General features: G+C 43.2%; 2 protein-coding genes across 3 annotated transcripts; one reads left to right on the forward strand and one right to left on the reverse strand.

Annotated features, from left to right (window-relative positions):
• Positions 1-10,617: 10,617 nt before the first annotated feature.
• Positions 10,618-54,459, reverse strand: ARHGAP40 (Rho GTPase activating protein 40). Of its 2 annotated transcripts, none has more exons than XM_062009016.1 (15): positions 54,348-54,459; positions 30,254-30,456; positions 23,450-23,667; positions 22,153-22,228; positions 21,433-21,584; positions 20,637-20,802; positions 20,228-20,319; positions 20,022-20,099; positions 19,584-19,743; positions 18,774-18,856; positions 17,459-17,665; positions 17,053-17,193; positions 15,368-15,528; positions 14,401-14,456; positions 10,618-12,936 (listed from the first exon to the last, which is right to left on the reverse strand). In XM_062009016.1, exons 1-15 carry the CDS (start codon positions 54,428-54,430, stop codon positions 12,830-12,832), a joined length of 1,983 nt encoding a protein of 660 aa, XP_061865000.1. In that variant the 5' UTR covers positions 54,431-54,459; the 3' UTR covers positions 10,618-12,829. The 2 variants fall into 2 exon arrangements, with proteins under 2 accessions (XP_061865000.1, XP_061864999.1); XM_062009015.1 differs by lacking the exon at positions 54,348-54,459 and adding an exon at positions 39,370-39,476.
• Positions 54,460-60,923: 6,464 nt separating this feature from the next.
• Positions 60,924-71,048, forward strand: ACTR5 (actin related protein 5). The gene is made up of 9 exons (XM_062009379.1): positions 60,924-61,316; positions 62,045-62,274; positions 63,122-63,291; positions 64,091-64,308; positions 64,593-64,775; positions 66,932-67,054; positions 67,497-67,636; positions 68,564-68,696; positions 70,079-71,048. The coding sequence occupies exons 1-9, from the start codon at positions 60,933-60,935 to the stop codon at positions 70,325-70,327; spliced, it is 1,830 nt and encodes a 609-aa protein (XP_061865363.1). The 5' UTR covers positions 60,924-60,932; the 3' UTR covers positions 70,328-71,048.
• The last annotated feature ends 814 nt before the right edge of the window (positions 71,049-71,862 follow it).

Below are 71,862 nucleotides of genomic sequence, written 5' to 3' on the forward strand. Positions count from 1 at the left end.
ATTAATAATGCAAACTAAAGCCTTACTACAAAGATATATCTATCTACAGACAGTGCACTCACCCAGAAAGAGCCCTCTTCTGTAGATCTGCCTGTGCATGTAGGAGTGGGTGTGAGCTGCTTCTCTACATGTGTATTTGGCTACTGAAGATACTAGATAGGAGGTGCTTGAGTTGGACATCCTCATCCTACACTCAGGCGACTAACCTTCAGTCCCCAGCCTTGGAGGAGGAGCAGCTACATCCAGTCTTGCTCAGAAGGACCATGCAGATGATCTTTTGTGTTCCCTGGGGAGCATAAACAAACCCAGCTACGCAGCAGACATGGGTCAGTCCCAAAAGAGAGGGACTAAGCCTACTCTATTGCTCCAGTGTGAACTGGGGTTTCTGACAAGAGGTATTTTATCCCAGGAAACCAGGCACTGCCTGAGCAGCTTTTGGGTGAAGAGAACATTGTTCACACACACAGACTGGAGAGCCTTCAATGAATAGTTAATTCACCTTCTGAAATATTGAAGGGACATAACATTTTCTCTTACTACAATCATATTAACCAAAGAAGGTTTGCATGCCCCATCCCAGAGGGTGTCAGAAGCTTCATATTAATTAAACAGCAAACCTAAGGTTATTTCTCATAATCACAGCTGTGATCTGAATTATTGCCTGATGATATTCCTCTTTTGCCCGCTTGCTGCTTTTGATTGATTATTTGCATTTGCTGGTTTATAATGTGTGTATTGCTTCGAACTGAGGCTTCTTTTTGATTCTAACTGCATTACATTCCCTGGTCAGATGATGGATTAGACTTTGGAGCATACCATAAACACCAGCCCGTTCTTGCCAGTATGATATGTATCTATATTCCATATTCACTCTCCAGTATATCCTGTATTCAATCATCCTTATATTCATTTATCCTGATATTATTATTATTAGCCTTAGGGAACTTGTTTTATAGGCTATTTAGTTTGAATTAAGCATGTATGTCAGTCATTTCTCATTTCTAAAGATGATAAATGATAGGATATTTATGCCCAGGCTCAGCTTTGGACTGATTTCCATCTTTACCTATAGCTTAAGTATATAACTATTAGTAAAACAACTGGATTTTGACCAAAATCTTCTGTGGACACATTTCACAACCTCTGTAGTAGATGCATTAGGCACAATTGGAAATGGCTTTTCCTTTCTACCAACTTTCTTGTTTAATCAGACATGGCCTCAAGCAAAAAAGCACTCCAGCCATTTCTTCCCCATAGGGCTCACTGCCACTTCCCAAAAAGAAATTCAAGGACTGACCTAGATATTGATTATATTTCAGCCATGTTTCATCTTCATTTTAAGCTGTCCATACATTAAGACTTATAATTATTTCTTAAACAAACACACTCAGTCATCAAGGAACAAGTGAATGTGTAGTCGGGATAAGTGTCTGACCTTTCATTCCATTTTAATGAGATCAGCTTAGTGTACTGTTAGGGCAAACAGATACGCACACAGAGTCAAATGACCACAAGTGAGATATCCAGATGCTCCCCCACACTCCTCTTGATTCAGCTTTGTTAGATTTGAATGCTTTAGCCGCTTCCCACAAGTTTGTGTAGCAAAGAACACCTCAGATGACACAGTGCTCAAAGTGTTCCCTGTCATCCCTGTACTTTTGCTTCTCACAAGTGATTCATGGAAACATCTCTGGGGATTTCTTTAGTAGCTGGAATCCTTTGTGACAGAGGAGAGCACACTGTTGCCTGCTGCTCTGCACCCCTCTGGAGAAGGAGTGAGTCACTGCTTCCTATTTTTGTCTTGAAGCTCACAGATCCCTCTAACACTACTGAGAATAGTCACGTTGCAGATGCAGAGCACAAGGAACATCACTCCTCTGCTTTTTGCCTGGGTACTACACAAAGGCAGTGACTTCTATTTACCACAATTCATACAGAAGTATTTCAGGGTGCTATCCATGGATTTGTGACTTTATGCCTCATATTTCCAGCTCATATTAAAAACCAGAGTGATGCATTTACAACACACCCGCATTGGAGGCATTTGCTGTAACGTGACAGCTCTTTGACTTAAGCAGTGCAAACTGCTGTGGTTGTATCACACACCATCAGACAAAGCTACACACAAGCCAGCCACAGCTCTCCAGGAGTAGAAGTGAGCAGCCTACTGCACAGAAGCGGATTATGAAACTATTTTGTCACATCTGCACTGGAAGATTAAAAGCTGTCAAATGATTATCATCATGGAAATAACTTCTCTAGCAAAATGAAGACTGGGAACAGCTAGGACACCACCACCAGAGCTGAACACTTAAAAGTGGCAGACTATCTCCTTTTTAACTTACACTTGCAGTTACCAGAGATTAAGGCAAAGATGACTTAAATCAGGTACCATTTTTCAGACAGGGGTTTTTCTCAGCCTTCAGTGTGCAGTAGACAGGATATTTGGGAAGGAAAATCTGAAAGAGAAGTCATATCCCTCCAAATGTAGAGAGAAAGCAAAGCACCTGTGAGATGAAACATTAACAGAAAACAAAATCTTAAGCACCCACAGCTGGAGGTTATGCCTGAAATTATTACAAATGAGATGGCAATTCTTACTCTCTACAACTCTGTAAGTTGCATATGCAAGCAAAATGAATCCCTCTAACTGGCAGAATGCCTTTCAAGCAAAGGAATAAATAAAGAAGCCAAGAAGCAGCCAGCAGCACATGCTCCTGGTCACCTGATGTAACAGTGGGCATCTCTTCATGGCATACTCTGATGGATTATGCTGGAGACTTAGTCAATGGCCCTGCAGACAAACTCATCAAGTGATGACTCAGAAATGGCTCTGAGAGCAGAGACATCCTTGTGGATAGGACTGTGGGAGGATGAGGCATAATGTATTCTTTCCATTTCATCCTTGTCCATGTAAGCAGGCTGTAGCACCCAGTTCCTTATGGCAGCTTTAAAAACATCACAGTTATTTAGCCACAAGAGAAGCCTGTATATTGCACCTGCATCCTGCTGTGGATATTCACACATGCACATCCAGGATGGTGGAGGCAGAACAGGAGGAACCGTGTGCACTGAGCAGGAGCAGGGGAGGGGCTGCAAGCTCAAGATGAACTATGTCTCTGTCTCATTAGCCTGCCAGCTGTGCCACTCTGATGGTAGAGCTACTTACCAAGAATCCTGATTCAGTGGGTCAGGGAGATCATGGTCTTTAGGACAGACTGGAGGAAGAAGGTGGGGATGAAGATATTTTTAAGCTTGACCTTTCTTAGAAGGTCAGGAGTCTGGGGGTTGTTTGTTTAAAGGTTCAAGTCTTGATCTCCAAAGCAGCCTGAGTGACAGCACCAAGAGACAGCATTTGTAGGTATCTCTGCTTGTAGGGTAATAACACACCAATTGTCACTGGCAGGTCACTGTCCATTATAAAAAAACCCCATAACATCACTTCTGATAACACTGATTAAAGTCATGAAGAGGTGGTGATGGACCTAACCAGATTTTCTCACTGTCTCTTATGGATGTATTTTTGGGTTTGCTTGTACCATTATCCACAGAACCCCGAGAGACAGTCATCCATAGATCCAGTGTCACCCTGATCAGCATTGAAGCCCCCATTTCAAATAAAACAACTCTGCATGTAAGTGCATCAACAGGCAAAAGACCCCAAGATTTTGGTTCAACTCTTTCTGCCAACCAGGAGGGAAAGGTAAGTGTGGGAATCCTGTTCAGAAACAGCACATCTACCCAGGCCCTGCAGCCTGCACTGATGAGCTTTAAAGTACACAGATACATAAGCACCTCATGAAAACCTGGTGATTCACAGTGTGAACTTTAACAAGTGAGCACTCAGGAACTTTATGAAGAAGTTAGGACTTTTAAATAAACATTAATGTTGGACAACTGATCCATAAATTTACTGTTCAACCAAAATAAAAGTAGAGACAGCTCATCTCCCTGGTCAGCCACAGCAAAATGTCCAGACTGAGCTCATAACAAATGGCAGGGACAACTTACCTGCTTGATTATTCACACAAGTCTTCCAACAAATATGTCTTAAATATTAGTGAGGTAACATTTTGATCAAGGTCAACATTTTGGTTAGCAAGGAATAATCCACAGCACTTCACACTCACAGGAGAAAGAAGAGGTTATCCATATACCAGAGAATAATCTGAAAGGAAAGTGTATCAATAGAAGCCAGTCCCCAGTCCCTGTATATTAATGACAATCTGGCTTCTCCAACTTCTTGAGTCTTATTTACGTTTTGAACCTGCTACACTGAACATGGCAGATGCAGAAGAAAACACCTTGGAGAGCCCAAAGCTCCTCTAAGCAGAGCAGGACACAAAGTAAAGCAATTCAGCTTGGTTCTTGAGCATGCTCTGTGCTTCAAAGGGAGATCAAACCTAAACCCATCACCATCTCTTCTTGAATAGCCATAGAGGGAAGCGGGAGGTAAGTGAATGTTGTTACACATTCCAGCTGCCTTGCTCAGTGTCCCACATGGTTTGTAAGAGGTGTTTTCCACAAATAGTATCAACTCACTTTGTTTCCTACACATACTGATTTCCAATATTTTTAACAAGCCCTTTGAAACACCCTGTGATGTATTTATTGCTTGAATACGTCTCAGGTGCAAAAGACTGCCTGGGGCTACATGCTTCTCTCCACCAACTTGATTAAAGGAAAAACCCAGTGTGATATGCAGCGGAACAACTGTACTGTTACAAAGACTAAAACTGTTTGGGTGACAGAGAGGCAGAATTTTCTCCCTTTTGCCTTACACACCTTCAGGTTGTCACTTGCTGCCAATAGTTCATGGAAACATTTATAAGATTTGGTTTCCCAAATGAGTCATTAATTTGGGGGACCTAAAAGCTTCATTACTCTCTGCACTCCTGACTGAACTTGCCTGTGTTCTTTTACTTGAAATGAGCTCTCTTCCATGCAAAATCTGCCACTCTGCCTTATTTATTATTGACCCGTCACAGTTTGGAAACACGGCTTAAAATAAATGAGCCTCAATGCCATGGCTGTAGAGTTATTAAACTGCCTGGCATTGAGGAAATTGCTTTTCATAAACACCCTGAGCTCCTATGGGTTTTTTCTTAAAGTGTTTAATACAGTGAGAGTCCAAGTTAATCTGAATCAGTCTTCAAACTGAATTGCCAACAAGAAGGGAAGATGTATTATTGTTCAATATTGAAAGACTAAAGTCAGAGGACAGAGCAAAGAAAGGAATCTCACAATATACTAATAATATTCTTTCTACTTGCTGTCACTTGAGCTATTTTCCTTCACTGATTAGCTAAGATATCCACTTTCTCAGTAGGTGGTACCTCAAACAAGATGTTCATTTCAGGTCCCCTCCATCACAGATCCCAAATCTCACTGCCAAAACCAGCACCTTTCTGCTGCTATCTGCACACCCTGGCAATACAGATACTAAGAGGTGGACAAAAAATAAACCAGTGATTTCCACATTACTACACAGACACACAGAAGCATGATAAATATTCTGTAGCTGCTGATTCCCTGTTTTAATATCCTCTTTTGGTAGCAGCTCTTTCTGTGCTGGCACTTAGGTATTGAGAGAGGAGTGTACAAGGATAGAGGCTCCAGTCCGTGCAAGTTTGTCTGGAAAGCCAGATGTCTTGTCCAGATGAATGGCACACACATAGCATGCTTCCCTGTACCTAGTCACCAAATCTAGACAGATTAATTAGGGATGGCCACATGATGTCTCAGCCACTCCATTCCCCTTTCAGGGCTATCCCATTGCTGTTATTACACATTATACACCAAAGCTGAAGTCTGAAAACTCTCTTTGTGCTCCTTCTGTGAGAAATGGCTACAGCTGCAGCAGGACAGGGAGGTGATGGGATGCCATGTCCTACCTGCACACTTGGCAGTTCCACTCCTCAGTGCTGAGACTCCTTTCTTATTTATGACACATAATAACAATACTCTTCAAAACAAGCCTGGACAGTCTCTGTTTACCTCAGTCTCACCATCTGCTCACCAGGTAGCAGCAGGTTGGTGAATCTATGTCCTATACATATAACCATGCTCCGTAACAGCCTCATGAGTATTGCAGATTTGAAGAGGCTCTGAAGCCTGACATGGAGATGCAGTGGCAGAATCACTCTGCTTCTGCACTTTTTCCTCTAAACAGGGTAGGAGGGAAGAGGGAACACAGTCATCCTTCTCACCTGTAATAACCAATGTGACACCAAGGGCTCTGTGGAGGTGCCTTCACATCAGGTCTGAAAGGAGCGATGAAATTTCCTGTTCCCATCTGATTTTGAGCCCCAGTAGGACAAAGGGGTGAAAAACAGTGACTAAAAACCACTAAAAAAACCCCCTAAATTATCCCAGGTTCATTTAATTTGTGAGTTTGCACTTACATGATGCTAAAATGAGGCCAACACTGCCTGCCATCTCTTTACAAGATGTAAAATTTAAGTGACTCCTTTGTAAATAATGAATTCCTGTTTGCAATGCCTCTAAATTGAAGAAAATGAGTGTTTCTTTCTCCTCTTGGAAAAGCAGCGCGGTACCCCAATCAGGGTTGCTACGCAACCACCTCCTGCACATGGCTGATAACACTCGTGGCATTATTTCCCCGCCTGACTGCACCATCAGAACAAAGCCTGGCTAATGAAGCTTTCAAATGCTCTTGGCTCTGCCTTTGACGGTTCAACATGGGTTTTCCTTGCATGTATGTGACAGTTGCAGTAGCAACTCGTTGTCCCCTCCAGCCAGGGATGTCCCTGGAGCTGGACAAAGGAAATGCCCAGCAGAGAGAGATGGACAGGATCAGAGGAGAGCAGGAAAACACCCAATAGATGCAACCAGTCCCCAAAATAAGGAGCAGCCACTCATGCCATGAAACACGTGGCACTGACAAGGGCCTCTGAAACACTGAGCCATCAGTATCACAGCCCAAGCAGATGCCCTCTGGTACTTCTTTATCCATCAGCTGCAATACCCTTATCACATGGCAGCTGCTGCCTGCCTGCCTCTGGGTTTGGGTACAATCAGGATAAACCTCCCGACAAAACAGGACAGGATGAAGATGACTCTCCAGGTTAAGCTGGTCCAGTCCCTTGAAGCAATTACAGATTCCTTTTTTAACAATCTGTTCAAATAAGTTTGGCCATGATTTTCTCAAGCAGTATATGAAGCAAAACGCTCTTCTGCTAGAGGAGTAGGTGTAGCAAGAACCACCATCATTGGCAAGGATCAACAGCTTCCTCCATAGACATCTTTGTCCTGCTGTGAGAGCAACCAGCTGATGCTGAAGCATCCTATTTTGTAACTGGGACACTGTCTCCCTCTGTCACCACCAGACCTGCCCTTCATCAAGTCAACCACAGGGACAATCCCATTTCATGTACTTTGTTACCCTCTCTGGTTTTGTACTGTCAGCCACGGATGGTTTCTTCCTCTATCAACCCTTTACCACTTCTCAGGAGAGTAGAACACAATGAAATGGATGAATACAGTAAAGGGACCAAATACTTGGCCCTCCAGTACCTTGTCTACTTAATGGGATCACCTTAAATACAGATGTGGATGCCACAGTATCCCAGAATGACAAGGCAGTGAGGATGTGTTGGTAACACTGCAGTGTGAGCTTCCCAGAGTCCACAGACATAGCTGTAAAGCTTCAGCGGGGATAAATTCCTGTAACTGGATACTTTCTAGACAGCACATGGCTCTAAGTGCTGTTTTCACTAGGAAACTGTCATGAACTAAATCAAGGCACCAGTTGGAAGCCCTGTGGCTATCTTGCACCCTGTGCTATTACAGCACACTCAGGACACGCTGGGTGTAGCCTGAGAGATGACAATCTGAGGCAAGTGCCTGTCCAGAAATCCAGGCCAAAACTGCAGTTGCAGAATGGTTGTTTACATTTCTCTCCTATGTGACCAAATGCTAATGGGTACCAATTCCCTGTAATAATTGTTGGAGATAAGTTCTTTCCATACCAGAGAGCTGGGAGGACTGGCTGAGGCTAGAAGCACATCAGTAACCTTGGAATCAGTACCCTTGGATAACAAAGAGCAGCAGCCAGGTGAGCTGGAGCAGGCAGCACCTGCCAACAGTAAGACAAGCTGAAGGATTAGCCTTGCTCTCAAAGACATAAGTTCTGCAAAAACCAGGTAAGAGTCACAAGAGAGCACAGCACCCAGAGAATCCAACCCACCTCTGGTCAAGGTTTAGGTAATAACAAAACAACCCACCCACTGTGACTCTGCCTTGCTGGATGGGGCTGAGGAAAGCACAGCATGAGTCCTTTTTGTTGCAGACAAAATTACCTAACAAGAGACAATTATGTGATATTACCATTAAAGCAGGGTATGGGGGAGAAAAGAAAGCTTTAAGCCTGTGTATCCTAAAGTCTGCAAACCCTTTTCTCTACCTTTGTACTAAATAGGTCTCATTTAGCCCATTTGTTCTGCTCCAGCCAGGCAAAGTGAAAGTAGGGTTGATCGGTTTGTTAATTACAGTAATTTTATCTTAAATACAGACAGCTGAGTGTTCATCAAGTCACAAATTCGCCTGTTACTGAGAGACCTCCCCCCTGCTAAATAATTAGGGATAATAAGTGGCTCATAATAAATGCAACCCACAACAATGTGCTCTGAGAGCACAGTGCAGAATCAGGAGGGCTATTAGGGAACCCCCGAGTCTATTTCTCCTTTTGAAGAAAACAATGCAATATCTTTAATTGTCTCTCTTGAAACCCTGAGCAAGCTCTGCTGGTTTGTTATAAGTAAAAGGCAATTATTCCACTTTCTGGCTGCCTCTTATGTCCAAAGAAGGTTTACTACAGAGGCATCAGTGCAGATAAGAGAAACTTTGTCTGAGTTGACTAGGCACATACAAAGACAGGAGGTAACACAGGTGGGTTATCCATAACCACACTCCTCAGGACTTCTAAAACTCTCAGTAAGACTCAAAAGATTCAGTTTCTACACAAGTCAGAAGCAGTGCTTATGTGCATCTGCATCTTTTCCAAACCCTCCAAAACAAGCAAACAAAAACTCTCCCAAACATCCTACACAGGTACACCTACATCCTCCTTCTCTGTTGGACTTCTTCCTCTTTCCTTCCCTTACCCTCTAGGTAATTACTCCTTCACCAGCCAGGCAAGCAGGGACACAGCCAAGAGGATCAGATGGGTAAAACCATTCAAGTTGCTTTCCAAGGAGTAGGGATTAAAGGGATTCTTTCTTCCACCCCCATTTTTTTTAGACCAACCCTTAGAAAGAGCTAGGTAAGAGAAGATAGTGTGCAGAATAAGACTTCAACCTCTTGAGCTCAGTGGATCCTGCCAGATCCAGGTGTTGGGGAGAAGCACTTTGGCATGTGGGATCACCTGCCTTCTGCCCAACACGGAGGAAACAGCCCACACAAAGCTGCTTTGAGAAAGAGTTTATCACCACACACACAGAAAGCATACAGCCTGAGTTTGCAGGGAGCAGAGATAGCGGGGGAAAACTATGGGAACTAGTCCTGGGAGTGCACTAGGGGAAATATATTTAATCAGATGCAATTGCATTTTGTTTACAACAGTACTTGCTGTCATTTACTTACTTCGCTTCAGGAAATGCATTTAGTTGTCCTCCTATGGCCTTCCCTCCAAGAACTGAAGATTCATTTGTTCTTGTGAAGACCCTGTATTTCTGCAAAGACCTTTTCCTGAAGCAAACTACTGACTTCTTTTAAATATGTGACATTTCAGTTCCACTTCATCCACAAATCTGTTTAACCAACATCTGCACAATTCCTCTATGCTGTGTCCTGTTATCTCAGCACACCCGACTTCAAGTTGCACACAGAATAAATCCTGGGCTTTTGTTCTGAGCAGGAGAGATAGCTGTGTAATGATCAATCAAAAAACGCCTTTGGGGATGGGAGAGATTAGCACTTTGATACTAGTGAAGATGAATGGGTGAAATGCGTTTGATAAGCTGGTGTTTTCCTCAGATAATTGCTCCAAAAGCCTTCTGAAGCTGCTTGGCTCCTCCTTCCTTGCCTTTTGTTTCTGGACAGGATAGTGAGTCCTGGTTTTCTGTCAGTTATGCTGGACATGCTGCTGTTACTGTTTTTAGTCACAGAGCAGTGGATTTATGCCATATTTCATCACTGACTATTGAACTAAAATACTAGTCATCATTTACCCAGATTCAGACTGAATTCCTATTGCTCTTGGACAACTTGGCTTGTTCTCGCAGTATGAATGTCACTGAACACAGCTCAACCAAGAAGGGATTGAGGCAATGGGAGGGAGACTTCTCAGAGAACATGGACATTTGCTCTTCCTTTGTCTTAAATCTTTAACAATGGCCCTTCTTCCTTCAGAATTCACCAATCCCTGGTGAATCCTTGGTCACCAGCTCTAAACCTTTTACTGGGCTTCCTAAACCCAACACTGACCTTCTCCTCCTCTTAGATGTACACATGAAATTCTTCTCAGGCTGAGACCCCAGGTACACCCCTCCTCAGGCATGAGGCAAGTCCCATGCTACTTGATCCTCAGCCACTAGTGAAACTGGAGCCAAGAGATTTTGTGATGTTTTTATTGTTTCATTGAATAAATGGATTTTAAATACAGAATTAAAAACTTGTAAAAAAGCTGTTAAAAGCCACCATTCAGAAGTAGGTTGCCCGTTAGGTACTGAAAAACTCATACTTGCTTTTTGGTACAAAGATAGGAAAAGTAAAAAAAAAGCATATCCATCATCTGGAAAGAGATTTGTTTGTTTACATTTCCTTTCATATTTGAGAACTGGTATTTGTCTCATGAGAATCTCCTACCAGCTTTGTTTTCCACTGATTCACATTGTTTGGTGCTCAAAAACCTCACTCATTCATTGTTTACAGCAGCAGTGATGTAGCATGTCCCCATCATACATGTTTCAAAAAAGATCCAGCATACCAAGATGGGAAAAAAAATGCAGCATTATGTGATTTATCAGGGATGCAGTTTGGCTTACAAAGCATTTTTGAGCAGGAACAGATTGTTTCTCTCCCACTGATAACTTTCTGTGTTAGGTATTTCTTAGAGTATCACATCTCTGGCATTCGCTCTTTGCTAAGCTCCATCACTGCAATAAAGACTTCCAGAAGGAATGAGTGAATAGGTACCATTGATTTTTAATGCCCAGTTTTTAAAGCAGATGATCTTTCATGGGACACAAATCACCCATCCTCAAGGACAAGAATCAGGCCCTTTTAGGACCAATTTAAGCCCTATTAACCAGAGGCACCTTAAGAAGTCTTGACATTGGGGTTCTGGATCAGGGACACGAAGTGGTTTTTTTGCAAGTGTCTACTATGGGTTCTTAAGAACACAGCTATGAAGATGATCTTCCCAAATCAGTGCACCTGCATCAGCTCAGTCAAAAAAAGCAGACTCTCTAATAACATGCATTGCTTCAAGACATCAGCAGCTCTCACAACAGGTTAGAAAGAATATGGACTATGGCTCACCTCAAAGTAAAGGCCAAAAATGGACTATGGCCTCCAAGATTTGAACCACCATGAGCATTTAACCACACAGACAGACAAACCACAGAATAGAGAGCCTTTACAATAGAAAAAACCAGGACTTTTAGATAATGAATAGAGATAGCTACACTTCAGCCTGGGAGAAAACAAGAGGAGGGAAACATTCAGTTAAACAAAAGAAATAATACTGGAGATTGTCACTAGTGCAGCTAGGATTTGGAAAATGAAATACTTTGAGTATAGACTTGCAGGGCAGCCCTGTTTCTGCCACATGAATAAATATTCAATAGTGTCTAAAAATAGCATATAAAAAATTAAAAAGAATTTTCAGAAATGGTGCTGTGCAGGATGAAAATGTGCAGAGCAGTGAGGGCTCAAGTCAGTACCTACTGTGTGATCAGGTACAGGCACAGACCTCTTTTTGCAGTCACCACACATCTTAGGAACTGCTTGGGTTTTTTGCTTGGGTTTGTTGTTGTTGTTCTCATTGTTGTGTTTTTTCAAACAGACATATTCACACAGGGTCTTCCAAGAAGTTCACTTCACATGGCCAGCCCAGATTACTAACCTCCAATTAACTTCAGAATGTTTCCTTGGTTGGTTATCCATTGATACACAGATTTTCCAGCAAACCAAATGCATGTTTTGGTCTCAGTGGCAACCAGTACATTTGTTCTTACATTACCAGGCATCTCTCCTATCACACTGTACATTTCAAAGGCTGCTGTCCTTCCCATACTTTTTTCCAAGAAAAGTTAATTTCTTGTGTTTAACTGTAGTCATTAAACACAGAATGTTGGCTTCACATCCCACCTGGCCTTTTTGGAAGCATCCTTTTTTATTCTTCAAAGAATGTAACAGTATCTTATCAGTGAAACCCAGGATCACAACTTGTGGTGATGTGCAACAGGAATCCCATTAGTATCACTGCAGTAGCTGACTGCCTATCTTCCAAAGTGTGGATGTCATAAAAAGAAAGAGCAAATCCAGAAGAAATAGATGTCTTCAAGCATCTTCAAGAAGATGTTCCTTCTCTTACATTCCATGTCTGCTGTACAATCACTGTAGCTTTGTTTGGGAGGGGATTATTTAAGAATAACCATACCCCTTGTAACTTCTGCTACATCATATTAATTGCCTCTTGTTATCAACACCCCTGTTAGCATGTAGGATAGTGTACTCTCAGAGGCAGCTGTCATGGAAGCAGTAAATAAAGCTGTCTTTCCTTCAAAGACAAAAGCATTGTCCAGCCTGTGACTGTACCAGGAACATCTTTTCCAGGCTTCCAAAAAACTTTAACCACACTTTCTTAGAACATCCGAGGATAAGATGGGTTTTGCTTAATTATCCATTCAGCATGGGGATTAATGTGGTACAAATCTAAGAGGTAAGTGTCTGGGTCCAGGCAATGCTCACCTATCAAAAGAAGAGATTCATTAAAAAAAACATTTCTTATATCATTAGTCCTAGGTTTTGAGTTTTGTTTGGTTTTTGTTGTGGTTTTTTTTCCCCAAAACCTGTTATTTGTTCACATTAATTTTACTGTTATAACCACTCAAGTGTTTCCACAAATCTGATAAAGTTCTAGTTATTTGTGTTAAAATTATTGTAATCTTTATACTAAGCCCAAGTTTTGACCTTTATGGCTCTAATACCCAAAGACTTTAGCTTCATGAAATATGAAATGTAGAGACTGAGTTGTTTCAAATGACAGAGCTTTTCTTCTATAGATGCTACTAACTTGTTTAACTACACTGAGAAACTTCCACCCAAGTTAGTAAGGGCTCCTTTTGTCAGAAAGTTGAAGGCTGACAGAATTCACACTTGGAGCTGCCAGTTGTTAGTAGAGATGTCACGTCCCAGCCTTGATTAAAGCCCAAATAAGTACAAAACCAAAAGCCTAGTGGCGTAGGAGGAAGTTTCCATTTACTTAGATGAATGCAGATTATGGTTTTAAGTTCCATACTTAATTACAAACATGAATCTTTGTCATTGAGGGGAGAGGAGTTTTAACATGGTATGTTTAACAGGATGGGACGTTTGTTTGGTTTTAAACTGGACAAAGTTTTGCATATCTCTGTTCTCAAGACTTCTGCACTCTTCAGTTTCCACCTTTCTTGATAGACAGCTTCTCAATATGATCCATTAGTATTTTTTTTAAGTCCAGACTTCAACCTTCCCACATACTTGCACTATAAAGGCTTTGCAGTGACAACTAGTAGACACATGAACTATGAAGCCAAGAGCTTTGACAGATGGTGTTTGCTGTGGTTGAGGTTACAGAATCACAAGGGTTAGAAGGGACCTCAAAAGATCATCCAAGTCCAACCCCCCTGCCAGAGGAGGAGCACCTAGACTAGGTCACACAGGTGCTCATCCAGGTGGGTTTGAATGTCTCTGGAGAAGGAGACTCCCCAGCCCATCTGGGCAGCCCCTTCCAGTGCTCCCTCACCTCAATAGGGAACAAATTCTTCCTTGTATTTCTTTGGAACCTCTTCTGTTCCAGTTTGTATGCATTGCCATGTTGACTGCTCCTCATGACCCTCTTGTCCTTTATATGCCTGGAGACAGCACCTGGGATAAGTTGTTCCATCACCTTCCCAGGGATGGAGGTGAGGCTGATTGATCTGTAATTACCCAGCTCCTCCTTCTTGCCCTTTCTGAAGACTGGAGTGATGTTTGATCTCCTCCAGTCCCTGGGCACCTCTCCTGATCTCCATGACTTACTGAAGATGATGGAAAGTGGTCTAGCACTTTTTCATTTGTCTTTTAATTTTTGGAGCCCCCTTTAAATCCCATCCCTTTTAAACTCTCTCCTAAGATAAGTTAAAGCATAAAAAAACTGGAAAGTTCTTACTTTCAGTTACAATCCAGACTTACCAATATTGCCTCCCACTTCATACAAGAGCAAGTTTGTGCACTCCATTGAGTTGTTACTGCAGAAAGAAAAACACATTGAAGTTATGAAGCTATGCAAAAGGCAGATTGTGTAGTTTAATGGTGTTTCTTCCCAAACAGTTGCATATGGTTCAGAGACTAGCAATGGTCAATGAAGCCATAGTACAAAAACTGCTGATCCTCCTGAACAGTGCAGCTGTTGAAAAGGACACCCAAAATTGGAAAGTAAGAAAGAAAACAAGGCAAATATTCCTCACTGGTAGCAAGAAGCACATGATATGCAAACATTAACTTTACAATAGGAAGAAAACAGGCATAAATATCAAAGTTTATTGGGAGCATTCCTCTAGAACTCTTCAAGAGAAGCTCATCTGCAGGAAGATCTCAGCAGCTGTAGCAATCTGTTAGTGACATACTAGTCAAGGCTGACCCATATCCAGACCACCTCCCATCCACCCTTGTTTAGACATCTCCTGTCTAGGGACACAGTCAAGAGATACACTAACACTTCACCTACCAAATGTCTGCAGGTACAGTGACAGAGCTGTTCCTGTTTGGGTTTTCAGCAATTCCCCACTGAAGCATAGGAGGGAATTGCAGAGTTTATTTTAGGAAATGCATATATTAACATATCCTCCAGGAAAGCCAGAGAGGGTTTGTTTTTCAGGGAAATATTACTTCACTTTCCCTTCCCTTGCAAATACTACTAAAGTTCACTTGCTGTCCAGGAGCCCAGAGGGAACTACTGACCTGAGCACAGTGAGCTAACATTTGCTTGCCCCATCCAAAACAGTTAAAGCTTAGAATAGGGAGCAGAGAACAGACTCCTAACAGCACACTGTGCTGCCACATCACCTCTGCCACAAGTCAGAAAACAGCAACCAGATCACCTAGTACTGCCTCTTTTTTTAAGGAAAAAAAAAACCCCAACAGAGAAAAAGCCATTTACCACTTGAGGAGGTTGACAGTATTAACAATACTCCAGCCATTCTGACACAGGTTCTTTTGAAACTGCCTCAAGACATCAGCAACTCTGGTTGCATTGTTTAAATGCACCTCTAGAGAATCCTTCAGGAGAAGTGAAGCGTGGACCTTCACAATCTTGGAAGGCTGAACAAGACAGGAAAAAGGGAGAAAATGCTTAAAGACAGACTTTGTTATCAGCTAAAACATCAAGTTGCAAAATAGATTGGAGAGTGCGAAGAGATAAACCAATCCAGCCAGCTGTTCAGAGAACTTGGGTTTGTTTCTTATCCCACACATACTCCAGGTTGGAAGATTATAGAAGCATCCATGTGAGCATTACAAACAAATCATCAATGCTTCCCGTGTTGTGGCTGGGTAGAGAAGAACTGCTCTCCATCACTGTGCACTGCTGCTCTCTGCTGTTCAAATACAGCACTGGCACCAGAAGAACTGAAATTACCGAAGAGGTTTATGCAGTCAAATTGCACACTCCTGAATTTCAGAAAAGGAGTTTCAAAAAGGCTGGAAGCTCTGAGCCACCAACAGAGCAGAGCTCAAGTGCTGCTTTCTCAAGATTGCCTTCATCAGCTCCTTCAAAAATTAACTTCTCAGAACATTCATGGAGAACACTGAACTGTTCTAAGAGGGTCTGACCTGCAGCAAGTTAAATCTGCAACCCCAAATCCTCCACAAAGCAGCACAGAACACTGAGAGTGTTACAACAGTACGAGCAGTACTGCTTCAGCATCCAGTTACCTGACTACCTAAACAGTAGCTGACCTCTCTGAAATGACAGCCCCTTTAACAGTGACATCCCACCTTAACAAGCTAAAGTTCAGGCTATGTCATCACAGTATCTACATGTGCAAAGGAAGGCAGGAAATGTGCTGGCTTGTGAGAACACAAACTCTTCTTCAGGTATTATTTCTACCTGCAGCTTCCATCTAGCTCATGTCCTTAGAGCACCCCAGTTGCAACACTCACAATCCAGCATTGCATGGTGTAACTTCCTACAGACCTACACTTACCCAACTAACACTGGCAATCAGAGGGCAGAATGACTCCAAGGATCTTTTCCCAACTTGAGTACTCACATATATCTGACAGTAATATCTACTTGAAAACCTCACTCTGCACCAACACAAGGAGTAGAGCCATTTCATCTATCAGGCAACTTCTCTCCTTTTAACTATCAAAAACCTTGTCCTCAAACCCTCACATACAGATAGGCAGCATTAGAGGGAAAAAGAAAAGTGGATGATACTATAATAGCCTAAATTTTTGCTTTAAGCACATGAAAACACACCAGCCTTTATCATTGAAGACAGATCTGACTAAACACATGGGACACCTACAGCCATATGAATTCTGCTCTTCATGTGTGGTAAAGAACAGCATTTCTGCTCCTGGTCTCTCTCCCTCTCACCTGGAACCATGCAGTGTCTTACCAAGTGTTTTGTAGCCTGAAATTTGTTTAGTACTCTTGCTGTTGGGATCAGGTTTTGCCACAGCCTGGCCAAAAGAGTCTGGGGAACTGTTTCTCATTGCTCTGTGGATTTTTCTCTCTCTTACTCTTTAAAGAACACCAATCCTTACAGTTTTCCAAGTTGTCATGGAAGTATTTGATGCTGTTATGAAAGGGCTCAGTTCTTCCAGGCCCTAACTCACCTCTGCCTGGTTCTTTTCCACCTTGTCTTTATCAGCATGAATCTTCCGCAACAAGTTTTTAATTCTCTTGTCACAGAACTGGTACCTTTTGCTATTGCTCTCATTCAGCTTTCTTACTTGGGCTACCAGAAAAGAAGAGACCTAGGCAGGGGAGAAGAGAGAAACAGGTATTAAAACAAATCAAGCACAGATGAAAACACCATTTAAGAACATCACTTCATGAAGCTCCTTAAATAAACAAAATATCCATATACCCAGAAAACAATTCAGTCTTGGAACTCAGTCAGAGGTTTTGCCTAGAGACATTCAGCTCCTCTGAAATTTCCAAGACTATCCCTTCCCCTATTCCAGTTCTAACCAGACCAAGACACTGCTACAGCACACCACAAACACCTGCACAACTCACTGTCCAGAGCAAATCCTGGTAATGGATCATCATCCTGACAACATCAGCTGCCCCCTCTGCCAGCTGTTTCTCCTTTCCTTCAGGGATCTTGTTTGGCAGTCCTTTGTGCATGAAGAGGTTTGGGGCCATGACTGTGGAAACATTCCAGAGGTTCATTTTGTTGTTGTTCTCCCTGGCAACCACTTTGCTGAGAAATTCAAGTAGAGCCTAAAGAGAGGAAGAGATTTCAGACATGTGTTACTAACAATGCTCAAGAAAACACTGTGGCAATTGCCAAAGAGATCATTTAATTCGTGTTTTTGCTTGATATCCAGGAAAAAAAAATCCTGTTTCTCCAGTCAGCAAGTTCAGTGAGCAATTTCTGATACTAGGACAGAAAAAAAACCCTATATCAAGCAGGCAGACAGTTTGTCCAGCAGTCACGAATCAGGAGGCACACTCTATGTGAGAAGCAGATGAGCTCTTCCTCCTTAGTAGGTGGCAATTTACAAAATTGAATCATAAAAGTTACAGGATTCAAAGACTATCAAACCTCCTACCCCCAGTGTGCCCTCAAAGCTATTCCTAGATGTAGAGAAACAAACCCTCTTGAACCATCTCTTCTCCCTCATGCCTCCATCAAAGCCATGATGCAAGAAATGTTTGACTGGATTATGTATTCCAGTGCTTTGTAAATTTGCAGGGTGCTAAGTCAGCCTTGCCTTTGTTACCTGGGAGCTGAACTACACAGGAGACAAAAATAAACAAAGAGCAGCAACCAGCACAGCTCTTACAAAGCACAGAAAGGCAGAAGATGTACACTGCTTGCAAAGGTGATCCCATCGGCATTTATTGTCTCAAAAAGCAGTAGATGAAAGGACTTTAAATGCCATCTGATCAGAAGAGGGCAGGAAACTGTAAACTTAGCAGCTTTTAAAAATATTCCTTTTTAAATTGAAACTATCATTCATGGATGATGACATCATCACAAACCAGGAATCAAGAGACTGAACTTCTCTATACCTTAGCACGTGAAAATGTAAGACCTATACATCCTTCATAGCTTTAACATACTGTAGAGGAAGAATATGCTTCTAAATAGACATTCCAAGACCTTGTGGATTCATACTGCTCTCAAGTTTGTGCTCAGAAGGCAGACTGTGCTTACATTCACTGCCTAGCCTTGATGTTTGCCTGCTACCTCTATCATGGGTTTCCATTCTCAAGTCAGTGAAATAAAACCAAATAGCACGATGCATGTTATTTAGAAAAGCTGATAGAGTTTCCTTGACTTAAAACCTGGAATGAGATCATGTTTTTCCAGTTAAATAGTTACCTTTAGAGTGTTTCTGTTGGGCTCTGGCAGAATCAGGATCAGGAGGTTTAGAGCTTGCAATCTTTGCTTCAGGTCTGGAATATCTAGAGAGGGAGAATGACAACAGCACAAAAGGATTCACACTCCTGACACTGATCTTTTTAAGCATGGCAATTCCCCAAGAAATAAGGCAATTACTTACTGTAGTTTGTCATCCAGGATTTGAGACCTTGCTTTACAGAAGGAAGCTCATATTGCCTTTGTGAAGTCAACTACCTATGCTTTAGAAAATGGACTGATTTGTTTCAAAGTACAAAGTCTACCAGCAATGACCTCAAAGGACATCAAGAGACCCCATTATTCCCTATTTCTTGTACAAAAACAGTTGTGCACTTAAACAGTTAGTTTAAACACATTCAAGCCATCTGTTAAGGTGTAAAACTCAAAATAAGGTGCTTGCAGAACACTGCATTACCTGCAGATAAGTCAGGATTGTGCCTCCTGGCCAGTTGCTACAACTCAGTCAGCATGTCATTATTTATCAAGTTGTCCTAACTCATGGTAGCAACCTCAAATAAGGCTGCATAATTTAAGACTCCAGGACACTTTTTCTGCACAAAGACATATGCAACCAAGCACCAGTGTCTATGACTCAGGCTGATACATAACAGCACATACAACATGCAACACAAAGTTTGGCTACAGTCCATATTGTGCTCTGTATTCCCATCGAAGCCACACACTCCCAACACATCTGAGTCTGAGACCAGTAGAACTTTGCAAGAAAAGCACAAGCCAGAAAACTGATGCTGAACAGCCTAAGGGACTCACTTTGCACAGCAGCAAAAGCAGGGAGGTACTCTGCTGTCAGCAGTGGGGCTGGCAGCTCTCTTATGAATCTTTTCAGTAGCCCTGATGCATCATTCTGGTGCACTTCATCCCAATGGAAAAGGCCAGTATAGAAGTCCCTTTCTAGCTTCTGCTCCAGACTCTATTAAAAAGATGGAATATATTACACACTTTAATAACCAAATACAGGCACAATTCTGTAGCTGAGCACTAGGAGGGGAACCCATCCAAGTCAAAGGAGTGTAGAGACCCTCACAGCACACACCCCTGCATTTCCCAGCAATGGATGTTTCTAGGTGTACTGGGAAAGGAGACAAAAGAATCCAGGTTATTTAGGTCCTACCTTCAGCAACATGCTTCCTGATCACCTCTGCCACTTTTGAACACTACTGCAGAAGCCATCTACTACAGAACTCATACCTTGATTCTGGTCTGGGATCCAGAAACTCTTAAAATGCCCTCGGTTTCAAGTCCTCTCTTTTCCAAGCAAGACAGCAGCTGTTAAAGTGGAAGCAAGGGAAACAAAAGAGAAACCTCTTAGGCATAGAGAATGAGAAGTCAGACTTCCCTTATTCCAGGTCTCAACAGCTTCCTGAAGGTGTGAATGAAATCAAAAGACAACTTACTGCCTGTAGTAACAGAGGGACTTTGGTGTTGGGAAGCAGTTTTTGGTCATTTTCCAACATGGTGTTGAGTGGAACTCCAAAGAGCTTTTTCTCTACGATAGAAACAAGATATTTTAAGTCTGTATCCCTCACTACAGACTAAGATGGTACATTTTAAAAGTGTAGATATATGAGAAAGAGAGAGGAATAGCTAAACAGGATAAGTGCATTTGATAGTTAGACATAAATGTGGTGCTAGGTCTTGATGTCATGATCCAGTGCCTTCCAGGAAAAATTCTGATCAAGGAAAACACAATTGTCACAAGGTCTCTTACCAAAAACTCTCTGTTCTAAAACTTGAAACAAAAGCCTATGAGAAGATCAGTCTAAAAAAAGACATAAAAAAAACTTAAGAAGGCATAAAACTAACCTGTTGTTTTCAGTTTTGCAGCTTTGTTTCTCTTCAGCTCAAAGCCCAGAACATCACAGAGAGCTGTTAGTTCAATAAGAGCCAGTGTGGGGATCTTCTTCATGTCCTGAGTGGACAGATCTCCAACTCTGGTCACTCCTAGTCTGCCCTTAGGGATCTTAAATTTCTAAGGGAAAACACACAAATGAAACGTTCAGTGCAAGTTACCATGACTAATTTCACTAGTTATCAAGTTTTGCTGCATTTTTATCACTCTTTACCATTACCAGGCATCCATTAATTCTCCTGTTTTCAACACCAGACAAATGCGCAAAGCTACTCCTACTTCTGCTTAACCCACAGTTGAATTACTGTTTTCTCTTTTCAGTATTGCTCTTTAATCATACTGTAGATCCCAATTTATCTAAATTAAAAGATAGTCTGACATCTACTCTAATCATCTTGAATTTTGGAAGCAGTACATTTGTGGAGAAGAAAACTGTTGGAATTATGAGTAAAAAAAACTCCAGTTTTTCTCTTTTCACCAGAAATGACCCAGATCCATATCAAAGTAGCTGGTTTCACACATAATCGCTACCTCTTTTGACCCTCCACTACTCAATGCTATCCTTGCCCAACACTGCAAGGAAAATAGTTCTATCTGTCAAAAAATATCTATCTAATACAGATCCACTGCAACACTATCCATAGAGGATGTCTCCAACAGCTGATGGTACCAATGCATTAAGTGTCTTGTAGCCGTCTTGGTAAGAGGAGACTAATAAGTTCTAACAGTAAGAAATCCTTCAGTGCTTACAGTTAGGGCATTTCCATCCTTTAACCTCCTAGATTCAGACAGGAATGACCCCTTGAGCAGGACAGCTGCCTGTTCTGAGTAGGCAACATCCATGTTGAACATCTCCTCTTTCGCAGGGTTTCGAACTGTGCAGGAGTATTCCTGGGTTTCTGCTACAGAGGAGAAAACATGTTGAATTTCATAAAGCCAGAAGGGTGAAGCTTAGATAAATGAAGTGTGCTAAAAGGGTGGTTTGAGATAGATTTGGGGACCACCACTTTTTAGTGACAATCTGTACTAACAAATGAAAAGACTGTTGTCATAGCACAACCCTGAGACTCATCCATAGGGTAAGGTTAGCTTAAAGCCCTAACACTACAGCTAGGACCATCATTTGCTGGTGAGACATGAGTATGGCCTGGCATTAAAGAACTTCTCTTTACACAATTGTGTATGGCATGTATAGGATTTCACCATATGACTTTTGCTACAGTGATTTTATTTGCATCTTCTAATTGCTTTTCTGAAGAGTTACAGTTATCAGTTTAAGCAACAATTCCTAACAACTATATAGACAAGAGGAGTTCATAAATCCACACTGTGGGCAAGCATCTATTTCAAAAACCCTACAAACCAAGCCAATGTTTCAGAGCCCAGATTAGTATAGCTTCCTTCCAGTTCCAGCCCTACTTCAGATCCTACTTTCCATTCAGTCCTACTCCACTTTTAAAAGCTCCTTACATTTCTGTACAGTTGAAGTCCGTAGATTGTGCCACAACTGCTCTGGGCTGGACTGCTCATTGCCTGCTGCTGTCTCCTGAAAATTAAACCAGAACATGTTTACCTACACAAACCAGAAGTGATCATAAGACAATCTGATTTTGGCAGAAAACACACACCTGACATTGTCAACTAGTCTAAGAAAATGCTGCTCAAGCTCAGGGCTACAGGACTGTTCTGAAATTAAGAATCATAATTAAAGGATTTGGCAGGCAGGTGGAAAGAAGATGACTCTCTCATAGACAGTATTTATAATACATTTGCACATCATTAAGCCAATTCTTCCTTTCACACATTCATTAGCTAATTTCCCCTTTTAGTTCATGCACTGGGTGGCAAACAGTGGACCAATCATGCTGCATGAGATCTACCCATTGCCTGTGATGACAAGATCTTTCATGAGAAAAAAAACATACCAAGCACACATCAGAACCTAAAAGCTTCCCTTCATGGGCTTTACAGTACTCTACCTCTTCACATCTAGAGACAGAGGGCAATCTTTATCAGAAGGCATTTGGCAGGCAATTCTGTTAATAAAAACCTTACTTTTGCTGGAACTAGTTAGAACATAGGAAAACTTATTCTATCACCAAAAGCCAGCAACTTTCCAAGAGCATGCTTATCACATGAAGCTGTGGAAAAGTAAAAGGAACCTGGGCAAAGTCATCACAAATAGAAAAAAAACCCAAATAGTTAATTTGCACAGAAGATATATCTTTAGAGTACATATACAACTGAGGGACTAGCCAAGAAAGCAGAACCAATTCACTTAGCATGTGCAGATAAATCAGACATCATTCAATGAATAGTGCCAGAGCACTTCCAGATGCAGTTGTTGTATAAGTGGGACATATTGAACAATAAGAGAGAAAGAAATGTCAATTTTGAAACCTGGGAGTATGACAAAGGTATAGAGGAGGCAAGCTACAAATCCATCTTGGTTATTAATGACTTAACGTGTCACTGGAATAAAGGAAACACAAGAGGGCTCCAAATGATACTAGTGCTCCAGGAGGCTGCAGCACTGTAGGCACTATACAGAAGTCTTCCAGCAGTCTCCAGGAAGCTTATGGATCTTTTGCAGCAGCTTCTCAGAGCTGCAGCCTGGATGCAGAATTTCTACAATCCCAGCTTCATTTCAGCTCAAGAGATGAAATCATCTATTATTTGGAAATAAGAATAGCCCTAGACTCAGAAAGCCAAGTCCACTACCACAACGTGACAAAGTCTTTCAGAAGATCCCCCTAAATCAACAAACCTCTGAGTTGACCACTCCAAAAATGTCTCGGACGTCCCTCACGGGATGCTTGTTCTTCCTCCTCCGAGAGCGGGAGTAGGTATCCAAGCGCCGCTGCACCGCGGCCGCCTGCGTCTTGGTCAGAGTGGAGAGCAGCACATTGTCATTTTCTGAGGCACAGTCCCCAAGGAGGTCGGACAGACCTGCATCCTGGAGCCACTCGGCTTCAGCTTCTCCCTCTGCAAGGTAAGGGATGAGAAGGTGAAGTAAGAAGAGAAAGGATAACAACAGTTTGACTCTCTGCATCATTTCAGACACAGAAAACCAGAAGCCTGAGCCATCCGCTTTCTGAGGTGGCAATGGGATGTCCCTGGAAGGGAGTCACACTTCCATTAGGAAGCCATGGCTATTCTCAACATCTTAGCCCTGTTCCCAGGTATCCAGCTGTGTTATCAGGACAAAATTGGAGGAGACACAGAACTTTATAACTGCCCACATAATCCTTTCTCCTCACCCTAGGGGAGTAAAAAGAAGAAAAAACTATGGAGGCATGGATATTGCCACAAGCACAGGCTCTCTGAGAAGCTGGACAGAAGAAGGGGCATGTGTGACTCTGCATGGTGCTGAACACAAGGATTGCAACAGAAACTGGACTCAATACTGGATTGCACAAGCAGGAAAATCAAATGCACTTGATTAAATCTGCCTTTACATGGACTGTCTGTGCAAAGGGGAGCAAAGGAGGCAACAACACAGAAAGCTCAGGCAGTAAGTGAATGAATGGCAATGTCTCCCTGGAGCACACCTGATCATCCAGCAGCTTTGAAAATGGACAAAGTGTGACCAGCAGGACCAAGGCAGTCATTGTCTCCTTGTACTTGGCATTGGTGAGGCTGTACCTTCAATATTGTATTCGGCATTGGGCTCCTCACTACAAGAAGGACACTGAGAGGCTGGAGCATGCTCAGAAATGGGCACTGGAGCCTGTTCCCAGCATGGGAACTGGGATTAGACTGGAGTAGGCTGAGGGGAGACATGATCACTCACTGCAACTACCTGAAAGGAAAGTGCAGTGAGTTGGGGGTCAGTTTATTCAATAATGAAAGGCAGGACATGAGGAAATGGGCTCAAATTGTGCCAGAGGAGGTTTAGATTAGAGCTAAGGCAGAACTTTTTCACTGAGAGGGTTATCAAGCATTGGCATGGATTGAATAGGGAGGTGGTGGAGTCACCATCCCCCGGGGTATTCAAAGGTGTTTAAATGAGGTGCTGAGGGACATGGTTTAGTTTAGTGATGGGCTTGGCAGTGGGAGGTGAGGGGTTGGACTTGATGAGCTTAAAGGTCTTTCTCAACCATAATGATTCTACAATTCTATGAAAATGCCTGTGAGAAGCCACAATATACAACATTGCACCTTTGGCTTTTGTGCTCTTCCCAATGATCTGGCTATTTAATTTTTGTTTATCTATATCCATGTCTACGTGCCAACAATTTCTTTCTTTTTTTTTTAAATACCTAAACACTCATTTATCAGATTCAAATGGATTGTATTTAATATACTTACAGAACTACTTGTATACAACACCTCTATTCTCTACTTTTTTTATGTAGGCTGGTATTCCCACAGTCATTCAAAACAGCAAACACATTATTCTTACTCTGTGCACTCAGTTTATGTCTGTGTTTATTCAAAACATCTCTAAAATTAAAGGCCATCCTAGTTACAGAATGAAGTGCAAGAAGCCTGGAGACAGTACACACTCAATTCCACTTCCTTCTTCACTATCTATAAAGGTGCACTTCAAACACAGTATACAATTTTTTCCTTATGGGATGCACCCTTTGTACAAGTGAGAAAGTGCCCCGAGCAAGGCAGCTACTTGAAATCCAGAGATAAAAGACAATTTAGCAGGTGGATTCAACTTTAAACAGCAAACACCACAAAGCTTTTATCTTTTCAATTCAATCTACCACCTCCATTCACTGCAGGCAGCTCCAGCATAGCTCTGCCAAAGGTTATACTGGGAAAAGGAACAATCACAACCAAATTGACTGAAACAGAACAGTTCATTCCCACTCTTCCTTTCCTCTGCAAACTGATGTCTCCTCAGTTATCACAGTTTTATTATTGCTGCATCCATAATAACAAAAAAAAACAAACATGCAGCTCTTCATAGAATCATAGAATGGTAGGGGTTGGAAGGGATCTTTAGAGATCATCCAGTCCAACCCCCCTGCAGAAGCAGGTTCACCTAGATCAGATCTCATAGGAACATGTCCAGGCAGGTCTTGAAGACCTCCAAGGAAGGAGCCTCCACAGCCCCTCTGGGCAGCCTGTGCCAGGGCTCCCTCACTGAAACAGTGAAATAGTTTTTTCTTAAGTGCAACTTTTTGTGTTCCAGCTTTATCCCATCACCCCTTGTCCTGTTGCTAGCTACTGTAGAAAAACGGGATGTCCCAACCTCCTGACACCCATCCTTTAGATGTTTATAAATGTTAATAAGATCTCCCCTCAATCTCCTCTTCTCCAGACTGAACAGCCCCAGTTCCTGCAGCCTTTCCTCATATGAAAGGTATTCCAGTCCCCTGATCATCTTGGTGGCCCTGCACTGGCCTCTCTCCAGCAGTTCTCTGTCCCTCTGGAGCTGGGGAGCCCAGAACTGGCCACAGGACTCCAGATGAGGCCTCACCAGGGCAAAGCAGAGGGGGAGCAGAACCTCCCCTGACCTGCTGCCCACACTCTTCTTGATGCATCCCAGGATGCCATTGGCCTTCTTGGCCACGAGGGCACATTGCTGGCTCATGTTCAGTTTATTATCAATCAGGACTCCCAGATCTCTCTCTCCATGAAAGATTAATTACCTTAGTTTTTTATGGGGAAACTTCTGTGACCATGGAACTTGCAAAAACACCTTGTGACTCCATTAACACTCTTTTCAACCTTCATAGCATGTTCTTTGGGTTCTTAGGCATTGTAATGAAACAGAACTTTTTTTAGCCTCACCACTATAAATAGAGATGGATTTAAAGTAAAATATTTTCTTTAACCAATCTTCTAGCAAAGTGGCTGGTTTTTCTACATCATCTTAAGGTTCAGTCTTTTCCCATGTCTGACTCTACAGAAGCCAACATGTAGGAGCATCCTCCTAGTACTGCTCACTCAGAGCTTCTCAGGCACCCGTGGTCCTTTTCACCACTCACTGTACAGTTGTTTGTCCTACAGCCATAGTTTCACAGCAGCACAGTGCACAGAAAAAGGTTTGGTTTATTTAATCTTTGAGAAATAAAGGAAGTTAAATACATTGCTTGCAAATTTTCAACATATCCAAGTCCAGTCATAACAGGAAATCAATGTAACACACAATACTGAGCAGCAGCCCCTGCATCGGACATCCGCAGCAGCCTGCTGCTCCATCTGGGGACAAAGCACCAGAGTTTGAGTCCTCTATTTGATATTTTTGGCCCAGTTATGTTTGTCAGTAACACAAAAGGAAACCAGTAAAATCAGTTATTTACAGGGAGAAGGGGGAAATTGGAGAGAAACAAGTCAGAACTGACTGGTCCACAGAAGCTGAGCTGCAGGTTAAGCCTGGAAAGCTGCTTAAGATTTGCCTTGTGAGTTACAATCAGCATCTCAGGGGGGCACAATTAGAAATGCATTTGCAAAACTGAAGCAAACCAGTTCCAAAAACTTAACTGAAACATAAGCTAGCCAAAAATAACATTTTTAACAAAGCATTTGGACAGCAACAACATCCTACAATTTTAGATGGTACATTAAGCTCAACTTCCTATTTCATTTTCAAAGCTAGAGAAGAACCTTTGCAGACACTTCTCAGACACAACTACACACTGTAAGGATGCTAGCAGATATTTTAGCCACACCACCACACTTAGTGTATATGTTATCAGTCTGCTGTACTGTCAGACCTTGGAGAGAGACAGATAAATGACAAGAAAGGACAACGCTGCTTCTATGTCAGGAAAAAAATGCTTTCTGCTCCCTTCAACCATTAGTGAGGCCACAAGTATCATCAGCACCTTTCAGATGACCCAGTTACACTGTAGTTAGCCTCCCACCTACATCAGGTCACAAGCAGTTCTCCATTTTATCATCCCTTACACAGGACTTGCACAGGAGACCAACTCCAACTGGGTCAGCATTTTTGCAATGCCTTATCTACATGTAGCCTTCACACTGCCCCTGCACTACGATTATGATCAGGTATTTGTCAGGTTGAGCCACGGTTGTCTTCAGACAGAGCTGTTGGCTGCAGCCCAAGCACAGCTTCTCAGGCTTTATGCAAAGAGTGATGGTGTCTTTGGCTCTGAGGATCCCTGAAGCCTCTGTGCTGCATTGTCACCTCAGGGTGCTCCAACCAGAAATTGCAGAGACATGAAAGTCAAAAGGCATCAGCCAAATACTTCATCCACACCATCTGAAGTTTCCCCTTGCCACTAACGCTTCCAGCACAATGTTTATTTGACTAAGCTGCTTTGCAGAAGGCACCAGGAGGCTGTGTGTGCCATACCTCCTTCCCTAGTCACTACCTGGAGCATTACTTCAAGTCTGTCTGGTTTCAATGCCCAATTAAGCAGGTAGCTTTTGCCTGCTAGATTAATATACAGCATTAAAAGACACTTTTCCCTGTGTCCCTGCATACACAGAGTCAATCGAATTGCCTCTAGCATATCAGTCTTTCAGATACCCCAGACAGCCTTTCATCTCATGGCATGGCCTCTTTTCCAGAGTCTCCTTCCTGGTGCACTCATTTACTGAGTCACTTTTGCAACTCTTCCAGTTCTGAACTCCTTTATGTAGGGACCCTAACAGCAGACCTTCACATTTACCATGTCTTGCCTACTATGGCACACAGAGGACAATCTTCCCATACTGTTCTCCAGAGCCCTCCCTAAGCATGCAAGATAACAATTTGCCCTTCCCAAGCGTGGCAGCACACTGAGACTTTCACTCAAAACTTTCCCCATTATCCACATGGATCCATTTTGGAGCCTGTTTGGAATAGGCTGCCCAGTTTGGTGGTGGAGTCATCATCCCTAGAGATATTCAAAAGATGCATAGCTGAAGTGTTGAGGGATATGGTTGGGTTTAGTGATGGGCTTGGCAGTGTGGGGTTAGTGGTTGGATGGGTTTGATGATCTCAAAGGCTTTTCCAACCATAACAATTCTGTGATCCTTCTCAACATCAGGAGAGCACAACAGTTGTAGGCTGCACAGGCTGCAAATCCAACTATTCAAGATGACATTCAGCCAAATAAATCACATTCTTCAAAGTGGACTTGGGAAATTTGTGATCCCAAGTCACAGGATCACTGGGTGCTGAGCATTTATCATCCCTGCAAGACCCCAGGATATTGTGCCTCTTGTGTCAAATGACAATCAGTCAAGGTTCCATTTATTCCAAAATATTGACTATCAGGGCTACAGAAATCTCTAATATTAGAAACACCCCTTGTACATGAAGCATTCTTCAAAAGAAGGAAAGAGTTTTCCACCATTCACAAAGTAGGTCCATCCAAGCCATGGACACCCAATTTCTCCAAGAGAATGCTGTGAGAGACTGTGTCCAAGGCTTTACTAAAGTCTAGGTAGACCATATCCCACAGCATCTCCCTCATCCACCAAGCAAGTCACCTTGTCATAGAAGGAGATCAGGTTATTCAAGCAGGTTCATAAAGGCCCTTCATAAAGCCATGTTGACTGGCCTGAACTCTTGGCTGTCCTGTATGTGCTTCACAATGGCACACAAGCCCATCTGTTCCATAACCTTCCCCTGCACCAAAGTCAGGCTGACAGGCCTGTAGTTCCCAGGATCCTCCTTCCAGCCATTCTTGCAGATGGGTTTCACATTTGCCAGGCTCCAGTCTGCTGGTATCTCCCCAGTGAGCCAGGACTGCTGGTAGATGATGGAGAGTGGCTCGGTGAGCACTTCCACCAGCTCCCTCAGGTGGATTCTGGCCACCCCCATCGACTTGTGTGCATCAAGGTGGAGCAGCAGGTCACACACTGTTTCCCCTCAGACTAAGAGGGCTTCATTCTGCCCCCTGTCCCTGTCTTCTGGCTTAGGAGGGGCAGGTACCCAGAGAACACATGGTCTTACCACTGAAGACAGAGATGAAGAAGGCATTAAGTACCCCAGCCTTTTTCTCATCCTTGGTCACTATGCTCCCCACTACATCTATTAAAGGAGGAAGATTCCCTTTATCCCTCCTTTTGTTGCTGATACACTTATAAAACTTTTCTTATTGTCTTTTACAGCAGTGGTCAGCTTAAGTTCTAATTATGCCTTGGCCCTTTTCATTTTCTCTCTGCGTAACTTCACAACATCCTTGTAGTCCTCTTGAGCTGCCTGGCCCTTTTTCAAAGGTGATAAATTCTCATTTTCCTCCTGAGCTCAAGCAGAAGCTCCCAGTTCTGCCAGGATGTTCTTATGAGCCAGCGACTCATCTTCTTGTACACGGGGACAGCTTGATCCTGCACATTTAAGATTTCCTTCTTGAAGGATGTCCAGCCTTCCTGGACTCCTTTGCCCTCCAGGACTGTCTCCCAAGGGACTCTGGCAACCTGCTTTCTAAACATGTCCAAGTCTGCCCTCTGGAAATGTAAAGTAGCAGTTCTGCTGACCTCCCCCAGCCTTGCTTCCCTGAGGATCAGTAACCATATATACGTGTGTGTGTGTGTATCTCTGATTTAACTAGTCACACTCTAACCATATTCCAACATGCTTCTAAATTATTCTGATGCATAAGCAAATCTTCTCTTCAAGATGTTCATCCTTTTCCCAACATTTTTGGCAACCTACCCTCTTGTGTTTTGACATCTGCAAGGCTGCATTCCTCTTGCTCAGCTTCAGCACTCTGTTTAATGTTCTCTACTTCCAGCCAAAAACTGTCCATTGACAAGCTGTCCACAGACTCTACCCTGGAATTCATGCCGGCTGACACTGGGGATGCCAAAGGACTCTTCAGAGGAAGCTGGCTCATTTTGCAAGGGCAATTTCTGGTACTGAGAGAGGAAGAGATAAGAAGAGAGAGATTATGCCACACGTATTCACATACAGCATTCACAATACAGCACTCTTCATTGATTAATGACTGCAATAAAAGCCAAACAGAGGGAAGTGCTAGACTTCCTTTGGATGGTGTTTAGCCATAACAGACAAGGCTGGGATCAAATCCCCGAGAGAAGGGAAAAACTGCTGTCCAAACATGTGAGAGGATGTAGTATCAATATGGGTTTTCCAATGCTGTCCTTTCAGTGACCTCGGAAACACCATTTACCACTCCCACACTTGCTTCCAAGACTCCCCTGCAGACTTGCACAAGTACCCTTGACATTCACAGACAACCGAGATGTTTCCAGCTTGGTGCACACGTGCTTTGATTATCTGACATGCACAGCAAGCCCAACAACTCCCAGACACAGCAGGCTGAACCCAGTAGGCTTGTCTTTCATATGCAAAAACCTGCACAGCTCTGACTCTTGCACTTGAGCTCCTGCAATAAACAACTCTGATATCTGAGGTCCTCTCTTCCTGCCTAGAGCAGATTTTTGAGTTTTGAAGCAGTCTAATTGTCCTGGGAAGCCCAAACATACAGAATTTTCTTATCACCCTGATGATTAATTCACAGGTGGCCAAAGTCCTTGACTGGCCTTATTCAGCCTTCAGCCTCTGTGCAGAAAGTTGTAAGAGTCTCATCAATTCATAAAATAACACCTTGCCTAAAATGAACTTTAATTTTTATCAAAGGGTTACAAGTTACTTTAAACCCTGCTGTGTATATTTTTCAAAGACTTTAAAAAATTGAGATAAGTTGAACCTACTTATAAAAACACTTCAATGGTTCAACTTTTGCACACAGTATTAAAGAGTTCACACACTAGGTGATTTGAAAAACACCTGAGAAGTGCCACCAAACACAGGTGGGAATTGCTTTCTAGTCTCACACCAAAACAAAAAGGTAGATCAAGTCTTGCACTTCACAACCATGACAACAAAGCAACCCCAAATGCTAGCCTCCCAACTCTAGAGAAGGACTTAGAAAGTGATAGATGGCAAAATATCTGGAAAGTTTTATTTCCTTTTATTCCACAAAGCCATTATTTGCCCTTCAGGCATTAACTTGCTTCTGTTGTAAGAAGCACTTCAGGTCATAAGAGACTAAATTTGAAGATCTACCAACAAAGGGGCCTATATTGTAGGATATTCTGCACTTATATTTACATATGTGTATGTATATTATGCTCATATCTTTTTATGACATGCACAAATGCAGCCCTTTAAAGGTCAGAACTAAAAGCAATAACCATAATTCCATGAACATCTGGGGCCAGCACCAGCACTGTGAACATGAATAAAAAGGTTTGTTAGTTTATTTGTTTTACATGGACACAGAAATGAAAGCTTGAACAGAGCTACTATGTCATCCAGCCCACCTCTGACAAGGGCAAAGACAATATGACTGTTTAGCATCCATCCCCACACCTTGCCCCCTCCCCTTTCCTACTCCTGGGTATCCAAATAACACATCTCCAGTAGAGATGCCACTTTGCAGTCTGGTAGCACACTTCAATAGTCAACCTCAGACTTCTTTTATTGTTTGTGTTTTTTTACCTTCATAGTTCATGACTATTTCTCTCAGTCATAATACAAATACCATCCCAATCATTATTTCCCCTTCACCTATTTACTTCCATCTTTTCCCATTAGGAGTTAAAACTTTAGATCACATATCTCACATTAACTCTTCATCTTTAGTATTCCTCTCTATTTTCTAACATTTGCTGACAGCCTTCCTGTAAAAGGATTAGATTTAAACAAAGCCACCTTGCTAGCATCAAAAAAACCTGTTTAATACTTTGCCCTATCTCACAGAATTCTGTCACACACCACCCAATAGAAATCATCACTTGCAACATGAAACTAGAAGGATTTTTAGATTATCTTGAGGATTATCATGGTTTTCACCATATCAGCATTAGAAACACTGGCAGCCAAACTTGCCCTGAAGAACAGTCTCCCAATGCACAACACTACACAAGCAACAGAATCATCTTACAAGCTCTCCTAATTGCTCTAAAGTCTCTCAGCAGGCACATAACTACTCTTCTTGCTCTAAGTTATTGCAGTTATATGACTGTGGCATCTAGGTTATACAGGGCAAAACAGCTCTAAAATGTACGTTTCCTTCACGTTCAGCCTGGTGTAGAGCAGGCTCATCTAGCATACCAGAAACCTCTGTTACCCCTGTTGTTCATACAAACAACATTTCTATCCAGGTTTACAGATACAGCAGAACTCAACATGTTAAGCCAATGTCTCCAGCCCTTTCAAAAGGGTTATTCTTGACTGATATGTACTGCATGACTTAGCCAGTACCAGATCCTGAATGCAAGTTTGAGTCCAGCAGATGCTTTGACCAAGTGGAATAATACTTATCAGAAGAATTAGGGCATGTTCCTGGTGCACATCTGAGAAGGGTCACAACATCCTTACAGTACAGGTTTCAGGCTATAGCCTTGCCAACAGCTATTTGTGATCTACCAGCACCATCAGTCCATATCAAGACAACATAATACTAGTGCAAGGATATAGCTTTGCCAGACAACAGCAAACTGCATCGCACCAACTCATGCTTCTGTACTATTCAGGTATTTTGCTCCTTCCACAGGTGGAAGGACAGATTATCTAGTAGTGCCTGCACCAAAACCCACCACCATTAGTCACACTGTATGCCTATTCTAAGCCATATTTGAGCTACTTGTGTATCAAACACTCCAAAAGCCATCCTAATTTTTTTCCCCCCCAAGAACCTCATAAAGTGATGCCTTAAATTTAACCAAGGTGCAGGATGCTATGCCACATAGCAGCTCCATATAGCAGTATCAGGATCCAAAGTGAGCTCTACAGGTGCAAACTTAATGCTGTTGTTCCTGTCTCCAAGGATATTTAGAAAATAGTTTGTTTTCTGGTCTAAATCTATTTTTTTCCTTGAACACACTGCACAGTACTTTACAAAACCAGCTACCCAGGTGCAAGGTTAATTTTAGATTCAGTGCACCTAATAGATTTTTCTTCCTCATTGCATTCCCAAGTCAACACAGAGCAATCTGCAAGGTATAAACATAGCAACAGTTTAGATTGAAAGTGGAGATTGTTGGCTTAAAATGTTAATCGCTCAGTTGCAACTGGGCAAAGAGTAGGTGGAATTGTCAAGTTCACTCAGTTGCATTGTTGACGTAACAAAAAGCTTGTTTTAAAAAGAACCCAACAAAAAGCAAACTAACCAGAAAGATCTGGTTAAGAGTAGCCATGAAGGAATGACTGAGTGAAAAGACTGGCCATCCTAAAGCAATCTTCTCCTCTTATTTAAGAGAAGAACTAGCTTTAATGGGACTGACTCCTCTGACATCTTCAGTGTAGTCACGACTTAACAACCTTAACAGCAGAATTACAAGATATTAGACGGTCATGGACTTCATATGGTTCATTTTCTTACTATTTCTTCTACAGATCCTCTGTATGTAGAGCACTTGTAGCCCTCAGTGAGAGCCACATGCCTGCATAGTGCTGACTCTCAGTGTTGGTGGCTCACTGTTCGTGGACTAGAACGTGCAGGAGTAGTTCCTAGATACTGTCAACACACAGCAAATATACTGCAAACACTCATGCAGCTCTTGGCCCTCTTGAATATCATAATAAAATAAACATGGTTGCTACGCATTTGTTCATTCCAGGCTTGAATCACTCCTGTCAGAGGGCTTCTCAAAGGATCTGTAGCTGCCTAGACTACTTCACTGCTTGCTCAACATGCTTCCCTCATTGAAATGCCTCTCCGGCAGATGAACAAATAAAGAGGTCTCTTCTCAAGCATTTCAAACAGAACAGGAGGTGACAAGTGTAAGCCAAGAAAATGGAATTCCTTTAATATCACTTCCAGAAAAACTAAGGTGAGAGAAAGGCAACAAGAACAGAAGAATTAAATTATACAGGGCAGTCCATCCACACAGAAGTACCTAGTTTTTGAACACATTTCCAAAGAAGACCCAGAGCAAACACAAAGGCACACGTGAAAGAGATGGCAATAATCTCAGGAGCAAGTTAAAAGCAACACACCAGGTCCCAGCTTAAGAGCAATTCAGATCACTAGCATGAAACACAAGCTCTTTCAAAAGAAAGAAGAAAAAAAAAGCAGTGAGAAATTATTTTATCAACTAGTTGCAGTATTTTGATAAAGACACTAAGAGAACAAAAATCTGTGGCACAACACACACACATCTTACCAGCTTACAATTTACTTCAAGGTCAAAAACAACCAATGGGTACAAAAGTGGAAGATTAGAAGAAACAACAAAAAAGGTCCATGCAGGAAAATGTCCCTCCTCATATTGCCTCTAAGTTTCTACTAAGGAAGTTGTTCAAACCTGTGTAGTTAACTCCGAAGAGAAAGAATCACCTAAAGATCAGCCCACCACAATTCATAACATGATAGATTTTCTTATGCAAAATCATGTAGTAGAATAAAGGCATCAGGAAACAACAGAGAGTAGTGTTTGAAAAACTAGGGGAAATGCTGAAGCAGTGAGCCCTGTATCTATATAAATTGTAGATGTATTTTGCTTACTGAAAGTAAATTTAAACCTCAGTCTTTCAAAAATATCAATTTTCATATGAGAACAGCTCTCTATGTGAAATAAGTCCATCATTAAATGAAATATGCATCATCTAGCTATTTCTTTCACACAGAATTACACAAGACTGCATTCCCCATCAGAGGCAGACAATTCATCCAGGAGATGCTTTGCAAACACAAACTGCACAACTTTCCTTCAAATGATCTAAACCAAAAGAAATCTCTACTGCAAATCTTAAAGCCTGGCTTTGTTACTCTTACAATCCCCTAAATTTTGCACACAAACCCCACAGACTACTGGGTCCCTCCTCCCCACAACAAGCAGCAAAAGAGCAATACTAAAGTTTACTCTGAACAGACATCCGATATGCCATGAAAACATGAATAGTACTTGGATCAAATTCCTTAGACCAGACCATAAAAGTAAAGACAGACTAATTATCGAAATACTGCAGCAGAAATGAACAGTAACTTACCTGATACACAATTACTATGTGTTACTTTCCCTGGCTTAACTAAACCAAAGCAGCTGAAGAGCCAGAATTAAAGAAATCTTAGAAGCAGGTTGCCACTGCTGACGTACATCTTTTGCATATCTGTTACCATAGGGGATTTTTTCATATACTTAGTAGTTTCACTGAGAGCATCTCCTATCAGAAGTCATGGTGCCTCTAGCTCACTTTATTTCACGTAGCACTGCTTCCAACCACCACTTACGTTCACATTATGGCATTTTATCAAGGACTTTGCACCCACGGGAAGGTCTGTCTCTATAGCACCAGCAAGAATAGCTAAGATGTCACTACTACAATTTGCTAATAAGATTACAGCTTGTTTTCAGTAACACAGCAATCGGTTCATCAAGATCTTCCATTATGCAAGCAGCTCAGGGAGCAGCGTCATTTAAGGTTGTTTTGAAGAAGCCTGTTCTGCAAGCGATAAGGAGGATGTGCCAGATTACTTCACACAAGCAGAGCTATCTGTACCAGCTCCAGCTTTCCTCACCCCAGTAATAAGGCATCCCAACTCCTGTTCTAGGGACACCAGGAAAGACAAAATAGGGACCCTTTGTCCAGTGCTGTGGGAAGTGAAGGATTTGAATCCCCGCCACTTGTAACACACTGCTTGAGCTCAGCACCTTCATTCCTTCATATGCTGGACCCAGACTCCAGAGGTTACCTTCAGCACTGCACAGGGAGTTTTAAATAAAGCATAGATTAAAAATTGCTTGAGAACAATTGTTCCTATCAATGTTCTGAAGGGCAAAGAACTCCATCACCTCAACATCTGTATCTCCAGCCTTCATCTGGAATAGATCTGTCTGCACTCTGTCTAGTAAGGGTCTAAATAAGCAATCTAAGGAATAGCAAAATTTGCCTGTATTTGCAGACCTGCCTGGAGGTGTCTCACACCAACACTCAGAGCAGAACAAACACTGCATTAATGAACCCACACAGATACAGACAAATTAAAAATATCCAAAGCTACATTTAATTTAGTCTATTAGCTGGGTGTCTGTCCCATCATGCTAGAGTTTGGCTGCAGAAGACATAAGCCATGCTCTCTGTGAGTGCTCTTTGTGTTTCAGTGTAAGATCACTGCAGAGGAACCCGTTGTTCACTTTCTCTGCATTAGCACAGTAAGTCAAACAGGAAAGGGCTTTCATTGACATGAAATCCAGCTGTGAGGAAAGAGTACCTGGTCAAAATAAAAGCTTTAGGAGTATAGTGATCTTTAATGCAGTTGTGACTAGATAATCCTGATCTACCAGATGATTATATGAGAATTGTTAATTAAAAGGTGGCATTTTCATCCCTATTTCCATCCTCCCACACTCTATTGAACCCATGGTCACCTAAACACACAAGCAGTTTTGTCCATCAGCAGCCACAAAGGTCCAGCCTGACATTCAAGTTTCGTCTATTGACACGACACCAATTGTCAAAATCCACAGACCAGTGAGCACAGGGCTGCAAACCCCACAGACCAGTTAGCACTGGCTACAGATGGGAGCTCCCATGTGCCTGCTCTTACCCACTACCGTCTTCTCAGTACAGGAGCTGCCCTGGGCTCCCTCCGGCTTCCACGAGGCTGAGCCACAGCCACAAAGTAGCTGGCATGGCATTATTGCCCTTTAGTGACTTGGCTATCACAGCCCTGGAGCACATACTGCCAGAGATTTTTGCCAAGGCCAGAATGAGTCCACACCTTCGAGTTACTACATGCATCCTGAAAACACGCTACCATTACATCAGACAAGACACTTTCTTTCCATCCCTGCTGTGACTTTAGATAAGATGTTAAACCTCTGCACACCTCAGCTGCCCAACTTAGGGACAAAGCAGGTAAGAGTCCAGATGGCTTTCAGAGGAAGGACTGCTAGTGTGTTTGAATGCTTTACAAAAAAGCTCTGCATTTATTTTTTGTGTGATTACTCATGAGTGCAAAGGTTTTTTACAAAAGCAGGTTCACACATGCTAAATATTTGTCCTACAAGTTCTTCAATGTTGAACTTAGAATAAATTGGAATGATGGAGCTCACTCTCATTTCTTGTTTAGCCCATTCTATCACCTGTACCTACATCACAGCAGATAAGTAATTTTAAGTTGTTCTTCAGACATATAGGAACAGCCAAGATATTTTGAAGATGTCACAAGAGTAACCTGTTGATTAGTACAAAGTAAGGAGGGACTGAGGATGTGCTGGAGTCCAGCTATGTTTCACACATGAGAGGTTTAGGGATGTGGAAAGATAGGACGAACACTCACAAGCTCCTTGCTTAGATTTTTCAGGCAAGACTCACTACACATTAAGATGAAATGCCTGCCTGCTACATTGCCAGGAAAAGCCTCCCATTCACTGAGACTTACAACTAATAACTGGAGTGCTGCCTGCAATTCCAGATCCACTGACTCCAGCCACGAGTCACCTCAGCTACTACGAGCTTTAAAATGCTGAGAGGAGGAGCACAGGGAGAGAGCTTTTCTCAGCAGTGCTTTGGAGGCACAACACCACCACTGCCAGGTGAGCTGGTAGGTGTCTTAATGGGAAACAACGAGCATGCCACTGTTGCTGCTGCAAAAATAAACAGTCATTAAAGTCAATTAATTAGAAGATTAGGATGGCTGGTGTATCACCACCTTATTGTATAGGCATATTTTAAGTCAATCCTAGCAGACACATTTAGTTACACATTTACATATGGGATATGTTTCACTCACTGATGAGTCCTGAATGAGAATCACCACCTGCTAGGAGTTAAATGGTTTGGTCAAAGCACATTCAAGGTTCCTGCTGTACCACCTCTTCAGACCTGACAACAGAGACCTTCTAGCACCAGAACAGACACTGGAACTCAACTAGCTTGTCAAAAAACGTAAGTTTTTACTGAGTAATTCAATTTTTATCAAAGAAACCCTGCAACACCCTAGGAGTTTGACCAGATCTCTTACAAATGGGTGATTTTCAGATAACAAAGTATTATTCCTGTGTTAGTCTCCCTAAGATTAATGATTGGGGGTGGGGGAGGTGTTATGTCTCAAAATTTGCTTGAGATTTTTTGCTTAAAGGCTTCTTTTTCTGCTTCTACCCACAAGGTCTAAGCAAACTAGAAAAAATAAGAAATCAGACAGCAATATGAAAAAGTGACCTATGGTTAGAAATAAAAAAACACTGGGTCTACACTCACATAAAACCAACAGGTTTTCTTACTGCAGGAGGGAGTCCTGAAACTTGGTGCAACTTCTAAGTTGATGCAAATACATGTTAAACAGAGGCTTAAGTCATTTAGTGTCATTTAAGCACACGAACAGGACAGCATTTATCAAGCAATGTAGTTCAGTTTTCAGTTGCATCCTTTGGCATTGTGCTTTGCAATAGGCAGTTCTTACCTAAGATTCTGTGATACCTACATATGGTTCTACAAACCACTGAACAGCCCTCAAATCCCACAAGTTGCCAGGACAGAGTTATCACATGGAAACATGCAACCTGCATTTTAGCCCCCACAGCCACACATGCAGCCCCTGGGTCTCACTTCCACAGCTTGCTGCATGCATCCCAATTGAGACAGTTAATACCAAGGGAAAAAAGAGGGTTTTTTTAATAGGTTTCATTTCATAATCAAGGCAGTTAAAGCACAGTTTTAAAGAGCATATTTTAGTCTGCTCATGTCTAAAAATTTACCTTGTTTCCACCTATCCTGCCTCAGGTATTGCCTTGCCTTTCCACCCTGCCTTTGGGAGAAAGGAGAGCAGTGGTTGCCCCGTAGCCCGCGCTCTGTACCTGCTGAGCCGTGTGCACTTGGCTGGCTGGGCAGCTGCCAGCACCACCTGGGGCCTGGGGATCCCATTCCTGGGCACCCTGGAGCCGCACGTGCCACGCTTGTCCATGTCCAGCTGAGGAGAGTGGCAGTCAGTCCATCTGTGCCTCCCCGCTGTTGAGTCAAGGAGTGGCTGCTGAGCCTTGTGGCTGGCAACCAAGAGCAGCTCCTCATCACCAAGGTGCCCATTGGGTGGCCATGGGCATCCTCCCCTCCCCTCCCTGCATCCACCTGCCTGGGCGGACCGAGCAGAGGTGACGGTAAATCCACCTGCGCCTTCAAGGCAGCAGCGCCCGAGACTGAGCCACCCACGCCTGGGACGCAGACTGAAGGACACAGCCCACAGTCAACATCCAGCACGCAGAGCAAGCAGAGCCTGGGCTAAAGCTAAGGCTTGCTAAACATTAACTCAAGGCTTAGTCCCATGAAAAAGTAACTCCCACGAGCAGCACTGGGAGGGAGTCGTCAAACAGCATACTTCTCAAAATTGTACTTCTCTGAAGTAAGAGAACACCAAAAAAAGCACAAAATATCTTCCTGGTGACTCGGGAGGGGCAGCAGAAAACATAGGTGCTTGTTAAAACAGCAAATTCAGCACTGCCTGACACAGCTGAGCGGTGATTAAATCCCATCTGGATGTAAGAAACTGGTGTAGAAAGAGCAGCATAAACCCATAACACCCATAGAGGATATTTTGTGAAATCCAGACCCTTATTTAAAGGCTCATCAACAAGAAACACACGAGCAAAAAAAGGGTTAAAGCACATTCCTCGGAGCCACCATAACAGGTTTTGTTCCTTCCTTGTTATTCTCTCCACCAAACCTCCTTTCACACTGTTTCTGTCACTTCCTTTTCCTCTAACATCGACTACTCAAAATCCTGAAGTTAAAGGGACAAACAAGTCATTTATTTAAAAGTTTCCTTAAGCAAGACACACGAAGGCTCTCCAGCACAGCTAATAACCCTGCACTTCGTTTCCAATATTCCCAGTAAGACTGGATCTGTCCCAGCCTGCTCTGCCTGGGCAACAGCTTAAAGGGCATCAGCAGCTATTTCAGAGACTACTCTTCATAAAAGTATGCAGAGAGGCCATCTCAGTTTTGTTCCTTACTCATAAATACAGGTATTTTTCCAGCTGTTCCTTTAGTGCAGGCACTTTCACCTCACCTTACAAACACGCAGCGGATTTCTGCCGAAGGAATGCTGCCCGACTGCCCAAACTCCTGCCCGACCCCCCTTCACACCTTCTGTAGGGCAGGATTAGCCCAGGCTCTGTTCCAAGCCTACCTGTTGGCAGAGCCCTGCCTGCATGCAAAAGGGATCCCTGATTAACACTCTCCACACTATGTTAAATGACATCAATTTTCCACAGTTTAGGCACAAGCCCAGCTTGTAGCCTTTGGCTAAACCCTGCCAGAGCTTCAGCCTCCTGGGGTAGGCAGAGGGAGAATAATTTGGTTCAGACTCTTGCAACTCCCCATACTAAGCATGCAAAAATATTAATAGGATTTCCCCTCCACATATTTCCTTACCCCAACGTCTTGCAAATTTTTATTCCTCCCTCCACATTTTAGACCCTGTGAAGCAAACCAAGAGGACAGTGAGAAGGAACCACCCTGCTGAGGGCAGGTCTTTCTCCAGGTAGCTCAACATGCCTCTGGGAAAGCGCCTGGGTGCAGCTAGAGTTAGGGTTGGCTTCCCCTGGCTTGCTCCTCTTCCCAGTAAACCCACAGGCCTCACATATACACTGTGTGTTATATTTCTTATTTAGCCTATTCAATACAAGCATTCCTAATGAGAATCAGATGGGATCCAATTAAAACCTCAGGTTATCTATACAGTTCCTCCTCCATCAGCTCCCAAACAAGATACACCACAGAACATATCAGCTGGTGAAATTCACAGCCATAACAAAAGCCCATCCATGAGCCAGAGCATTTACAACAGCACCAAATGATACACAGGCTGCATATTATCATGCATATTATCATTATGGTTGGAAAAGACCTTTAAGATCATCAAGTCCAACCACTAACCTAACACTGCCAATCATAGAATGGTTTGGGTTGGTAGGGACCTTAAAGATCTAGTTCCAATCCCCCTGCCATGGATAGGAACACTTTCACTAGACTAGGTTGCTCAATGCCCCATCCAACCTGGCCTTGAACATTGTCAGGATTGAGGCACCCACAATCTCTCTGGGCAACCTCATTCCAGTGCCTCATCTGTCTCATAGTGAAGAGATTCTTCCTAATATCTGATTTATAAAAATTCATGCAATAGTAAAGCCCTTAGTAACATGCAAAATGGAAATCAAAACAATTCTGATGCTTCTATTCAGGTACATAGATAACAGTTGCTGCAGAGCTACACTGGACAGAAGCATGTGACCACATAAACTGCCCAGGGTTTGAGACACAGGAGGGTAAAGCACAGAAGGATGACAACGAAAACATCTGAGAGATGCAGCTGCTTTAAGCTTCGCTGTTTTTTAAAGGCTCAGCAAAGTGTTTTTTCTCCTCAGAGAGGACTCAACTTTTCCAAAAGGCTTCCCACCAAATGCACTTTGCCCTGAAACAAATGGCTGGGTTTCAGGGCATTCCTTCTCCTGGATGAAAAAGCATATCTAAGCTTCCAGCACTGCAAGTAGATGGGCACAACAGCCCATGACTACATTTCTTTTATCCCTCAACTATGTTCCTCTTTATATTTCTTTCAATGGCTTCAGCCAGCTGCTTGCCCTTTTTGATCAGCAGATTTTCAGACAGACAGGCTGCTAGACACTGGTACAAGCAAGCTTCATCATCACAGGTTTCTAACACAGCAGCAATAATTCAGGGAGGCTTGTTGCACAATGGAGGAGAATTTAAAGTATCCATAATGAAACAGAATTCTTTAATAGTACATTCAGCTTTGATTACTCACATAAAGTATGATTACTCATATAAAGTACACAAGCTTCACTGAAAATTTAAGATCTCTGTGCATAATAACAGCTGCACCTACAGCCTTTCACATATTCACTCCTGTCTGGACTTTCATTATTCACAGAATTTGAGACAAATATTCAGCAAGTTTATTTCCTAGCTTGTAAGAAAGGAGGTGGAGGAACAGGACACGAGGCTGGCTGAGTCTGCATTTTCGGACAGAGCAAATCAGAATAATATTCCAACTCCAGTTTCAAGCTCTCCAGCATGTTTCATGCTCCAGGACAGTCTTCCTGGCGTCATTAGAGATGAGCCAAGATCACTAGGACGAGATCACCTTGATCACAGGAGCTGAATCTTTCTCAATTATGGAGACAAAAAGACATAGTGATGTGCTCAGCAGCCAATTAGTCCAAATGAATCACCGGTACCGACACAGTGCTGTTATCGTCACAGCTTTAGCGCACCAGTTATTTCTGAAGGTATCTACATGTCCTGCCAAACTGACATGACTTGGCTTGCTCAGTGAGCCTGACTTTTTTCAGGACCAAAAAGGAGGAGGAAAAACATCAAACATGCTTTTGGATAATCAGGAATTTCAGCAAATCGCATTCAGGCTGAAAACCTAAAGATGGTCATCTGCCAGACTGCAGGGACTCCACCAGCCTGGGAGACCTGCATCTGAACACAGCCTGACAGAGCTCAGCATCAGTGCCTTCAGATCCACTCAAAGACAATGTTCATGAGCTGCACTACAGGATCTTACAGCAGCGATGCATGTCTCAAGTATCCCCAAAGTAATTTGTTACTATGAAAATCAAATGGAAGGGAATGACACTTAAATGTGGAGTGGAAAAAAATGAACGTAGCTGAAATGCCCAACACACAATTCTTTTTTCTCCAGCAGGTTTATTTATACAGAGTACATAATATTAGGAAAGCCTCCTCCACCCCATCACATACCAAGAAAGTTCTCAAGTAGTGTTGCCTATCCATCACGTGGACCCATTAAGATTAAGAGATTATTACAGTTTCTGGAGTCATCGAGGCAGTTGGATTATCCAAGCCTCAGCTTGTTCCCAGTCTGCCAGGGAGGCAGCACCCAGGCTGTGGCCTGGGGCAAAGCACAAAGTTGCAGTCACACCTGGGTAACAGGCAGCAGCTCCCACAGCCAGCAGCTCCCACAGCCAGCCCTGCCACACCAGCCAGCTCTGTGCTGCCTCAAGCTGGGAGGTCAAACAAGTATCGCTCAGCTCCACAACTGTGAAGAAACAGCCACAGCAACACTCAGCCCTTACAAAGTACTTCTGCTCATGACTTTGCTTTATGAGACAAAACCAAATTTTTCATCCTACTGAGACAGATACAGGCATGCCCATGGGAGCTTGGGTGCAAGCAGAGGTAAAGCATCACCTTCCCCAGCTGCCCAGCATCACCCCTTCAATCCTCCCAGCTCTACCCTCACTTAGGGTGGTTCAGACCCAAAGATAAACAGTCAGACCTTGTGTATTGTAGAACTCAACCTGCTTGCAGCCACAAGCTGCACGTCAGAGTACATAATCTTCTTTACTGCATCCAAGAGTTGTAACAAACATAGGATTAAGACTCTAGGCAGTGGACAAACAGCAACAACAGATGCTTCCTAAACTAACAGCCATCTGTGTACAAACTCACATTTAAGAAAAAAGGAAAAATCACTGAGCAAAGAAGGAACTTCTGGTATCTAGTGGGATGTGATGCCAGAGTAGAGTGGGACTACTGGGAGTCAAAGACAAAGCAGCTTCACCATATTACCATCAGAAGCAGCAGCTCTGAGCAGAGATGACCAAACATGGGCCAGTGATTGGGCACATGACTGCCTCCAACTGCCCATCATGTTTGACAATGTCATGGCTTGGAGGAGTGAAGAGGAGGCAGGGGAAATCATACATTCTTTAGGCACAGATGTATATCTAGATAAGTGAACCGCAAAGATGCTTAAACATCATTACTACTGTAAATGTAATTTAAACCACCCAAAACATTTCCACTGCTCAAGGAAGAGCTGTAACAATAGGAGGAAGCACAAAGACACAGCAGCTATTCTTAATACTCAAAAACACTTATTCTGATGAATAACCAAGACTTACTAATTTAAATTGAACATGTTTCTACCTCCTGGGTATTTTCAAACTGTATAAAATTAGAAGTCTTAGTGGGTTTCCAAGGATGATCTTGTTCACCTCCCTTTTCAAACACATGCCTGACACCTACCAGGTTGCTGTGCCCAGTATCGTTCTTGCTGGACAGTAAAGGAAGAAAGGAGTGACAGGCATGAGATTTATAACCAGGAAGCTGATTGTTCACTTCCTTCAAACACAGGGATCTATTATCACTGTGATGAGCTACACATCTCTTGTACAGTGTGATAGAGGAGAAGCAGATGGGATGAGGGTCAGTAAGCAGTTCCCTCTACAGCTGCAATGACTAACCACCCACTCATGCCAGCACAGATGGGTCAGTTAAGCTCACATAGGACTGGAGTCCATGCTTGTTGCAGCAACACCTTGTAACTCCTTCATTTTCATAGAAAATAAATATGCAAAAGTTCAAATTTCCAAGCTGACATCCCAGCCTGTTCTGCAAACCTCATTTGAATTTTGGCAAGTTGGAGTTTGCTTCCTTATGGGAAATGGATGGGACAGGAGGCGTACAAATAGGAAGACCATCAGAAATGGATTATCTTACTCTGCTGTCCCAGTTCTCAGCCCAAAGACATGATAGATCCACTTGTCATCTTGTTTATTTCCTGCACTCTAATCACAAGCAGCGGGATGGGCTCCACAGGCTGAGTTCCCCATGAGTCAGTGCATCTTCAGGCATCCCACAGGAGCTACTGCCCAAAGAATGCCAAACATCCTCTCCTGAAAGAAGTCATGCACATGGCATGGCCCCACAATCAGCACCGAGCAATTGGTTCAGAGCTACCAAGGTTATGAGACAGCTAAGCAATAGCTACTGATAGCTTGACTCAGATAAGCCAGAGTTTTAGCAAGGATGGAAAGACAAAAGAAGTAGGAGTGATCTGATCATAGCCACACAACTAAGCTATTCATTAAAAGCAAAACACACAACAACCAGCATGTAGACTAAGTACAACTGCAGTTTTCAAAGCAATGTCTTAGTTGACAAATTTTAGTATGTTCCAGTTTTTAAAAACTCCCCAGAAGTTTTTATATTGGGCCAGACTAGCTGAAACTACTCCAGAAGTTAGGCTGGAACTCTCTCTGTGTTACTGAAGCTTGCCTTGTTGAATGAGTCCAATAAAAAATAAACCCACTTACCTAAATACTTCAAATTCAGGATTCAGAGAAAAGTACTTAACAAATAGGTCCCCACACATGTGGATACAGGGCATTTACTTGGGAATGAAATGACACTGTACTCATTTGCTGGTAGGACACCCATCAGCCTCTGAACAATACTCCCCTCTCAAAAGGAGCAGCATTTTTACAGATCCAAACCAGTCAGTCAATTACTTCTGAAATAAAAGGAATATTTAGTACAGCCTACTAGTAGTTCTTACTGAGCAGACAGGCAATAGTACATGCCAATTATTCTACTCATAAGCAACAGTACTTTTACTTGAAAGTGCCATCATTTATTTTAAAAGGCTTCTGTTCTACTTTGTCATCTCTTTAGCAGTAACAGGTCCATCAGGAGGAATCCAAACTTCTCTGCATGTGGAGAGATTACAAGTGGCCCATAATTTATATTTACAGACAGTCTCGTTTGTCCTCTAGATGAGAGATTGGACAGAAATAGAACTGCTTTATTAAAGGCTCAGAAGTTTCAAAAAACCCCATCATCTGTCAGTGTTTTTGCTGTGCTGGCACCCTGCTCTGAAGTCACCACACAAAGCTTGCTTGTACTGGTTTCATCTATAAACGATGAAACAGCTGGAACAAAACTGCATGAGATGCTGAACTGATTGCACAATACAGCTTTTACAGAGCTATTAGTAGGCAAGAATTTGTTAACTCATTAGGAGAGGGCTTGTTTTTTCCAAAACATTCATGACAGCTTAATTACACAAGTCTTCATGAAAACAAGGATCAGAAGATTTCAGGTATGATATAGAACTTAAGGGACAACAAAGTGATAGAAAAGCTTGCTACAGACATTTCCAGACAGCTTTGTAGTGCAGGACTTGAAGAAGAAACACAGGGCTGGTGATCTTAGTGGTGAGACCATCTCAAAGTTTGGTCAGAGACTAGAGCAGTGCCTATAAACCCCCACATGATGTTTGCTCTTGTATAAAAACCCATCACTCTAACAGCAGAACCAAAGACATACTAAGTTTCAGGTATCGGTGTCAAGTGATGCTACAAGACAGAGTTTTATTCTACAGTTTGCAGCCGGAGTGCAAGTTCAGAGTAATGGTAAAGACAACAGCACATAGATAATCCACTGAACAAGTACAGTGAATCCTACAAGCTAAACAAGGAGAAATTCAATTCAGACTTGCAAGTTGAAAACTACAAAGATTCCATAAAATAAAGATACATACAGAAGCAGATGAATGATGGTAATTATGCTTTACCTCATAGCTCTAGTAAGGCTGATGAACTCTCACAACCAAACTGAAGTTCAGGACTGTATGTTTTAACCAGGCTAGTCTAAGCAATCAAACTTGGACAACAGACATCTCTGACACAGCTATCCCTTGGCTGTGGCTGCTGACTCGAGTCCTGCTCAATTTCTGGCCCAACACATGGCTCATGCTGACACAGCTCTGCCTGATCTATGCTGGGGGCAGTACCACTGCACTAAAGCAAGAGCCACACATACACCAGATAAAAAGGAGAGGAATTAAGACTTGTGATCTTTTGCAACTCTGCATAAGCAACTGTTGGACAGTTTCTAGTAAGACTGAGACTCTTCAGAATTAACTGGAACAACCCACAGAAATGGTAGAAACCAGCCTTCCATGACAGAAGGTGTAAGTCCATCACTTTAGTCAAAAAGCCTTCAAGCTCACTCATCACCATCTGCACTGTGGAGGCTCCCAGGCTTCCCACTGTGATACTGGGACACCTGCACTGCGATAAAGGAGGAAGGATGAGGATTCTCACTATCAGCTGGGAAACTGGTTTCTTCATAAGCACATAAATTAATGAAATGAAAAATTAAAGCATTCACAAGTTCCATCAGCACATTTAAAGGGAACTGAGCCCTTGTTTAGTTTTTGCCTAGTGAGTCTGTAATGAAGTCAGATTCACAGGGTGCATCCCTGTGTAGCTTTGGTAGGTCCAAATGAACCATGACACTTTACTTGGTAGTACTGTCACAAAAAGTATTCATACAGGGTTAAACGATATTCATAGATCCCCAGCTAGAAACCAAGCAACAGCTTCCTGACCTTTACCAAAGACTAGTTCTCTGCCAACTGCTTTGCTGACACTGAGGTAATGCCCATTCATTACAAAATTACACAGACATCACTAGCAGACTTCACAGGAAAATCTTACAGAAGCAACTCCTTGGTCCTACTTACAGATTTTCCCCTGGTTAGGTTTTCTTAGAGCTCACACATTGTTGCAGCTGGAATAAGCTTTGCAAACAGACATCTTCCACAAAAATTTTTCCACAAAGTGTGCTGATATTTAATAAAGCCCTGAATTCCCCCAACTCACCTGGCACTTCAGTGCTTGCTCCACACTCCTGTGCTTGCTCCTGCAACCATCCAGCAGCTTCACTGCTGCTTTACGCTGGCCAAGGGAGCGTAGGAAGCACAAAGTGAATGAACTCTGAAACTCTTGGATTAGGGGCATCGCTAGAAGGACTTCTCCCAGAGGTGTCCTTCCTCTCTTGTTAGTCAAAGGAAATACTGCATCTAAATACAGCTGTTACTTTTATCTACTTTTACCCTTATTATACACAAACTGGAATGAGTCCAGGATTCTGGAGTATTTGAGCAAAACAACAGCATCTCACATCAGCTGCAGGGATTTATATATTGCAGCCTCACGTCTGCCTTCCGCTTGAGGCATGCAAGGATTTCCTTCCACTGTGTTAGCTCTGCTGTTTTCAGATACTAACATTGTCTGAGCTTTACCTTGACCGACAAAAACAACTTTCATCAGCAAAGCTGCACTTATTTGTTGCTGGAAAAGGATATCCTTCCAGTTCCATTCTACATTGGCCACCTGCTATGGACCTGCAAGAGTTACAGGCTCCTGTTCACTCAAGAGCTTACACACGCCCTCAAGACAACAAATACCAGCTTCATTTCCAATGTCAGTCACTTGGTCAGGGTTGTCAGGGGTATGATCAAGAAGGAGAAATGCAGGTTCAAGCACTGTCAGCTGTGTACATACACATACTGAGAAACCTGAGCTCCCAGGATTCAGGTCTAGCTGTTAATTTGGAAGCCATGGTGAAAAAGTTTTGAGAGCAGTTGAATTGCAATCACCATCAGCAAGATAGCCTCATGTACAAGCTTCAGAGCCACCACACAAAAGTCATCTTCCAAAACCAGTGCCACAGAACAGCCCTTCAAATGCCCCAGCACCTCAACATGCAAACCTTTTCCTTATGTGTGTGCTCTCCATTTTCACCACAGGCTAAGCCCAACGAAGTTTCACCAGGAACTGAAGATTAAAGAAAAATACTTCTGTTATGCCACCTCCTCCATGAAACAGGCACTTAACTGACCTCAGGTTACTCAGAAACTACACCCTTCTGAGAGACGGGTGCAGAGGCAAGGGAGTGAAGAGTACTCTGCATTTGTGCCACTCTACTCTTTCTTAGTTACAGTCATGTCTCCCCTCTGCTTCATTAGGGATCCAGGCAGGAATTACAGATGTATAGCCTGGTAACTCCTGGTTAGCAGCCTGTTGTCACTGCTTCATCCATGCACAGCCTGCCTGCTATGCTGAACCATCAGCAGATAACCATCAAGCAGGCTCTTGCCACTGCCTTCACCACCTCCTTGGCAGTCCCATAACAGCAACATGTGTCAGTACCAACCTCTGCTGCTAACCAAGTCCATCATCCTAGAAGAAACCTTCTAAAAAAAGATAAAATAGGACAAAGGGATAAGTACTTTAGTGCTGCAGAAACAGCAAACAGGAATTCACATGCTAGAAGTGTGCTTGGGTCTCAGCCAAGCTGTTACTGAAATGCTGAGGTCTCAATTATCTGCTGCATTCAGTGTCATTTCCTACGCTCAAGCTCCACTGTACAACAACAGCACATGTGTTCACGTGGCCATCTCAGACTACAAGCCACAGTACTCAATTCAAGTAGCCAAGGACACTGCAAGTTGTCATAGATGGACAAAAAATTTTATTATATAGAAACTAAACTGATCTCAACTAGTGAGCTAATAATAGGGCTACCAGACATTATGCAAGAAAATTCAAGGGTCCTGCAACTTTTCCTTGTAAAGATTTACAAGGATGTGAATGAAAGACCAGAACACTGTTTCTTTTCAAAGGTCCCACTGAAGGAGTGCCCTATTGTTTTTCTGTATGATAACAGCAAAGTTCCTTCCATACTTAGCTAGCACAGAGGATTGAGTGAGAAAGCCTCTAATTTTTTTCAAGAGACACTAATTTTGCAGACAGCTCAACGGTCCAAGCACTCACAGCCAGGGACTGATGGAATAAGCTGTGCAGATGGAAACAATTATTTAGAAGGGGAAGGACTCCTGCATGCACGGAGTAACATCTCACTAAAACTGAAGCCTCCCACCAACACATTCCAGACTCTTGGAGTAATCTACTTTGGGGAATATGGTTTAAGCTACATCAGCTTTCGTATTTCTTTCTCTAAATTTCTTTGCAATCACAAAAACATACTCTCCTGCAAACTGACCTCACAGTCTTACCAAACAGCAACAAATACCAGAACATATTATAAACATCTGAACCTAAAAGTCTATTTAGAGAAGCAACTTTTCAAGCAACAAGTTCTGATTTCAGACAAGCTTTTCACTATGCAACACACATGGAAGGACTTACCCACATGATTAACAATGCAGCAGTGAATGACTTCTACCTAAAGTCCATGGCATTAAATAATTAATGAATCTGAGGCCATATTTGATAGGTAGAATATCAAAGCACCTTAAATAAAAAGAATATTTCTTGGAAAGGAACAAATTACAGAAAGTAATAGCTTTAAATAGAATCATTGAATTGATTAGAAATGTCTAATTAAGGGTAATCCTTTCAAGCCAGCTGCATGAAAAATATTTCATATAATATGTTGTAGGAGAAAAATAACTCCAGCAGGTTTCAATTAAGACTCACTGCCATATGGATTTCACATCTGCAGCAGGAAGGCTCAAACACCATGTCACAACTAAGACATTTTTATGTTTCCAACTGAAAGCACTTAAACTGCTTGGAATAGAAGCATATGGGCCATAACATCTCCAATTAAGCAAACATTTCACTGAACTGAGAGGCTAAAAGACACAGAAAGCTAGATCCATTGTATTCTTGGTCATGCATTGTAACCCCTAACTTTTAAAGGGCAAAAGCTATGAGTATACAGCACGTAACCTTTAGTCCTCTCCCCACCCAGCCAAAGTATTCAGTCTTATTAAACATCTTCATCAACGGCCTGGAGGAGGGGACGGAGTGTACTCTCAGCAAGTTCCCTGATGACCCCAAACTGGGAGAACTGGCTGATTCACCAGAAAGCTGTGCTGCCATTCAGGGAGACCTACACCTCAGGAGGAACAACCCCCTGCACCAGTACAGGCTGGGGGTGACCTTCTGGAGAGCAGCTCTGAGGAGAGAGACCTGGGAGTGCTGGTTGATAATACATCAAACATGAGTAGCAATGTGCTCTCTTGGACAAGAAGGCCAATGGCATCCTAGGGGGCATTAAGAATAGTGTAGCCAGCATGTCGAGGGAGGCTCTGCTCCCCCTCTGCTCTACCTTGATGAGGCCTCATCTGGAGTCCAGTGTCCAGTTTTGGGCTCCCCAGATCAAGAGGGACAGGGAACTGGAGAGAGTCCAAACTGGAGCATCTTTCTTATGAGGAAGGGCTGCAGGACCTGGGACTGTTCAGCCTGGAGGAGACTGCGGGGGGAATCCCATTAATACTTACAAGTATTTAAGAGGTGTATGGCAGGAGGATAGGGCAGCACTTTTTTTCTGTAGTGTCCAGTGATAGGATAAGAGGTAATGAACAAAAGCTAGAACACAAAAAGTTCCACCTAAACGTGAGGAAAAACTACTTTTACTGTAAGGATGATGGAGCCCTGGCCCAGGCTGCCCAGGCTGGGTGTGGAGGCTCCTTCCTTGAAGGTCTTCCAAACCCATCTGGACACGTTCCTATGTGACCTGATCTAGATAGACCTGCTTCTGCAGGTCCCTTCCAATATCTACCACTCTGTGATTCTGTGAAAAGTAGCACAACCCAATAAAAGTCAGTGATTTTTGATGAGGCACTAAAGGAGTGGGGGGTCCTTTGCTCTGTGCAGATAGAGCACTGCAGTGCTCCCTGGAGCAGCTTACACGTGCTATCACAAACACACATGAAAGGCTCCTCGGGTCACCACCTCATGCAACCCCCTGCTTAAAGCAGGGTCAAAACAGAAACCAGACCAAGATGCTGAGAGCTTTGGCCAGCTTGGTCTTCTAAAGTACCAAAGTGTCAGAGGTGCTCGGTGGGCTCCCATTTCAACACTTCCCTGTAACCACAGGAACTGGTATTTTTCCTTAAGGCAAGCTGGACCCTCACCCATGTACACTTACAAAGCTTTGACAAGTGACACAATTCTCCACCCAACTAACCGAAGATGTTATGAACTGGAAAACGCTTTTTTTCCTTTCAGCACCAAAAGCACCGTCTCAAAAACTGTGCTTTGATGAAACCAAGGGCTACGCTGCTGCTGCTGCGCCCTCTTGGGGCACACGGGACCAGGCTCCAAATCTTCAGCCTTATTTTTACTCTACATGCTGCTGGGCCAAAAACCCCCAATTCCTCTTTACTAAAAACAGATGTTCACCAAGTCAAATCATCTCATGACTCCTCCAGCAGAAGGATGTAAACAGCCACAGCACATTCAGCTGTTACGAAGAGAGGCCTCACTTAAAGGTTAGGGATCCCAAAAGGCTGTGAGACTTTATCCCAAAATGCTTTGACATACTAGTTTTGGACATGTTTACCACTGAAATCCATCAAAACACATTAGGTCACTTGAGTTTACACTAGATCAGATTTTGTGTCTTTTATCAATTTTTTTTCAAGAGTTTTCAGCTCAGAAGGGGAAGGAACCAAGAATTAACTTTTTGCACCATACAATGCTTCCCAATGGAGCCTTCTTGTTTAACAAACCCCACCCCTGTAGCATGCTTGAAAAGTAAATGCTTTACAAATAAGAAGGAGGGGAAAAGAGAGAGATAAAATTATGTGCAAAAGGTTATAAAACACATGAAGCAGAGTTTGGTATATAGAAATGCAGGCTTCTGTCTCCCAGAAGGCTTAACCTCTGCCAAAACAAACTCCTACTAATGCTGTGCTCCAAAGCATTCATTCCAGGTTTTGGTATCAAACTTTTACAGCAAAGAAAACTACACACTTGCTACAATATAGAAGCACCCTGGGATAGAAGCTGCTGTGTGCGTATGAGAAATGATGCTTTGCCCCAGGTGAAGAAGAGACCTTACAGGTGAATTAAATCCAAAACAACAGAAAAGCCTTCATCCTTAACAACATTTTCTATTTGCAGTCACTGCAAAACAATCACACTGGCAGGAACTCTACTACAATATCCAAGTCTGCAAGTTCTGATGCTCTGATTGATGCCCAGAGAACAACTTTTACACACAATAAGGAAATCAAAGCACAAATATATTGATGCTATTTAAGTGCCGGCAGATTACAAGGCAGCCCAGAGGTGATGCCACGCTAACACTGTGAGCTCCCAATGCTCAGCAAATTTAGGCTCAGGGGCAAGTGTTACAGCTACATTCAAGGAAAGAAATATTTTAACAAAGGTGGATACCAAGTGAAGTCTACAGAGCTCAAAGCAAGTCCCCACATCTGTAGGTGTGGGCATTCTTCAGGTCCCTACATTCTCCAGGGTCAGGTTCACACATCACCAACCTCTTGGAAGAAACACAGACCCATAGGAAAGCCAAAATGGCTTTTCCATGCTACTTTTATCCAAATCCACACACAGAAGTTTTATTTGTAACAGCCAACTGTTTAGTTGTGTGTTATTTCTCATAGCTCAGACACAGGAAAACCAAGTATAAATCACTAGTGCCACCAGCATAGCTGTGGTACTGGGGAGCTCCACCAGGACTGGTACTCCTCAAAATAGGTGTCTCAAGCAGGTTTTGGCCTCTGGCACCAACCTCTCTGCTATTACTGAGACATTGCAAGCAACAGCCAGCCCAGTCAAGTTAAAGTTACTCTGAGTGTATTTACACAAACTAAAAACTACTCAAAGCATATACTTTGGTATCACCAGGCTTTAAAACATCACCATGCAATACAAAAAGCAGCAATATTCTACTGCACCTTGAGACAGTTTACCTGCTTACCCCAGTTCATCCACTTCTTTGCAGTGATGATCCCAGTAAAATGTTTTTACCTTGAGTGGTGGCATTTTGGAAAGTGCCTTAAGTTAATAGGGTTTCTGACTGAACTGAGATTACCAGAGTACAACATGGTTAAGAAGTGCCATCCCATAGAGACAGGAGGCAGCCCTGGTGATTCAGCTGCAAGATTAAGTCCTTCTTGTCAATGTGTTTTTAAGTGCACATGGACCAGGCAGAAAAGAGAAAAACCTTGAGTCTACCAGCAAACGTCCTTTGCTGGCTCAGGTAAGGCAGCTCTGAGACAGCAGTAGGGGGGCTGTAGCTGAAACAATAACCTCATCTGCAGCGGGGCAGGGGAAGACACAGTCCATGGGAAAACAGCCCTGAACCGCGTTACAGCCCTTGCGGCGACAGGACCCGCACTCCGCTGGGGCACAGCGGAGCCTCCCGAGCCCCAGCTTACCTGGGCAGGTCCACGCTGCGGACAAGAGCAGTCGAGACGGGGAGAAGAAAAAGACGCGAGGCGAGCGGGCTCTCCCTCCGCATCTGACTGCGGGGCCGCCGCGCTCCGAGCCCCTCCGCAACCACCGGGTCCTTCCCGGGGCTCCCGCTCCGCAGCCGCGCCCGCGACAGGAGAAGCGGGACGAGGCGGGACGAGGGACCCCGTCCGTCCCTCCCTCAGCAGCGCCCGGGCGGGGAGCAGCCCGCCCTCAGCCCCGGCCCGGCCCCTGCGCGGGCTGCGGGAGCGGCGGGGGCGGGGCGGACCCCACGCGGGGCGGCTGCCTGAGCTCGCCCCGCACCCGCGGCTGCAGCCGTGGCCGCTCCCGCGCCATCCCCCCCCGCCAGCAGGAGGAACAAAGCCGGGCGTCCCCGAAGAAGCACCCGAGCACCCTCTGGGGAGGAGGCTGGCGGGGATCGCCTCGGCAAACGGTTTTTTGTTGTTTGGGGTTTTTTTTTTCCCCTCTAAATAAAGGGCTTGTGAAAATAAAGAGGTGGACAAACAAGCTTTATTTAAGAGCATACTGCTCTGGACAAATATTTGGATGTGGAGTTCATGGGACAGGGAGAAAACACAAGTAAACATGAATGAAACCTGCTTCATAATTAGTGCAGGCTAGTGGAAGTGTTTCACAGGCTGCCCATGCAAGACTCCAGAGAGACCCAAGGAGCAAAGACCAGTGTTCTTCAAAAACAGTAACGTGCTCTGTGAGATGCAGCTTCCTAATCCAGGACCTCTTTAGAAAAAGGTTTGTTGAAGGTATGCATTAACACCGAAGCTGTTCTGTTCATAGCCAGACATCTGGCCACTAAATTATGGCTCATCCCAGCCCCAGCAACCTTTTTGTGTTCCCACCAACAGTTTAAACCCAGTTGTTGAGTGCTTCTCTAGGCTATAATCTAACCTCCTATCAGCCTGCTAGCTGTGCTGAAAAGCACATCCCAAACAGAAAGGAAATGCATGCTCAGTATCTAAGGGCTTCATTATTTCTTGTTAATTGGAGGTAGGCTTCTTTCATTTGTTAGATCTAGGTGTTGAAAAAATGTTTCCTACTTTCAGCACTGACAAACTGGAGATCAGAGAAGTGTAAATTGCAGTATGAGTAAAGTAATCACTGAGCTGCACTGCATTTAAGCTCCAGTAGGAACCACTACTGAGAGCTATCACCTTGATCTTATTTGTTTGAAATCAAAGATCGGTAATGGTGAATAGAGAGCATTGCTGTTGCCATTGTAGTGTGAAGTACACACCAGCACTGGACAACATGCTGACTGCTACCATCCATTTAACTATTAACCAGTTAGCACTGTTCACTCTGAAAGCAGCTGTTGTGACCCAAGCAGGCGTTGACTTAGCCTTAGTAAATTTCCTCTTCAGAGAACAAACCATGCTGTAGTAGCTCCCATTGATGCTGAGCAGGATTGCTGCTAGTGGCTGTGGGACTCCCTGCTTTAATTTCACCCTGAGGTGGTTCTCTGAGCCTGTTCCAGTTTCATCCCCAAGACTGAAGCCAACAGCTCTCTGCTCTCCAGCCTCAGAGAACCCAGGATTTTCAAAACTTTTTCACCCAGCAAACCAAACAGTTGAGCCATGTGGATAATCAGAGAGGATGGCAGCAGTTGAATCCTCAGGGCATTAGAGATCTGAAGCAACTGGCAGACAAAGTTCCAGGTTAGAGAAGAAAGTGTATTGCACAATAGCTGGTGAAGAAAAGGAAGAACAGAATTGTCACACCCACGATGTCTTCAGAAGTGGTTTCATTTTCAGTAGGATATAAATTATTTGAGGCCATGAGTGCTTGGTCTCTTCTGTCACCCACCCAACACAACTAGCAAGCCATTCAGTGTGAGCATTATGTCCTACAAGAGACAAGTTTAGACCTCAGTTCTTCAAACTGCTGTATCAATACTTGGATACATGAAGAGCTCTGGGAGAGCCAAACAGTACCCCATACAAGTCCAAGTTCAGTCATAGTATTGTTTCAGTATTCTTTTAACAACACCAATGAAAAATGATGTTACTACACTGACTTGGGTGGTGTTAATGATGTCAAAAAAACTTTGACTTGCTGAAGGTCAGCATCAGGGGGTGCTAGTCAAACAACTGCAGCAATTTAAGATGATACCAGTCCTTACCTAGACTAGCCTAACACAGGTTATTGCTTCAGCAAAACTAGTGGAAGTAAATGTGAGTGAGTACCTCAGTTGCTGCAATTCAAAAATCCCAGCAATGTAAATGAGTAGACAGGACTGTGAATAGGGACAGTGGAGGCACAGAGCAGCTTTCCCTTCTGAGCCCCGTCTGCAAAGGAACATACAGTCAAGGCACAGGGAAAGAGAACACACACAAGACACTAAGCTCTTCCACTGCTTCAAATAGATCTTTGGGGATTTGTATAAAGCCTAAGAGGACTGGGATTGCCATGTTTGCAAAGAGACTTCTGGCTTCAGCTCTTATTCAAAAAGTGAAATATGTCTAATTTTTAGTCACAGGCTCCACTGTAAAAAACCTAAAAGCAGCTTTTAAAAATGCATGGTGCCAGCCAGTGTCAGTTTAACAGTAAACTTCTTATCTTAAAGGAATAAAAAACCATTTTCACTGTTTCAAATGCAATTCTCAAAGACTTTTAAAATATGTATACATACCTTTCAATCTGTATATACACTCATATTTATATGGTACACACATTCTGTAGGATTTTATGTTCCTTTACCTTGTCTACAACAGGAGTTGTTGCAAATAGGGAAGATGGGAAAAATCTCTTGTTAGTCATTAACCAAGCAGACACCAGTCTTGCAGTTTTCTCTTACTCAAGAGGCCAGTGAGTCAGGCAGGAGAGAAAAAATCGGAACTGAGGCACAAAAGCAATAGATAGGTAAAGAGGTAGTGTGGTCATGCTACTCACCATCACTATGTTACAGAAATCACTCCTCTCAACATGGGAATATCTTATCTTCTGGTTCTGAGACCAGTTGTCTAAGACTACAGCAAAAAGACTTTGGTTTTGGCTTTTTGGATTTGAATTCAGATAAGCAGGCTTGGGTGTCAGGTTTCCTAGAGTTTCAACGCATTGCGACTCCTCTTGCATTTCTGTACTGGCTGTATCACTCTGGCTTTCTTCCTCTGTTGGTTCACTCTCAAATTTAGAGTCAGAATCAGGCTCATCAGAAGACTGATCCTTTATTTCTTCTGCACTGGGCATCTGTGCTAAAAACAGGTTTAAAAAGAACATGTAAAATACCTGTACGTTACTTTTTCTACCTAAGTGCAAGCCTTGCATGTTCCATCTAGGAGCTGGGCAAGGTTCTTCTGAAGCTTTTTCAGCTGAAATAAGGGATTTCCAAATCCAACTAGGCAACAGAAGGCCTGTACAAGTGTTTGATTTTAACCAACTGTGTCTTAATCAGAGACTGTATTAAAGGAGAAGCTGAAACACACACCCCTTCTTGTGCCTGCTGTAAACTAGCATAAAATAAGTGGATATGTCTGAATTATTTAGTAAGTTAATAACAGGAGCACTGTTTTCTTTTTTACCTTAAGTGTGATTGAGAAACTACTTAATGTTTTAATCCCATAAATGCACTAGTTGTGTTTAGTTGTGTTGATGATGGAATTCAGGCCCTTTATGGAAACTGTTGGAGGACTGGTACTAATAACAATCACCATAGGGCCAGAAAATGTGAAGGTAAATGTAGTAAGTGTAACCTCAAAATCTTGTTCAAAGCATCAAAAGATTCCAGAGTTACTCTATCCAGGCAAAAAGCTAACACTCAAGTGTAAGTATTTGGAACAGCTATCCCTTACCTATGCAAAATAGGTATTTTATTCTGCTTTCTGTACACCAGCTGCAAGCCATGCCTAGGGCTGCTCGGGGTCACAAACTCTCACAGCCTGTGCTCCTTCATTCCTGTGCTCAGTTACCCACAAGAGTACCCACAATTTGAGTGTGTGGAGGGAAGATCCTTTTACTGAAGCAAGGAGAGGCTGTTACGAGCACCAGCCATGTGCTAAGCCTGCGAAATGGGAGCTGAAAGTAAAACACACAGCATGCAGGATGAGAAAAGGAGTACAGGTCCTTGTTGTGGTACCTCCTGTTCCTCTGCTCTCTGTGGGTGCTGTCTCATTGTTGCTATTCCTACGAGATCTATTACAGGACTGACTACCACGTTATTCAGTAGGAACAGAGGGTACCAGAGAGAAAGAAAAGCTTGCTGAAGTGAAATTTTGTTATTTTCCTTTCCACAGCTGCTCTGCAAAGGCAGAACCACTGCTTTTCAGCTTAGGATTGATCCCTCATCCTGGATTGCTTATGCTCCAGCATTAGAGAAAGCTAGCAAAGGTTCATCCTCAGGAGTACATCAACAAGACTATTATTAGCCTAAACTCAAGCCTGTCATCAGTTACTGACATGTTGGAAACAAGAATCAGTGATGGCTTGGGAAAGATGAGTGAAATACACAAATAAATCAAAATATACATCCTGCTCCTTTCAGAAATTTTCTATCAGCCTGAGCACTGACAAAAGAATCTCTTTAACAGCTTCCCCCACCCCTAAAGAAAGGTTTGAAAGTGTATGAAATGAGAGGGTTAGGTTTGCTTTCTGGGGATTTTTTTAATAGACATTTAAAAAACTACTTGTCCTTTCCTTTCTTAAATCAAATAACCTCTGAGAAAAAGGGTGAGGGGAAGGAAGAACAGCTGACAGCAGCTTATCTTCTCAAGCATTTTTAATAGAAAAGTATAATAATTTGAGTTTGGTTTTCCATATGCTGACAACAGTACTGAAAAAAACCCTCTAGTTTCCTTCTATGACAAGTGGTATTAGCCTAAAAATAGCTAGCAGAGTGCTTTAAAGATAAAGTTAAATAAAGTCTTTATACAGGAGCATTTTATCTGATCAACTACAGAACTTACCTTCATTAAGTAGGAGCTGTAGCCAGATAATCATCATGATCAACAGCATTACAAATGGCAAACAAAACCAGAAGAAAAGAAGAGGAAAGGTCAGATCATTCACTAAAGGAACCAGAGGATACTTCATTGCTTGCTTCAGGTTACACTAAGTTTAGAACAGCTCTGCTCTGCTTTACTACCTTTTAATAACTGCCATTGCATCACTCTTAATCTCAAGAAGACAACTGATATACTCAAAGGGGAGAGTCCTGTGCTATGCAGGAAGGGAGGAATAAGGATTACCTACAGGATAAGAGCAACTCAGAAAACATCTGATTTGATTGTCATTCTTTCAGCTGCTATTTCAAGGATAAATACAAGTTAAGAAGCTTTCAAGACTTATGTTAAAACAATAGTTAAAGGTGTGTTTATGTCTTCAGAGATACAGGGTACATATCAAAGCATTTCAGCTGCTTTGAAACTGGGTAGCCAAGGTTCCTTTTAAGAAATCAATACATCAGAATCAACCCCTCAGAGATGTGTAGAACATGACTAGCTAGAAGATACTTGTCTCAGGCTTTCTTATTTGACATGGAGCACGAATATGTCCCACATTAATATGGACTCTGTTTTTAACCTAATCTGTCCCTTTAGAGACATGTTAACCCATTAGGAAAAGAATTCTTTGCATTTTAGTCACCTTTCTATCTCCCTTTTATCTAAGAAAGGCAAGCTAGCATGGTTCATAGGATTTATGTCCATAAAGGTATCGCTTAATAGTAAAGGAGCTCAGCAATGAGCAAAGTAGGAAGAGATACGTGACTCTGGTAACTTGATATTCATCCCACTGTACATTTCTCCTTCAGTAAAACAAACCATTATCCATCATTTACCTCACACGGGGTTATTTGGCTAAATTGTTTGTGTAGCTCTCGGTAAACCTTAGAGGAAAGCGGCTATGTGAGTGTATGCTATGACTGATTGCACGCATTTAATGTTCTTACTTGTGTGCGTTTGTTTTTATGTAGCAACAGCCCCTTGAAATGAGATTTTAATCCCAAGAACTAAATGAACTTTGCAATTCTTATTAATTCACCTTATTACCACCCGTGTAATAAACTAAAGCCATTATTCCCCGCTGTGTGCGTCGGGTAAACAAGCGAGAAAAGCCATTAATGCCCCGACTTTCACGGACGCGAAGTATTTGCAGTCCCCATTTCACACAGCGCGGGCTGAAGGTTGGTGGCATCTCTGACAGCCAGGCTGTCCCCGGGGCAGCGACACGAGTGACGGAGGGGAGCCGAATGCAGGGCTGTGATCGCTTCCCATCAGCGGTGACGCGTTCCCTCAGGCGTGTCACCGCGACCACCGCGCTGCCCCCGGCTCCTCACCCGGCCGTGCGCCACGCACACTGCGGGAGCTTTTCGGTCCGGCTTTAAGGGGCTGTGGCTGCGAGAGAGGGGTGCGGGGGTGCCGATCTGTGGCTGCGTGAGAGGGGTGCGGGGGTGCCGATCTGTGGCTGCGAGAGAGGGGTGCGGGGGTGCGGATCCTCACCGCCGCGGGCTGCTGCCGGAGCTTCCCCTCGCTCCGCCGCGGCCCGGAACCGGCGCCGGTGGCCGCGTTTCCCGGCCGGAGGGCGCCGGGGAGCGCAGCAAGATGGCGGCGGGCTCGCGGGTGTTCCCCTTCCGCGACGCGCGCTGGGCCCCGGACCCGGTGCTGGAGCCGAGCGCGGCCGTGCGGTCGCCGCAGCCGGTGCCGCTGGTGATCGATAACGGCTCCTTTCAGACGCGGGCGGGTTGGGCCTCCCCCGACCCCGCAGTCCCCGCCGAACCTCTGCTGCGGTTCCGCTCGCTGGCGGCGAAGAGCCGCGGGGCCCGCGGCGGGGCCGGCGCCGAGACGCAGGTGGGCAACGACCTGGGCAGCCCCGAGCCGCTGCGCTGGCTGCTCCGCTCGCCCTTCGACCGCAACGTGCCCGTCCAGCTGGAGCTGCAGGAGCTGCTCCTCGACCACGTGTTCCAGCGGCTCGGCGTCGCCTCGCAGGTACGGCCGGGCGGGGAGCGGGGATGCCGGGCCCAGCGGAGACTTTGCGGGTGAAACCAGGCCCGGCCCTGTGGAGGGGCTCGGGTGGAGCGGGAGGTTGTGTCTGGCAGCGTAGTGCGAATGGGAAATCCGGCATCACCTTGTCTGTCTAGGGATCTGCACATCTGTTTTGCCCCCTCCTTGCACCCGCGGGGTGCACGGGCTCCGAGCAGCCTGCAACAGTGACTGCCCAGCGATGGCATTTGAACCACGCTGTTCTCTTAATTTCTTCGTAGTTTTGTGGTAAAATAAGGAGGAGGTTTGGTCTGCAGCATCTTGTCAGACCACAGTCAAAACCAGCATCCAGGATCAGTTTTTGAGAAGGAAATTAAGCGTTATGAAGTGCTGAACTAAAACTTCTAATAGTTTTCACTCACACTTCAGCACCTCATTGCATGGCTTTTGGTTACTTAGATTTGTGGTAATTTAAAAATCTATTCCCTAAGAGTGGCCCTTAAGAGTTTATTCTTTGGTTGAATTAACAGTGAAAGCCTTGCTGTTGACAAGACTGCTTTATTTACTCCCTTAAGCAATTGATATAATTTAACTTGCATGATTAATACCCTGCATGTGAAGTGTTTTCTCATTGCTGCTTTGGAAGAGTTCTTGCTGATCTTCAAAAGAAGCAGCAAGGATAAGTATCCCTGGGTTCTTCCTTTTATACCTTTATTATTTTTCTTTTCTTACAGGGTTGTGTTGATCATCCAATTGTGTTGACGGAAGCAGTGTGCAACCCTCTGTATTCGAGGCAAATGATGTCAGAGCTCCTCTTTGAATGTTATCAGGTGCCAAAAGTGTCCTATGGTGTAGATAGCTTGTACAGTTTTTACCACAACAGGAGGCAGAACTGGCCCTGCAGTGGTTTGGTGATATCTTCAGGTTATCAATGCACACACATTTTGCCAGTCTTAGAAGGCAGGTGAGTTCTTGGCTTGTAAAGTACAGTGCAGCCTCTCTTTGTCAGTCATCCAGTTTTCAGTGATGCAAATAGCTGTTCCTCTGGTATGAAATATCCCAGCTGCTGCACTCTAAGCTCTTATCCGGTCTTAAGTTATACTGAGGAGCTAAAACTGGGTCTGAGGATTTTAAGTTCTGTTGAATTTTGAATTGAAGAAGCAGTGCTGTCCTTGTACATGTTACATTTTTTCTTACTATTCATGCATAGATCTGTACTTTCAAAAGTAGAAGGAGATGTCTACCCCAAGTAAGATTAAGGCATTAAAAATTAGGCTTTAAAGCAGCTTTGGGTCAAAAGAAAATGCTCTGTGAGATTAGTGCAGCTCTTGAGGTTTTTGTCATTCTGATTGTGCTGCTATGTTGCTCTACTTTTGTTTGTTTTTTTTGTTTTAATCCTTGCTACAGGAAATGGATTTATTATATCTGGTAAATTGTTCAAACTTTCAAGGGTTACTGCTGGCCAACTGTGAAATGTCAAAAAGGTTAAAGGAACTGCTTTTAGCTCCACTAACTGTCACTTCCCTTCTTACAATAGAACATTTCCTTGCTGTAGCCAAAATTATGTCATGGTTGGTTGTTATTTGAAAGCAGAGCAGAGCCTTTCAGAAAGTATCTGCAATAAACAAAGCAGTGATTGTGCTTGTTGTTGAAGAGCAGGTGTGCTCGATTCTCTGAATCTAACTCAATCCTGACTTATTTATCTGTGAATATTCATCAGAAGTTAAACAGTAGAGATGAAAGTAGGAGATCTGTTTTATGCTGAACTCATGGATCTCTCCAGTCTCAGATGTGTCTCTTTGCATTTTCAGGTTGGATGCTAAAAACTGCAAACGTATTAATCTTGGAGGGTGTCAAGCAGCAGTTTATCTCCAACGCCTCCTTCAGCTGAAATACCCAGGACATTTTGCTGCCATCACTCTCAGTCGCATGGAGGAAATTCTGCATGAGCATAGCTACGTTGCAGAGGACTACATAGAAGGTAAAACCAGCTCGAATTTACCACTAGGGAGCGTCTGTCAGACTTAGTTGTGTCCTCACTATCTGTTGGTCTCAAGTTGTCTGAGACTCTAGTAGAAACACTCTACTGCTATCTGCTGTCTTCCTGGTAGTGTTACCTCATGGGAAATGCTCTGACAATAGTTTTGATTTGAACATTAAAATAGTTTTTTTTTCCATTTTGTAATTTAATTTCATTCCTGCTCTAGCTCAGATTTATCTGTGACTAGCAATTGGGATGATTTCAGAGGAAGAGAATTGAATTGGTTACTTTATACTTCCAACAAAACTTGAACTGGGTTAGGATGGTTTCTGCATCTAGCCCTGTTTCCTCTCTGCTTTGAGGTTTCCAGAGGACACTTCTTGGGACTTTTGTGAATTCAAGACATTTTACAGTTTCTGTGGTAAATTTCACCTTAAGTGGCCAAAGAAAAGGGTTTTCTTAAATGTATCACTTAGGAGAGAGCCAGTAGGAGCCCTTAGAAATGTGAGAGAACTCTCCCATACTTTGGGAAGAGAGAAGAGATATTAGCATGTGCTTCCCACTTCTTAGTGCTTTGTGTTTCCTGCATGCTGAACATCAGAGCAGCAAGAAGTGGTGCAGAGAGTTATGTGACTGGAAGGCAGTGCTCTGAATGTGGGGGCACCTGCCAAGAGGTGACAGAATCCTACACTGGACCATTGTTGCCTTCTTCTAAGTCTGGTCTTAGCATGGAGTGTGTACAACATGAGTCCTCATTTTCAGCCTGGCAAAACAATTCTGTTGCTTTCAAAACCTCCAGAGCTACAGAAGTGGAGGTCCCCAGAATATTATGAGAACAACATGCACAAGATGCAGCTGCCTTTCTCTAACAAACTGCTGGGGAGCACTCTGACATCAGAGGAGAAGCAGGAGAGGCGGCAGCAGCAGTTACGTCGACTTCAAGAACTCAATGCACGTCGTCGAGAAGAGAAGCTGCAGCTTGACCAAGAGAGACTGGACAGGCTACTGTACATACAGGTAACCAAGGCAAAGTTTCCTGTGTGATCTTTTGGGAGGAGGGCAGGTCATGCATCACTAAAGAATCTGCAGCTGTCCTATGTGTTTTTTAACAGGAGCTTTTTAAAGTTACTTGCAAGACAAAAGCGAGAGATGATTGATACAGAAGATGGTTCAAGGTTGTGAACAGGACTTTTTTTTGCCCATCATAATGTCTAGTAATGAAGACAAAGTGTCTGTACATGTACAGTTGACAGCTGATTACCCCATGTTGCTCATCACAGCTAACTCTGATCTGTCTGTAGGAACTTTTAGAAGATGGTCAGATGGATCAGTTCCACAAAGCTTTGGTGGAGCTGAACATGGACTCTGCAGAAGAACTTCAGTCTTACATCAACAAATTGAGTCTATCTGTTGAACAAACAAAGCAGAAAATCCTACAGGCAGAAGTCAATATTGAAGTAGATGTTGTGGACAGCAAGCCAGAGGTATAATATTTTCACCAAGTTAATCCTCCTCTCTTATTTCTGCGAGAATTAAGTTTCTGTGTGTGCTCTAGCCCTCATGGGTCAGAGAAGGGATGACTGATAATCACTCATTCCCTTTGTAGTTGCTGGCATGCCAGCTGCTGTCCTCACTGAAGGCTGACTTGCTTAGGGGTTGTAAATGCAGCAGCTAACATAATGCTTTTGTTCTTGCTTTAAACCAAACTCTTACTCTGCTTTTGCATGATTTTGATGAAATAAGTGGGCCTGGCATGTTGAAGATTTTTTTTTCACTATCTGACAATAAAATGACATTGACTTTTAAGTACTTAAACCTCAAGTGGTTGTAATCCTGAGACAACCATCCTGAAATGTCAGTAACCTTCTATTAAAAGTATAGAAGAACCTATCAAGGTTTTTTGTTAAGAACAGTATGTTCCTGTCTGTTCTTCCCTTTCAAGTGCAGAGAACTTTATAGTAAGCAGCTAGCCCTTTGCCTTCATTCTGGCTATCTTTTTGTTTTGGTACAATTAAGCAGCATATTTGTTTTCTTTACTTAACAACAAAAGATGTAATTGCTACACTGGGTTGTTGGAGTTGTCCTGAAGGGGACAAGCTTGTTTGTCTGCTTTGCCACACTAACACAGGCCCAGCACATAGCAGCTGTTTACAAGAGATAGTCTAAGGCTGTTTGTGCATTTTCTTGTGATTTCCTTTCAAGGCACAAAAGATAGAGCTTTTTTAGTTATATCAGTCTCTGCTCTGGAAAAGATAGAGAGAAAACCAGAAAATGGAAGCATAGAAGAGGATGGTGCCAGATACAGGAGTTCTTGTGTTTCACATGGGAGTTGAGATGTAGACAAAACTGACAGTGAGTTGATACCTTCTGGGTGTTTTATTTTGCCTACCCTGATCAGTAAAATTTGTGTAAGAATCAGACTGCTGTGTTTGAGTGACATTGAGGTAGATCATGGGCTTACCTTTGCAGTAAAGAGTCTTCCTGTCTTCTGTCAAAATAAATTGTGTGAGAAGAGGATGATGAAAGACTTGTCAGTTTCTTGTAGTTTTGCCCAGTGATTGTGCTGAAGTTCTAACATGTCCATCTTGAATCTCCTGCTGCTCTTTAGTAGGTCTAGGCTCAGACCTTGGAATGAATCCACAAGCCTTTTTGTTTGGGCTGTGCTTTGTGAGAGCATGTACAATTATCACCAAATGCAGTGTGAAGATAGGCCATCCCTCTGTGGCATGGGAAGGAGCATAAAAGCTAATTATGCTGTCCTAGGGTCTGTGCCAAGTCTTCAGCTGAGTTCTGTGCTTCTTTCTGTTGCTGTTGTTTAGGTTTTTTTTTTTAAAGACATAAAAAGAAATGCATTTAACAAAGTGTAGGTGTTGGAGCTTACTTCAAGTGCCTCCCAACTGTTTGCTATAGCAATGAATGCTGCTTAAACTTCAGTTGGAGTAATTGCCTAGGCTTTAAGTGGATGTAAGCTAGATATTTACAAATGTTTAAATGATGTAGCTCTGTCACATCCTCTCTTGCTTGCCAGACATCCAAACAAATGTTTCAAGTGTAAAATAACAAAACCAAATCTTCAGCAAGAAAATCCCAAAGCTAACATTGTAACACAAAAGAGATCCTTAAAAAGCTGCTCTTGCTTCACAACAGTAAGGTGCCCTTGGTTCTGAGTGATGCTTTTCATTAGGAAGAAGCTTAGGGAGTACCTTTGTGTCTGTGTAGAACAGATGGGTATTGGTATGTCCCATGTGTAAATGCTGCCTGATTGAAACTGTCAAAGACTGTGTGGCAGCTTTGTAGCTGGCAAATATTTGTTTTCCAATCCCACATAAGGATGGCAGGGGATTTAATGGTAATTATAGAGTAGTTAGAGGTGCTGGGAGTACACCAAGGTTTTAACCAATTTAAAAAGCTATTTTAATAACTCCTGTGTTGTTATGTTTAGGACATGGCTGCATGGGATCCTGGCAGGCAGCCTGTTGACTGAGGCCTTTAACTTCTGAGCTGGCATCACAGTCAATTGATTGAAAGTGTCTGATTTTTATGCTTTGAGTGAATGTCTGTCTTCTGTTTTCTGGGTTATTCACGTATGTGCCTAACACACCTGAGCTAACCTACCATCCTGCACCTTCTCTGTTTCCAGACTCCTGATTTGGATCCATTAGGCAGTGAACAGTCACTGGAGGATGTGGAAAGTATAAATGAGTTTGAACCTTTATTTGCTGAGGAGCAGCCTGAAGTTGAGAAGCCTGTTGCTGCAGTGCAGGTTTGACTTCTCCATCTATACCTCGTGCTAGAGGTTACTACCTCCTGGTTGTCCAGCTAATCTGCTAACATTTCTCCACATGCAAACATTGTGTGCCTGCTTTTGAGAGAGATGCTTGAACTATCTGAGCAGGACATTGAGAGAAGTTCTTGCAATCTTAGCTAATGGTTTAGAGCATGAATATACCCACTTGGCTCACTCTGCAGGCAGTGCTGTTGAGGCAGTGCCATGTTATTAGGGGTGGAAAAAAGTCACTCTCAATACCTTTTGTATCTTGTATTACATCCCAACAGAGTTGGAATCTTTTCCAGCATGTTCCTCTATCTGTAAGAGCATATCAATGTGGTTTTTGTACAATACTGTTTGGAAACTTTGCTTATTCTGGAGTATTGCTCTTCTTGAACATAACTTCCCCCTCCTTTTCAATCTCATCTTTTTAAAGCCCGTGTTTAACCTGGCAGAGTACCACCAGCTTTTCCTTGGAACTGAAAGAATCAGGGCTCCAGAGATTGTCTTCCAGCCCTCCCTGATAGGAGAAGACCAGGCTGGTATAGCAGAAACCATGCAATATGTCCTTGAGAGGTGAGTTTACAAAGCTACTTGGTACTTACTTCAGACAACCTAGTCTTGTTTTGTTATCAGCTTTTGCAATCCTGGTTACTGAAATATTCAAGCATGTTTTGTCAGACTGTTGTTCTTTTTGGTGAGGTTGAGCATTGCAAGTTAGCCATATCTTCCTGTTCTGAAAAGCACGTGTACCTCTTGTTTTAAGTCAGTGATCTCCAAACTTTTTTGATTGATTACTCCTTAGGTAGAAAGTGTTTGAGCACACACCTCCAACACATGTACATTTAACAGTTGCATATGAGTACTCCTGAACTAATAATATTATGTACATTTAGAAATGTACACAAAAATAGCAGTTAAACCAGGATGGGATAAAGGTGAAATAAACATTATTTTAATCACTTTTTGTATTGTTAATGAGGAAGCTTCTTCATGTACCCCAGTGGATTGTCTGGCATACACCCCAGGCTGGAGACCCCTGGTCTGCCTTGTTATAGAAGGAAACAAGAAAGCCTTGTAAATACCTGTATCCCAAAACCCTGAGCTGGCAGTCTTTGTTTCTGTGAGACCAAAATTGGGGGTGACATATTTAAGTTATGGCAAAGACACCTTTGCTGGGCAACTGTTTTCAGACAACTTGGCATTGGCAAAATGTCACCCCTGAACTGTCTGAGCATCCCAGGTTGCATTTTCTGAAACGTCAGAATTGCAGCTCTGCTGAGGTGTTGATTTATGTGGCACAGTGCACAGAGTGTCTTAAGGGTTTACTTCTGCTGCCCCCTGAAGTTCCAGAAAAGAAACACACAGAGGTTTTCACACTAGGGGAGTGAAGGAAGTTAACACAGTGAATCCTGAAGACAAGTATAAGTGTAACCCAGAGCTGTTCAGTTCATGGGAGAGATGTCCTTGAAAAAGACTGAAGTTGTTTTTTGTCCCTTGGAGGTATCCAAAGGAACAACAAGCAATTCTTGTACAGAATGTTTTTCTCACTGGTGGAAATATGATGTACCCTGGACTGAAAGCCAGAGTCCAGAAGGAACTCCTTGAAATGAGGCCATTCCAGTCATCTTTTCAGGTATGTGTATTGACAGAACATTTGCATGAACAGCCTGTCCATCTGGGATCAGAAGTAGATGGGGCTAGGAGAGGTACAGAGTGGGTGTACTCAGAGCATAGAGATGGAGAGTATTTTATGATAAGACACTGCAAACAGCTTTTTTTTTGACCTGAGAAGGTGAAGGTTAAGCAAAAACATAGTTGCTCTTTGTGAAGACATTAGAGAGAGTAGGGTAGATACCTGTTCAGCTAAAGGATTACGCCCACACAAGCATGTTTGGTTGGGAATTTGCAGATGAATTTCTTATGATTGGGAGAGTTACTGTCTGGAACAAGTGACCTTTTGTTAGACATAGTTATGGGATAATCTGTGTTCACTTCAAAACTAAGTTACCTGTTTGGTTACATGTCATGACTGAGACAGCACCAAAGAGATTCAGTATGTTGCAAATGTGTGGTGTTTTTCAACATCTTCAGTAGCAAGCACACTACAAGCTAGGCAAGTCCTAGAGTTCCCTGTGCCTTTTGTGAGGAGACTTGGTTCTGAAACCACCTTGTCTCCTCAAACCTGCCATCTTCCTGAATAGAAAACCAGGTTATAAACTGGAGAAAGGGAAAAACAAGAGTGCCAATGTAATCTGGTGATTCCACAACCTTTGTTTTGTACATAGCTCTCAGTGAGGTGTGACCAACTCAGTTGCAGCTGTAGACTTGGTATTTTTAGGAAGGCTATTGCTTGATAAGTCCTGAGTGTGCAACTTGTGTCTGTGAGAGGAAAATGAGTGTGTTTTCAATTGTCTTTAGTGTTACTTCATGTAACTGAGTAAGAGCTTCCTTCTTTCCATTAAAATACGATCTCTAGTGTGGTCCTATCAGAAATCTGTCACTGCACATGTATTACATCTGGGATTTACATGGTGTCTAGTCTAGCAAGCCCATAGCTGAACCAGAAAAGCAGTTCATGCTACAGTAACTTAAATGAACTTGTGAGTGGACACCAGTGAAAAGAGCACATGTGGTTCTTTCCCACATACTGCCATCTTCTAGCTTGCCATGTTCCTTCCTGCTGCTTCAAGGGATGAAGTTTTGCTAGAGCACTTGATACTGGTTTTGTAGTGCCACCATTCTTCCAGCATTGGCTTCCAGCTGTGAGTGCTGTTGGTTGGGAATGTGATAGACCTATGTGCTTCCTCAACCTGTAGAAACAGAGAAGGCTGATGGAGAATTGATCTCAAGGTGAAAACACACTTAAAAATATTCCTCTTCCCCAGAGGCACTAAATAATCAGTGCAGACTTCTGAAATTCAGTGGTTTGTGTCACATACCACTATAATCAAGGTAGAAAGGGCTTTTCTGTCCTGTGCAGAATTGACATTGTTGCACTCTTTTCCTTCTCTCCAGGTTCACCTCGCTTCCAGTCCTGTTTTGGATGCCTGGTATGGGGCTAGGGATTGGGCAGTGGAATACATGGCCCGTGAGGAAGGCTGGATAACCAGAAAAGACTATGAAGAAAAAGGGGGAGAATACCTCAAGGAACACTGTGCTTCAAATGTCTATGTCCCCATTCGCCTTCCAAAGCAGCCCCCACGGGCTGCAGAGGCATCAGCACCCGGCAGAGCGCTCACGGGCAATTCCTCTGAGCAGGCCTAGCACCAGCCTTGTCACAGGCCCTGGAGGGAGAGGTCATCATGCAGAGGGGAGCAATCCCTTTGTGCAGTGTGAGCTGTGGGGCTGTGCAGGCCTTGGCCTGGCCTTGCAGGTTGCTTGGAGAGCACGAAGCAGCTCATGAAGTCGCACAGCAGTCCCGGCTCGAGCACCGCAGCGTGTGTCAGTGAGGAGGAACACAGCACAAGTGCATTCCAGAGGAAAGCACTGTCTTATAAACTTCCATTGTAAGACTCAGGGGTTTTGAGAGTGGATGTTTCACAGCTGTTTTGTAAATTATTTAATTAAAATGTACTGGTTTTATGCTGCTTTTCCCAGGTGATGCAGAGGCTGGGCTGGGACTGAGTCAGCCCTGTGGGACCCCCTCACCGGGCACAGTGAGTGTCGGTCAGGGCTTGTCAGGGCACATCTGAGGGGCCAGGCTGTGTCTCTTTGTTTACACACTTACTACTAAAGCACTGCCAGGTAAGGGATGGCATTTCAGGTGCATTTAGACTTTATGTCAGTGATACTGAAACAGGAGAGCTGTCAACATAAAGCTCTGTCTGGGGATAAAGACAGAACCCTCCCTGAAGTGCAGCCCGGCACTGCCATATCCCGGCAGTCCTTGAGTGGTTTACAAGAGTGGTGGCTGAGCACAGCAGCTCTTGACTGTTAGGACTTTTCATATCAAAAGTTGTTTTAGCAATAAAGCAAACTTTTTGCTTCACCATTAACTTCTCTGTTTCAGTGATTTGACCTCTTAAAGAGTACAGGAATGTGAGTAATGGGTTGGATGTTGCTGAAAAATGCAGGTTTGCAGACAAGCCCTTGTCCTGCTACACAATGTCTTCTAGCTTATATTTGACTGGGGATTCAGTCATCACACTGAGCAGCTTCATATTGCTTACCCAAAACAATAATCAGCCTGAAGTTCTAAACTGAAACCTAAACAGTCTCCATCACTTTGGCAAAAGCTGGAAACTACTAGGCTGCAAAAGGTAAGGCTATGGGCAAAATATCCAGACTGTAACTGGTATAAAGAAGGTGAAAAGGTGATTGTTCTGTGTCCCCTAGGGGCTGAAAGAGTATCAAGATAAGTAGTCATCAGGCAGACTCAGAGTCGAGGATGTGAGGTGCTTGTTGATGCTGAAGTGAGGCATTTGTTGCCACAGGATGTGATACACACATTTCTGGGTTGGAAAAGCACTACTCAGGTCAACTGAAGAAAGAAAAATCTGCTGTAAATATGGAGATGTCACCTGTGTGTGGGAGGTCCTACAGTCACTTGTTCCCTGCTGAGTAGGAGGGAAGTTGTTGCAACCCTCCTGTCTCACATGATTCCTGTGGCATCCAGCACTGGTCCCTCTCAGGTGGGATACAGATGCAGGTCTTGGGGGACTTTTGGCCTGGTCTTGTCAGGCTTTCTGGCTGGGGAGGAGGAGAAGGGTTCTTGCTGCCATCAGGTAATCTCAAGTTTGCACTATTGATCCTATCCCTAGCTGCCTGGAGGCTCACTGATTGCCAGCACCTTTAAGGCA

This window comes from Colius striatus, chromosome 16 (assembly GCF_028858725.1).
Source record: "Colius striatus isolate bColStr4 chromosome 16, bColStr4.1.hap1, whole genome shotgun sequence".
Taxonomy (NCBI): Eukaryota; Metazoa; Chordata; class Aves; order Coliiformes; family Coliidae; genus Colius; species Colius striatus.

Excerpts from the sequence above, each read along its gene's own strand:
- ARHGAP40 (XM_062009015.1), bottom strand. The coding sequence starts at position 39,476 with ATGGACAAGCGTGGCACGTGCGGCTCCAGGGTGCCCAGGAATGGGATC. Across the intron at positions 23,668-30,253 it reads AGATGTCAAAACACAAGAGG|AGGGAGAAGCTGAAGCCGAG; the intron begins GTAGGTTGCCAA and ends CTTACCTTGCAG. Across the intron at positions 22,229-23,449 it reads TTGGAGTGGTCAACTCAGAG|GAGACAGCAGCAGGCAATGA; the intron begins GTTTGTTGATTT and ends TTTAATTTTCAG.
- ACTR5 (XM_062009379.1), top strand. The coding sequence starts at position 60,933 with ATGGCGGCGGGCTCGCGGGTGTTCCCCTTCCGCGACGCGCGCTGGGCC. Across the intron at positions 64,776-66,931 it reads TTGTGGACAGCAAGCCAGAG|ACTCCTGATTTGGATCCATT; the intron begins GTATAATATTTT and ends CTCTGTTTCCAG. Across the intron at positions 67,055-67,496 it reads AGCCTGTTGCTGCAGTGCAG|CCCGTGTTTAACCTGGCAGA; the intron begins GTTTGACTTCTC and ends ATCTTTTTAAAG.